Below are 72,089 nucleotides of genomic sequence, written 5' to 3'. Positions count from 1 at the left end.
TCCATAATAGTACCATAAATGGTAGTCATCATTCCTTTTAATTATCATAGTAACTTCAGAGGGAAGCCGGGGAGGAATTGGTATCTCCACTTGACAAAGGGAAATCTGAGACTGAAAGAGAAAAAGTAATGTATGTAAGGTCACATATGTGGCAGAGACAGCACATAAATCCAGGAAAACCTCCATCTTTTCTTTCTTCTGTTGGCTTGAAATTAGTTTTCTCTTGGCTTTTACTTACACAACCTCCTCTCTCCAAGTTGACCAGGAGACAATCAAATCCTATCTCCTCTAGGAACCCTACATTTATTAGGTGAATTTTTAAAAATTAATATGAACTCGCGATTTTTAAAAATGTGTTTCTCAGCTCTGTCCATTGGGTGGAGAAATTACACCCAGAAGCAATAAGCATCCAGTTCTTGATTTCTAGATACCATTCTCCGTTAAGCGAAACTCCTTTGAGAAATGGCTGGGTTCACATCGTGGCAGAAAAAAATTCAAGTGAGCCTGGGACATCATGTCGTTCCATAAAGAAAGGAAATGCTCAGACACTAATGAGGGTATATCAAAAAGATGAGCCAGCTTGAGGGGATTCCCACTGGCCAATTTTGAGATAATCTGAGCACTAAGAAGAAGAATAACTGTAATTGATTGTAATACATTGAATAAATAAAAGTCCACAATTCCACAATGATAAAAAAAAAGGAAAAAAAACTAAAAATTCTGCACACAGCAGGTACTTATGACCTAACTGGAAACTGGCCTCTATTCTTTTAAAAAATTTCTATTATTTAGAAGATCACTTGCTTACTGCAAGCTGACAGAAAGAAAAATAGTTGCCCTTGGTATGGAAGTCATATATTTCAGTTTGTTTTCCCTGATGTTGACTCATTTCATTTGTGCTAACAGCTGCATTATGTAAATAAAATTCAGGGTGGAGGGGGTAAGAAGAAGGAATAGTTTGTGTCTAAAATTTTCTTCCCCCTTTAAACCACTCTAATCTAATTTCTGGCTGAGAATGATGTATATGCTTCCAGGAATGAGTGTCTAGTTCTGTCATGGTTTTGAGGCAGAAAGAAGCATTAGGTCCAGGATATGCAAGTGCATAAAATTTAGAAATACTATTGTAGAATAAATTTCTGGTTATAGGTCCTTGAAATTGTTATGATATATTTGTTCTGCATTTTTGAGACATTGCTTACATAGGTCAGAGTAAATAAATTTCGTTTCTAAATAATCATTTATTGCGTGTCCCTCAGTAGGCACATTCAGTTAACCACCCATCCTTTCTCTACTTAGCAGAGGTTTCAGAAGTCGTGAGGATGTGGTTGATGGAGGGCTTGGAAACGAGAGAAGGGAAATTAGATGTGTATTTTCTAGTTCACTTGCCTTTGTTTCATTTAATCCCACAAATTTACTCATTCACTGAGCGAGTATTTCTTGATTTCCTGCTAAGTACTATGCACAAGGGGATGCAACAGTAAACAAGACATCCATGGTGCCTGCAGGAATGCTGGTCAGAACTCACTCCTTCCTTGTGTTCTTGGCTCTGGCTTCAATAGTTACAATTTTTCCCTTGTCCAAGTTGCTTAGCAACTGAGGGAAGGACAGGAACAGAACACTATGCTTGAGATAGGGGAGTGACACTGGCAACCCCAAAGATAAGCAATGGGAGGCTATGGAGCACCCTGGGAATCATGCGCTTTGTCAGCCTTTCTCTCTTTGGCATAGCGAAACTTTGGTCTCTAAATCCGTTATGAGCCTCAACTACTTCCTACCCCCCACTCCATGCAGAGAAAGCAGCTGCATGGTGCTCGGACAGATGAATGTTATGCCTGGTCCCTCTAAGTAACTACCCATCAATAAAAATAATAAGCTCCTTGTAAACCATATGGAGCTGCCTGGTTCATTCTTTGGTCTCAGGTTACCTTCCCAGTTTGGTGGGCATTGTACCGATAGCTCACACTTGGACGGTTCCTGCCCCATGGAGTTCATAGTCATTGGGAAAGACAGACATTAAACAAAGAGTTCCACAAGTAATTGTTGGAATGCAATTGTATTTTTTGTGAAGCAGGTTGGAGGCCCTGCCCTGATTGGGGGCTGGGGCTGGTCCATGAAGTTTCCTCTCAAGAAGCACTATTTAAATTGAGACCTGACAATAAGGTCAAAAGACAGCTTGCTTCATAGGTTCCTGGAATCTTTGAATTTTAATGTTCAATAAACATTTTGTTTCTGTTTTTTTAGAAGGTTTTATTTTTATTTAAATTAGAAAAAAAAATTTTTATTTTACTTTATCAATATACAATTTAATTGATTTTCATGCCCCTTTACCAATATCTCCTTTCCTCCCTCCCTCTCCCTCTCCTCTCATCAACATCATATCTGTTCACTTTTCTTAACAAATTCAAGGAATTGTAATTGCAGTGTCTTCTTCCCCCCTTGCATTTATTTGTTTGTATATTTAATAATTTATTTATTTTTTAGCTCCCACAAATGAGTGAGAACATGTGGTATTTCTGTTTCTGTGCCTGGCTTATTTCACTTAATATAATTTTCTCTAAATCCATCCGTGTTGCTGTGAATGGTAGTATTTATTTATTTATTTATTTTTTATAGCAGAGTAGTATTGTATTGTATAGATATACCACATTTTCCTTATCCACTCATCCAGTGATGGGCACTTAGGCTGGTTCCAACTCTTGGCTATTGTGAACATTTTGTCAAAACATTTTGCTTGTAGAAGATTTGGAAGAGAACCCAGAGAAATGTGGGTTTCCATATTATCGGTCAATTAATAAAAAGCTATTGAGCACCTTCAATGTGGCGAGCACTGGGCTAGATACTGACTGGGATATAATAAATAATAATACCTTACAGGGTGTGAGACACAGAGTTTCCAAACCATATACTCATACATTTTCTTATTTTTTTCCCCTCTCAATGAGTCTGTAGGTGAGGTAGGAAAATAATTCTCCCCATTTTATAAGAAATAAAAAAAACTTTGTGGGGAGGGGATTGGTTAGTTATTTGCCCAATGTCCCATAGCTTCTAGAACTAGGATTAGGATCTAGTCCTTTTGACACTAAGTCTGAGGTCCTTTCCACTCTACCACTTGTCTTTCCATGCTTTTAAGGAATAAAGTAGACAGATATTGTTTTTGCCTGCCTGGCATCCATATTTCTGACTTTGGGCCATAGTGTAGAGGGTTTGAAATCTTGATTCTTGCTTGTATTTTAGTGTAGAGTTTTTAGGTAATGCATGTATGGGGCAAAAGTCCTCAGTTAAGGGACAAAAGTCCACAGCCAGTAGACAACAGCCCATCTAATCAATTCTAATCACTGTTTAGGGATGGGATTATGTACTTTGATTATTTAACATACTGATTGTTGTTAAAAGATGTTGAAAGAATTGCTGTAGGGAAAAATGTGAAAAAAATGTTTGCTAAGGGCAAGCTGTTTGTTGGTAGAAACTTTAGAGACAATTATACTTAGATTTAATCATAAGAATGTAACTAGCTTAAATCATTTGAGGAGAGGTTATATTTTAGATTAGATAATTACCACAGTTTGATCAACTTAGCTTTTCACAAATTGTACTTTAGAATGTCATATTGTTAATTTAAATGATGTTACTAGTTTCCATTGTTTAAGCTATGCTTAGCCATAGATAATTTTTGTCATGTTGCGCATGTCTTTGTGCCCTTTTGAAATGATTGAATCAACTGATTTTTCTTATGAAAATTCCTTGTCTTTACAATAAAAAACAGAAGCTAACTTTGAATCAGGGCTGTACCCAGTTTTCTCCTTCTAACAGGGGAGTTGCTGAGGTGCAGTCCCTTTGAGCTTCTCATTCATGTTGCTTTCAGTAATCCTTTTTTGCGTCTCTGTTACACGACAAGAAGTGTAACACCATGGCACCCCAATTGTCATTTCCCCACTCTCAGGCCATGTGATTTAGATGGAGATAACCCCATCTCACCTTTGCTCCAGGTTGCCCATATGGCCAAGAGCACTGTAATGTCTTAGCGTGAATTAGAAAAAGCACCCCTCTCCTGGAAGACACAGTCCTGCACCAGGACAAAAGCTTGGTGAGTATAGCCCTGGGTGGATTTCAGCCCCTGGCCTGTCTTCTTTGCAATGAACAATGTGCATAAATATTTGAGACAGCCTTACCAATGACTGAAGCCTGGCCAGTCAGGTTCAGAGATGAGTATCTGACCCAAGTCAGGTCAATGAGACAGTGTGGCACTTTGCTAGAATGACTGGGAAAGTGAGGCTCTCTTCCAATTAGAATTGTTATGCTGGTGGTCATGTTGCCTTCAGTAGAGAAGAGACCACCCACGATTTAAGTCTACACAAAGGAAAGAAAATCTGAGAAATGGAGAAAAAAATTTCTGATGGCATTGAGTACCGTGCTTGGAGCCTGTGCTATCCCTGGACATTTACATGTTCCTGGAGGGCAGGGACTTTGCTTAATATTTTTCAAAGCTATATCCTCCATACCTGGAACAGTGCCTGGGAAGAAATCAACAAATATTAGTTGAATGATTGAGCCAATAAACTTCTTTTTTGTATGTGTAACTGGTTTATTAGAAGTCTCAATTCATTTGGTATAAATAAAAAATAACTTCATTTTTCCTATAACTGCTCTCTCATGTTCTCTTTTCTTAGTGGTAAGTAATTCTCTTAAAGAAACTTAGCCAGATCCCATAACTTCCCAGTTAGTAAAATGTTCTATTGTTGGTACTCAAGATTGCTTGCTAGTGCTGTGCACCCCCAATGCAAGCAACTTTCTCCTTCTCAGTCCTATTCTTCTACCAACTCAGGGTGAGAGGTTGTTGATATAGCCCATCTGGTTCTTGCTTCTTTCAGCCAGGCTTTCAAGGAGATAGCTGTCTCCTAACTATCAGTGGCTTACTAGGGTCCCTTTGAACTTAAAAGTGGACTACTTAATATCTTCAATTCTCAGCTTTTGGCCTTTGGTATAATTTCATAACAATAGGAAAAATTCTACTCACCTTCCTGTTTATCAGGTTTGAGTTAGATGAAAAAAGAAGTTATATAGAAGGAATAAACATGAAGAGAATAGGATGACATTTCTGATAAATTCAGGGGCATGAGTAATATATGCAAGGTGAATTAAGGAACATGTGGAGACCTAAAAAAAGAAATGGAAGCAGGGAGTAGGAGGAAAAGCCATAAGAGACAAAATCAGACTTGAGGGTGTTAAGTACAAGCTAAGGACTTTGGTCTTGATCTATCTAATGGTGTTTTAGAAAAATTAATCTGGCTGTGGCATGAAGGATAAATCACAGTACAGAAAACCTGGAGGCAGCTAGGCCAACTGAGAATGTATTTCAGTATTTCATATACACGGTGCTGATTAAAAGGAAGAGGTGGATGAAAAAGAAAAAGAGAAAAATAATTTGGTGTCCATAAAATATTCTGGGGTCCTAAATCACAAGGAGCTTTAATCTTTTTAGAAAAGGCAAAATATTAAGACTTCTTGGAGTAATATAAAGATATTATTATTGATACAGAGGCAGAGTCGTGTTCACTGAAGTATAAATTCCACCACATAACTAATTATTTATAGAGCTGCATATTGAGTGGCCCATAATAATTTGGCTCTAAGTGGGCCAGACGTTGGTAGTGCAATTGATACAGGCAGATATTTCAACTTAATTTTTTCCAGTGACTGGGCTGGTTTATTGAATAAAGGATTTTGAAATCTTCATGCCCATCTGCAAATGGAATCTGGAATGTGAATTGACTCTCTGTTTGGTTTATCCTGTTACTCACTTCCATGCAATGGAAATAAAAAATAGAAGAAAATGCAAGAAGAAATTCGTGAGTAATTTGCTTGGGAAGAATTATTTTCTAGCCTGAGTTCAATGAGATCTTCTCTTTTATTTTAGCAATGGACAAAAAGTGCATGACAAATACTACTACCCATGATTGATTTTTTATTATTCATTCTGGATAGCTAGGGAGCAAAAGTGGTTCCTTGAACACTAATACACAGAATTTCCCCTCTAAATATTTCTGGCATAATTTTCATCTGTTGCATAGTAGTCCCTGAAGAAACATTAAATAAGGAAGAGAATTCAAAGGATTTGAGAGACTGAATTATAACACATCACTGACATTGCAAGCATTTATTCCATTTAAGGAAATCTTTTTTATCCATGATATTTTGTTTTTGAAGATCACTACTTGAGAACACATTCTTAGGCAAAATCTCAGTGACTTCCACTCTCTTAGACTTGACTCACTGTGGATACAGTCAGAAAGTTACTCTCCTTTTTAGGTTACTATAGTTGTAAAGTACAATTCTGTAATTACAGAATTTCAAGATGAGTAACTATAATATTAATCAACACCTAAGTAGACTAACTTTATCTATATAAACACAACCAATAAATCTCTCTCTAGCCATATTTAGGCTTGTTTAACACATGTCTGAAACTGAACATCATCTTTTCCATTTCCACATTGAATTTTGGTCAGATTTATCATCATTTTCCAAGCCAACCAAGCTTGAAAATTTAAAATCATTGCTAGCTATTCACTATTCTTCTCCAACAATAATGGCCAACATATTGAGTGCTTATTAGGTGCCACATTCTGTGCTGATCCCTTTACATACAATATTTAGTATCCTCGCAACAGTTATTCTGAGTGTATACTCATACTGTTATTATCCCCATTTTGTAACCGAGGAAACAGTCTGACAGAGATTAAAAGACTTACCCAAATTCACATAGTTAGTAAGTAGGGGTTCCAGGATAGAAAGCCAGAAATGTAATGCAAGAGCTTATGCTTGTAATCAATTTTTCTATACTGCCTTCCAATAACATGATCATGTTGATCTATGGATTAATCTATTCACTCATTTGTTAATTTGTTCATTCATTCCACAAACACATCTTAATCAACCATTCCAAATCAGAGACTGTAAAATGTGCTAGGAATTGATTAAGACAAGGTCCCTATCCCAACAATTTAGAGAGCTAAACATATTAACAAAAAAACTAAAGCATTACATAAATGTTTTCTGAATGCCATTTTTGTTTCTTTTTCCATAACTTTGGATGCTTTTGTCTGTAAATAGCTGGGAACCTAACAAAAGCTTAAACATTATGTAAATTTACTTATATTGCATAGATAAATTTATAGTTGGGCAGTTCTAGAACCTATTAAATGCCTCAATAATGTCATTAAGAATTGGAACACTTCATTTCTCTGCTTTATTATCCACAGCATATCAGAGAGAGAGAGAGAGAGAGAGAGGGAGGGAGAGAGAGAGATATCTCCTCATGTTCACAGAATAGCTGCCATGGTACCAGACATCATTCATATTCTCGCACTACAGCATCTAAAGCAGAAAGGAAAAAGACAAACAGAAAGGAGCTTTCTCTTCATATCTGCTCTCTCTTTTATTAGAGAAAAATGTTTTTGTCAGAAGCATCTGACAAACTACTCCTTATGACTCAATGCACAGAAATTGGGTCACATGCTCATGTCTACATCAGTTTCTGACAAGGGGAACAGTACTTGGCACAGTGCCTTCTAAACAAAAGTAGGGTTCTGTTAGCAAAGAAAAAGGGTGGGGGGGATAGCTAGAGGGTAAGCAACCAATAGTGTTTGCCATACACCTCTTCTAATATGAATGCCAAAATAGAGGTATACAGGAAGTGTCATGAACTCACAGATAAAGAAATGTTTCACTCTGCCTAGGAGAACAGAAATAGCTTTTTAGAGAATGGGACATTTAAGCTGGGGGCTTAAAGGATAGGGAGGAATCTTATCAGGCAAAGGACAATCATCTCAGATCAGCAGGGATGATTGGACCTGAAAGAGTAGTACAAACTCCATTCAACACTTGCATCTCCTTTATAGTATTTTCCAAAGCTGCCTTATTCCTCTCTATAATCCATGCCTCCAGCCAACTCAGAGCCATTTCATGCCAGCCTCCTTGCTTTGGCCAACAGTAATTACATGTGGTCAAGAGGTCCAAGGTAATGCAAGCATAAATGCAAGAACTACACTTTTACAGCTTATCAAATTCTTTTTTGATCAAAATAGATAACAAAGGCCATAGTAGGAACACTTTAAGGGACCTCAAATATTTGTTCCTCTCCTAGATACCTTTCTCCCTCTTCCCATCTTTTCCCTTTATTAACTATTTTGCTGACTTATTTTAGGGAATGCAAAAATTGAAATGCTAGAACTTACTTTGATTTTTCTGATAGCAAAGAAATAGAAACTGTAGGACACCATGTGATAGAGACCAAAGAGTTCTTCTTGCTCTTTATTCAGTATTAAAACTATATTAATTATCCTTTGCTGTATAACAAATTATCCCAAAACTTAGAGGCTTACAACAACATTTTAAGCATTTATTGTCACATATAGTTTCCATAAGTCAGGAATTCAGGAGTAGCTTAGATGTGTGGCTTTGGCTCAGGGTCTCTCATGAGGTTGTAATTAAGATGTCTGCTGAGGCTTCAGTAACCCGAAGCCTCAACTGGGGCTAGAGGATCTGCTTCCAATATGATTCGCTTTCATGGTTGTTGGCAGGAGACTGCAGTCCTCTCCATGTGAACTCTTCACAGAGCTACTTGATATACCTAGAGAGAGGCAGAGTAAAGTAGCAGAGAAAACATGGATCATTAGATGGTGTTAGGATACATAGGCTACTATATAAAATGAACTTGGATCTCTATTTTATGTCATATATAAAGGAAAAAACCCATATAGATTAAAGTCCTAAATATAAAAGGTACGATTATAGAACTAATGGAAGAAAACATAAGGGAATATCTTTGAGAATTAGGAGTGGGAAAGGATTTCTTAAACAAGATCTTAAAAGCACAAACCATGAGTTGAAAAAATGATGGACTCAACCATATAAAATTGAGAATTTATTTTCAACAGAGCATATCAGAGACAAATTAACAGATGGGTTGCAGACAAGCTGATATTTGCAATGTTTGGTACCAAGATGATATTTGCAATGATTTATTAAGGGACTCCTGCAAATCAACATGGAAAAAGGAAGAAACATAATAAAATGGTAAATGATTTGAATATACATATTACTGATGGGGAAAGTTGAAAGAAGAATAAATTTATGAAGAAATGCTTAACCTATCTAATGATCAGAGAAGTGCAAATTAAAACAGTAATCAGATACTTCTAAATACTTATAAGATTTTTTGAATAAAACCAAGTATTGATAAGGAAGTGGGAAAAAATAAATCCTCGTGTACTGCTATCAGGAGTCTGAAGAGGAATGCCACCTGGGAGAGTTAGTGAAATGTTGTATGTACATGCCTATGACCCAGCAATCCTACTCCTGGGTGTTTCTCCCAATTAACTGTCACACAAATTTATAGGGCACATGTCCATGACAATTCTGCTTGTGGTAAGAGCTCACTAGAGTCCCTCATGAGAGGAATGGAGAAGTAAAAAGTGCTTGATGCACAGAATGCAGAAATCAGGAGCTCAGGACTGGATGTGCCTATGTGAAATGGATAGATCTTTTAAAAATTGTGCTTCATAAAGATAGAAGGTAGATTAACAGCTTCTAGGGTCTGGGGGGTAGGAGCAATGAGGGATAACTACTAATGGATCAAGGTTTCCTTTGGGGATGATGAAAGTACAACTGGAATCAGATAGTGGTTATTGTACAACATTGTGAACATACTAAAAACCACTAAATTGTACACTTAAAAATACACTAAAAAAATGAATGAATAGACCCACTGTAGAAAATACAGATGAGCAAGAAGACATTTTAAAAAAAATTATGCTGTGGAAAAAAAATAAGAAACAGATTGTCTATATCTAAAATGATATGTGTAAATTAAAACACAAACACAAACATACACCAAACACTGTATATCACTCAATGATACACATGAAATCAAGGACACATAGTAAATACATTAAAGTATACGCCCAGGGTGGAGGCAAAGGAGAGTAGAATTGGAATGGGAACAAAAATGGTGAATAAAAGGGAAAATTATAAAATAAAATAATAAAACAAAACAAAACAGGAATGTGGACCATCATAGGCAGATTAATGGTCCCCCCAAAGATGCCAATGTACTAATCCTAAAATGGTGTGAATATGTTACCTCATTTAGCAAATGGGATTTTGAAGATGTGATTGAGTTAAGGATTTTAAGATAAGGAGACTATCCTAGATTATCTGGGCGGGTCCAATATAATGACAGTGGTCCCCAAAAGATGGAAAAGGGAAATAGATGAGTCAGAGAAGGACATATAATTATGGGAGCAGGGGTCAGGGTGATGCAATTGTTGGCTTTAAACATGAAAGAGGTCCATGGGCCAGGAAATGTGGGCAGCCTCTAGAAACTGTAAAAGTCAAGGAACAGATTCTCCTTTAGACTCTCCAGAGGGAAAATGTCTTACAGACAACTTGGTTTTAGACCTATAAGGCCCATTTCAGACTTCTGATCTTTAGAACTGTAAGATAATAAATTTGTGTTTAAGCCACTAAACTTGTGGTAATTTGCTACAGCAGCAACAGGAAACTAGTACATGGACTTGTGCAGACCAAAGATAAAATACTCTTCTAAAACTGAGGAGAATGTTTAACTCAATTCTTTGCACTCAAAGTCCACAAAGACAAAGAAAGATCCCTCTTTCTCCATAAAAAATTAGCACTGAGGGGAATTAGCACTTCCCCCACAAAAAATTAGAATTGATTCATTCTTTGTTGTTCTAAGACCTGGCATGTAGTTCTTCAATTACAACCTAAAAAATTCTTAAATATAAGATTAATTAAACTCATTTTATAATCTTATAAGGATAAAAAAAGTAGCCCTTTTCCATCGATTAGTTTGGATATTTGGTTCCTATTTGTATTAGTTTGCTTGGGCTGCTATAACAAAATACCACAGGCTGGTATTTTGAGTAGGGTCCCCAAAAACTTTTGCTCAGAATCTCAGAATGTGATATTATTTGGAAATAGGGTCTTTGGAGATGCAATTAGTTAAGGATTCAAATGAGATCACACTGGATTTAGGTGGACCCTAAATCCAATGACTGGTGTCCTTATAAGAAGGACACAGAAGAGAAGATGATGTAAAGATGAAGGCAGAGATTGAAGGGATGCATATACAAGCCAAGGAATGCCAATTTCTGTTCTAAAACAACAGAGATTCATTTTTCTTTTACTATTTTGGAGGCTGGAACTCCCAGATCAAGGTCCGGCAAGGTTGGTTTCTGGTGAAACCTCTCTTCCTGGCTTGTAGATAGCTGCCTTCTCACAATGTCCTTACATGGCCTTTCCTTGGTGCATGTTAGGGGGTGGGGGTAGAAGATCTGGTGTCTCTTATAAGGACACTAATCCTATCAGATCAGGTACCCACCCTTATGGCATCATTTTAACACTAATTAATCCCTTAGAAGTCCCATACAGCCACACTAGGGGGAGGGCTTCAATACATGAATTTTGCGAGCACAGAAACGTTTAGTCCATAACACTGTTCAAATTAGATTCACTTTAAGTAACCTTCTTTAGAACATTGTTGATACTTTGGACAGTTTTGGTATGAATTTCACATTTCCTTGTAAAAAGTTAAGGGAAGATGCTTCATTTGTTTTAGCCCCTGTTATATTCTTAGAGCCTAGTATAGGGGTTGACACATTCTAGGGGTTCAGTAAGTATTTATTAAATGAATGAATGAATGAATGAATGAATGAATGAATGAATGAATGAATAAATAAATAAATAAATAAATAAGTAAGTAAGTAAGTCAGTTATTGGAAACTCTCCTTGAGACCTTAGCCAGTGAGGCTATAGCAATCATAAAAAAGAACTAATCTCAGAATTCTTTGCTGCGCATTTTCTGTTAAGAAAAGAGAGAAAAGAAAAGGGAATATAGTCATTTCCCAGGATTACTGTAACGAAATACCACAACTGGGTGACTTAAAACAGCAGAAATATAGTCTCTCATAGTTCTGCGACCAGCAGCTTGAAATCAAGGTGTAGGTAGATTGGTTTCTTCTGGAGACTCTGAGGAAAAATCTGTTCACTGTCTCTTTGCTGACTTCTTGTGGCTCCTGTCAATCCTTAGCATTCCTTGGCTTGTATATGCATCCCTCCAATCTCTGCCTCCATCTTTACATCATCTTCTCCTCTGTATCTTTTCCTTTTCTTATAAGGACACCAGTCAATGGATTTAGGGTCCACCTAAATCCAGTATGATCTCATTTAAATCCTTAACTAATTACAACTCCACAGACCCTATTTCTAAATAAGGTCACATTATCAGGTTTGGATATGAATTCTGGAGGATACTACCCAACCCACTACAAGAAATCTGATGGCAATGATTCTTGTAGGTAGGTTTCCATCATTAAATAAATAAACAAATAACACCTCCTGCTATACCTTATATAAATCATCAAGGAACCAAGTATTAAAATTCATATCTAATGTTATTTGACAATTATTTTGATGCCCTTCCACGAGGGGTGAGAGAAGAGAGCAAAAATCTATCAGACCCATTATAAAATCAGAAGATAGCTTTCTGTAAACAGAAATTTATTCTGAGTGGGGTCCAGATTCTGAATGTAGAAGATAAAAATTTTAAGAAAACTATTATATAATATGTTCAAAGAATTAAAGAATGAAAATAAAAAATAAACAAGTAGACAATCTCAATAAATAAAAATACTAAAAATCAAAATTCTAGAGTTAAAAGTACAATAATTGAAATGAAAAATTTCACTAGATAAACTCAGCAGCAGACTTTATATGGTAGAAGAATCAGTAAGCTAGAAGACAGATCAATGGAAATTATCCAACCTGAAGAAGAGAGGTAAAAAATTATTGAAGAAAAATAAACAGAGCATCAGAGACTGTGGAATAATGGTAATAATTCCAAAATGTGTTAACAGGAGTCCCAGAAGGAGAAGAAAATGAAAACAGGTGAAAAAATATTTGAAGAAATAATGACTAAAAACTTCCCAAATCTCTGATTTAAAAAAAAAAAAAAAAGCAAAACAAGCAAGCAAACAAACAAAATAACAACTTACAGATCAAAGAACCTCAACAAACCCCAAGTAGAATAAACAGAACCACACTTAGATACATCATAACCAAACTATTGAAAGCCAAGGACAAAGAGAAAATTCAGAAGGCTGCCAGAGAAAAATGACTCATCCTGTACGGGGGAAATAAAAGTACAATTAATGGCTGACTTCTCAGAAACAAAAGAGGGTAGTGGGATGACATATTCAAGGCGCTGAAAGAAAACAGAAAAACAGGTCAAACATCTATTCTATTTCCAGTGAAATTAGCCTTTTAAAGATGAAGTTGAAATAAAGATATTTTCGGATGACAAAAACTGAGAGAATTTGTTGCTAGCAGACCTGTCTTCCAAAAAATACCAAAGGAAATTATGCTGGACAATAATTTGGATATGCAGGAAAGAAAGAAGAGCACAGGAAATAGTAAATATGTGGCCAAATATAAAAGGCTATATAATTTTTTCTCTTTTCTAATTTCTCTAAAAAACATAAGATTGGTTAAATTAACAAATATATTACTACATTATTTAGTTTATAACATATATAGGCATAATGAATATGATAATAATAACATAAATAGAGAAGGAGAAAATGGAGTTCTACTGGTGAAACATGGCCATATTAGACCAGAATTAATTCAATATTAACCTGAAGAGGACTGTGATAGGTTAAAGACACATGTACACACATGCACATGTACGTACACACACACACTAAACTTCAAAAACTTGCTTATCAAGGCAACAAAAAAGAAATTTAGATGGTACACTAAAAAATATTTGTATAACTAAAGAAATGCAGTATTGGAAGCAAAAGAACAAAAAAGCATATAGAAAAAAAATTCCAAAATGGCATACATAACTCTAAATATATTAATAATTACATTAAATTTTACGGGATTAAAAACTCCAATCAATAGGCAGAAATAGTCAGATGAAGGTCCGGCCTGTGGCTCATTTTGGAGAGTGTGGTGCTGATAACACCAAGGCCACGGGTTCGGATCCCTATATAGGGACGGCTGGCTAGCTCACTTGGGAGAGCGTGGTGCTGACAACACCAAATCAAGGGTTAAGATCCCCTTACTGGTCATCTTCCAAAAAAAAAAAAAAAAAAAAGATGAAATTAAAAGTATATTCTGTGTACAGGAGAAACACTTTATATTTTAAATGTAATTAAAAATAATAGAATGGAAAAAGATATACAAAGCAAACAGTAACCATAAGAGATCTGGAGAGGCTACATTAAGATACACTTAATTACAAGAAATATCACTAGAGACTAAAGGGAATATTTCATAATAATAAACGGGTTAATTCATCAAAAAGATACAGCAGTTATGAATATACTCACACATAGCCAGAGAGCCCCAAAATATGTGAAGCAAATACTAACAGAATCAAAAGGAGAGACTATTTAGTAATATTTGTTTATTTCAATATTCCTTTCTTACTAATTGATAACATGACTAGACAGTAAATAAAAAAGGCTATTGAATACTTAAGCAACACTATCAACCAGATAGAATATTCCACCCAACCAGCAAAATATACATTCTTTTGAAGTATATATGAAACATTCTTCAGAATGGATGATATGCAAGGTCATAAAACAAGTTACAGTTCTGTGACCAGAATGGAATTAAACTGGAAATCAGCAGAAGAAAATCTAGCTAATCCCCATATGGTTAGAAATTAAACAACATGCTTCTAAATAACTGATGGGTCAAAGAAGAAACAATAAGGGAAATTAGAAAATATCTTCTACTGAATGAACATAAAATCACAGTATATCAAAATTATGTAAAGTAGTAGGTAGAGGGAAATTTACAGCTTTTAAAAAATTAGAAAGGAAGAAAGATTTAAAATAAGTAAGTTAATTAATTAACTAAGCTTTTACCCTAAGAAACTAGAAAAAGAAGAGCCAAAGTAAGAATGAAGGAAACAATAAAGATCACAGGATTAATCAATATAAAGAAAACAGTAAAACAATAGAGAAAAATCAGTGAAACTTATACTTGATTGTTTAAAAAGATCTATAAAATTGATAAAGTTTTAGCAAAATGACCAAGAAAAAGAGAGAGAAGATACAAATAAACAAAATTGATTGTTTAAAAAGATCTATAAAATTGATAAAGTTTTAGCAAAATGACCAAGAAAAAGAGAGAGAAGATACAAATAAACAAAATTAGGAATGAAAGAGGAAACATTCTGAACCTTACAGAAATTAAAAGGATTATAAAGGAATATCATGAACAACCTTATGCCAATAATTTGACAATGTAGATGAAATGGGCAAATTCATAGACAGAAATGATCAAAGTTGACCCAAGAAGAAATATAAAATCAGAATTGAATTATGTCAAGGAGAGACACTAAATCATTTAATTGTTATTAAAAATCTTCCTACAAAGGAAAGTCCAGGCCTAGCTGGCTTTAGGGGTGAGTTCTATCAATATTTAAGGAATTAATAATACAAAACCAACACAAACCTTTTCAAAAATGGAAAAGAAGGGAACACTTTCCAGATTATTTTACCCTGATACCAAAGTAACAGACAAAGATATCACAAGAAAACTACAGACCAATACCATTCATGAATATAATTGCTAAAATTCTTAAAATAACAGATTGCTTCTAGTAATGAATAAAAAAAAGAATGTATACACTATGAACCAAGTGGAGTTTATTCCAGGAATGCAGGTTAGCTCAACATCTGAATATCTATTAATGTAATACACATATTAATAATAGAATAAAGCAGCGGTGAGGAAACTATGGTCCATAGGCCAAATCTGGCATGCCTTTTGTTTTTGTAAATAAAGTTTTTTTGGAACACACACCGCCAAGCCCATTCATTTACACAGTGTATAATTGCTTTCATGCTACAAAAGAAGAGTTGATTGGTTGCAATAGAGATCATACAGCTCTCAAAGTCAAAAATATTCACTATATAGCCCTTTCTGGAAAATCTTGCTGACCCCTAAAATAAAGGAGAAAGCCATATGATCATCTCAATAGATGCATTTGACAAAATCAAACAATTATTCATGATAAAACTCTCAATAAAGTAGGAATAGAAGGAAACTCCCTTAATTTATTAAAGGCAGTTACGTAAACCTGCAACTAACATTAAAGGTGAATGACTAATGCTTTCTCCCTAAGATTGTGTACAAGGCAAGGATTTCCACTCTCATCCCTTCTATTCAACACTAGACTGGGGATTCTCATCAGTACAATAAGACAAGAAAATAAGAAAACAAAAATCAATGTACAACCAACTAGGAATGAAGTTAAGAAAACAATTACATTCACAATAGCATCAAAAAGAATAAAATATTCAGAATAAATTTAACAAAAGAAGTGCATAACTGTACTTTGATAATTATAAAACACTGCCAAAAGAAATTGAAGACCTAAATAAATGGAGATATGTCCCATGCTTGTAAATCATAAGGTTAAATATTGTTAAGATGTCACTTTTCTCAACTGATACATAGATTCAATGCAATTCCTATCTAAATGCCATCAGGGTTTTTATTTATTTTTTAATTGGTAAGGTAATCTTAAAATTTATATTTTAAAACCAACGGACTGGTAATAGTCAATATCGTTTGAGGACTTGACGTAATTTCAAAATTTTCAATAAAGCTACGATAATCAAGACTGTGGTATTGGCATAAAGATAGGAATATAGATCAAAGGAACTGAATAAAGTGTTCATAAATAAATACACGCATATATTGTCAATTAATTTTTCACAATTCAAATCAAAATATGAACTAAAATCTTGCACAAAGTCAACACTAATTTATTTGTCTGCTTCTTTTATCAGCCTTTGCTTATGCACATACCTGGCTCTTTCATTTAAACCTAGTTCAGTGGTTCTCAAAGTGTGGTAACAGGAATGATCCTTTCAGAGAGTGTGTTAGCTCCAAATTATTCTTATAATAATTTTAAGATAATGTTTGCTCTTTTCACTTCATTCTCTCATGAGTGTAAGGTGAAGTTTTCCAGAGCCTACATGACATGTGAATAACAAAAGATTGAGTGCAGAAGCAAATATGAGAATATAGCTGTTTTTTAAAATATTAAGCCAGACATTACATTCACAATGCCGCTCTTCTCATTTTGGGAAAAACATAGATTTTTTTTTTCATGAAAATGTGTTATGTTAATACGTAATGGGTTATTACTGATATTTTAAATGAGTTGATAGCTAAATATTTTTTAAACTTGTTTTTATTTATGATTTGATAAATATTGATAGATAAAACCCACATAAACAAATGCTCTTTGGGATGTTCAATAGTTTTTATGGTTGTAAAGGATTCCTGAGATAAAAAAGTTTGAGAACCATTACCCTTGACTACCTGCCAGGTGTAAGTACTCTGTACATCACATCTGACAACAGAGTATTAGAAAGAGAATTCGAGTTGGTCTTCTTTGAGAGATGACTTGTTTTGGTTGCACAAATCATCTACTTCAAGATCAGTATATAGTTTTTAGACAGGATGTCATTTAGAAATGCAGCAAATGTTAATACAACATTTCTTTTTGTTTTTCTTGGTGATGTTTAATGGAAATAAACACAATCCTAGTAAAAGGAGAGGCATAAACATGAAAAGGACTTGGAATAGTGCCTAGCATAAGAGTAAGCCCTTAATATTGGTAGTAATTATTACTATTTCATTACTAGACTGTGGCAGTCCTTATTTATTCATTCAACACGTGGTTATTGAGTGCTTACTTTATGCCAGTCAGAATGGTCAGTATTGAGGATTCTGTGATGAGCAAAACACAAATAGTTCTGCCCTCAAGGAATTTATAGGCAAGTGGGAGAGGCAGGAGAATAATCACAAAAAGAAAAATATAATTACAAATTGTGGTAAGTACTTTAAATGAAGCGATGGACGTATGAGAAGATAAAGGAAATTTGACCTGATTTTCAGATTCAGAGAAGGCATCTCTGAAGAAGGGCCCGTTAAGCTGCAATTTGAAAAATGAGCAGGAGGAGTTGAGGATACAGAAAGGGAAGAATAGCATTCTCAACAGGTTCAAAAGCCCATGGCGGGAAGAGACTACGGGGGCCAGTGTAGCTGAAGCCGGCAGAGCCTGGGGAAGAGTGGTGAGTAGCGGTAGGTAGAGCCCAAGTCATTCGGGGATTTACAAGCTTTGCCACGGATTTTAGACCTTTATCACGTGGTCAGTGGGAAGTCATGGAAGGATTAGAAAAACGAGATGTGACAGGACTAGATTTGTATTTTTAAAAGATCACTGGCCAGCTGGAGTGTAGTGGGACGAGGGTGAAAAGCAGGGAGACGATTTACAGAGCTACAGCAGTGCCATTATCTGGAAGCTCGCAACAGGATGTTGGCGACTTCGGAGACTCCAAGAAGTGGATGAATTTGGCATGTGCTTTGGCAGTAGGGCCGACAAGTCCTGGCGATTAATTGAAAGTCTGAGTAACACAGTTAATCACACAAAGTTGACTACCCTTCCCAGCAAGATCAACTAATGGGGTTGAGATGCCGCAAAATTTCCCCCATTCCCCTTTGGCAAAGATCCAAATGTCCCGGAGGCCCCGCTGAGGCTCAAGGCCAGGCAAAGTGCATGCACAAGGCCAGGTTCTTCAGCCCACATAAGAGGCTCACGACTTTATCCCCTGGAGGTCCGTGGCATGGAACCACACAGTTTCCTAGGCAACACCATTGTCCCATGCTCCTCGTGGGGGAAGGGTAACTAAGGACTACAACCCGGAAGAGAACTCCTGAAGAGAGTGAGAGTCAGAGGGGGAAAATGGGCAACACGTGCAGTTGCCCCGGCCATCGCGGGTGATTCGACGGCTCCACACGAGGCCAGAGCAGAGGGTGGGAGGGCCTGGAGAATGCGCCTATGATTGGCGGCTGGGGATACCGGGATGCCTGTGATTGGGCGAGGCTGAGACGAAGGACTGCGTTTTGAACCGCGTAGGGTCCTGGGTAGCAAAGGCCTTGGTAGGGTCTTAACTGAAAGAGGGAGGAAGAAGGTCGCCAACAAACGGCTGAGCTCACAATCCGGGCCACGACCCGGTCGGGGCATCCCCTCCCCCCTCCATGGAGAAAGCCAGGCCGGTGCCGCTGCCTCAGCCGTGCCAACTGCCGCGGACGACCGCGCCTCGTCCGTTGCGCCCCGCTCCGCCCCCGCTGCGGGTCGAGGGCACCCCTTTTCGGGCAGCGGTCGCTGAGTCCCCTCAGTTGCCACCTGCCCCGTGCGCGGCCGCCATTGTGACCGTGGCTTCGCCGTGCGGGGAGGCCCCGTCGTCGGGCGTACAGCCTGCGGCAGGACAGCTGCTGCAAGTGAAACCCGAGCAGGTGTTGTTGCTGCCACCAGGACCACCACTGCCTCAGGCCCGGGACGGCGACGCTGCCAACTCGCCCGCGCAGGCGCGGCTGCTGCAACTGAGGCCCGAGCTGCTGCTGCTGCCGCCGCCGCCCGCGTCCGAGGGCGCCCCTTGGACGTCCGAGTTCCACCTGCTGCAGCCCCGGGCACTGCACGTCAAGGCCGAGAAGCAAGAACCCGGGCCCAGCTTGGACCCGTCGGTGGGGCCTCGGAGGACAGTTGAGGTGGGCCCTAGAGCCTCCGAGGTGGCCAACGTGGAAGGCCCCAAGCTGGTCTTCGACAGCCTCCGAGGGGACGAGAAGGGCAGGCTAGAAGTGGAGGAGGTCATGAGGGACACCGCGAAAAGCGAGGAAGGCAAAAGCTTGGCGGCCATCCGAGAAGGAATCATCAAAACAGAGGAGCCCGAGAGATTCCACGACCACAGGCTCGGCATGGAGCTCACGTCCAATGGCCTGGTCCATGGCAGCAAGGAGGTCATCCTGGCTCAGCAGTCCAGCGCCTTTGGGCCGCACCAGCAAGACCTCAGGATCCCTTTGACTCTCCACACAGTCCCTCCTGGGGCCCGGATCCAATTTCAGGGACCTCCACCCTCAGAACTGATACGATTGACTAAGGTCCCTCTGACACCAGTGCCTATTAAAATGCAATCCTTATTGGAGCCTTCTGTAAAAATTGAAACCAAAGATGTCCCACTCACCGTGCTTCCCTCAGATGCAGGTATTAGACGACAGGGGTATCTGTTTTAAAAACTTTGTCTATGTTGCCCCATAACTGACATGTCAGCAGTTCAGCAGCCTGATCTAGAAAAATAAAATCAAGGAACTGATTCTTTTCAGGGCAAAGTCTGCACAGGTATCATTCTGTACATATCCCAGTAAAATACACTGACATTTCTTCAAGATTCTGAAACATTTAAAAAATATGTATTTTAAGACCCAGTAAGCAATGAGATTTAGATATGACTATTTTTTATGCACAAAAATAGAGATTTCTTGCTAGACAACACAAAGCTGTCCTTTTGAAGTTTATATGTTACGAATAACCAACATTAAAATTACCATATTATAGCAGCAAAATACGTATCAAGAAATAGAAGAAACAGCTGACTGGTTAACTCAGTTGGTTAGAGTGTGACTGTCTGCTAACACCAAGGTCCAGGGTTCATCTGGTCAGACGCCCTCCTCCAAAAAATAAAAAATAAATAGAAACAATGGTGTTTAGTGAAAAAAAAAGTTATAAACAGGAAAGCTTATACCAATTATAGAACTTATCTTCTTTAAAAATGAGAGTAAACATTTTTCTAGGAGAAAACAACGCATGATTAAATGTAACACTTTGGTATTTATTCTTCTAAAAACTAAGGATTTATAGAAATATTGAAAATGAAAATACTATTGAGTAAGCTAGAAAAATTGTTTTTAAATGTTACAACAATAACAACTACTAATAGGTATTTTATTTCTATCCAGTCTTTCCAAATAGCAAATTCTTACTTTAAGATTTAGTTCAGACAGAACACTAAGCTAATGAATGTCTTGGAAAGTCATATTAATCTTTGATTCATATTTTCATTCACTTTTATGTTTATTTTTGTTTTTATTTTCTTTACTGCTTCTTTAACCTCACTCTACCCTCTTGTTTTTGTCTTTGGTACTTTTTCGACTTTATTTTCATTTTCTAAAGGAAAGAAAGGGAAAGCTTTCTTTGTACTATGTATGTCAACCTTTGCATGTTTTTAAAAATATTTATATATCAAGTAACCCTATAATAAAGGGAAACAATATAAGTTAATAGACAGTTATTTTATTATTGTTGTTATGTTTTATTTTAGACAATTATTTTTAATGAGCATTGTAAGACATGCGAATTTAGCCAAGTTTATTATAATTTCAGCTGGCTCTGTGACTCTCAAAAAGTCACTTTTATTATTTTTTTCTTATTTTTCTCCCAGGATGTGAGACTTACCTTGGCAGGAGCTTCACGTTCATAGTGAAATACAGCTAATATAGTATTATAATATTGTAAATATTTTTGCTTGAAAGGATACTACAATTGCATGTAAATGAGTTCCTTTAAACATTTAGGGAACACCTACCTGGTGCTGGGATTACAGTCATGAATAATTCATAGTTCCTTCCCCCAATGATAGAATTTTTTTAGTGGGAAATAAACTAAATGTTAATTATTGTTAGAAGTATTAATGAAGTTCAAAGAATTACTAAGCCTTCAATTTATTGTGTCTTCAACATTATTAATTCCACAGTATCTTCAACGATATTCTCTTTGAGGAAAAGGAGAGTCATTTTAAGCTACAGGTTAGAATACTGAGTTCAGGGGTTACAAGGAACTCTAGAATATCAGCAGTTCTTTGAAATGTATGTTTTCTACAGATACTTAAAAATAAGTATACAAATGGAGGTGCACTTCACTTTAAAATTGTGTGTGTATGTGTGTGTGTGTGGCACATAAATTTAGTCTCTTAATTTTTGTCATGTAGGAATACCAGATACTCCCTTCAGTAAGGACAGAAATGGTCATGTGAAGCGACCTATGAATGCGTTTATGGTTTGGGCAAGGATCCACCGGCCAGCACTAGCCAAAGCTAACCCAGCAGCCAACAATGCAGAAATCAGTGTCCAGCTTGGGTTAGAGTGGAACAAACTTAGTGAAGAACAAAAGAAACCCTATTATGATGAAGCACAGAAGATTAAAGAAAAGCACAGAGAGGAATTTCCTGGTAATCAAATGAAATGAACAAGGCCTCTTTTTAATTTCTTTTAAATTAATTATTTAGGTAAAGATTTGGTTAGGTTGAGATTGAAAGACAAAAATGTGTATTTTTTCTAATCTCATATGTACTATAAAGAGAATAATGGCTAATATTATAGTAATGATTGCATTGATACTGGGCATAAGTTTCCTTAAACGGAACCAATTAGGAGTATATCTGGTCTCATATTTACCAACTTGTACAAACCAGGGGACAAACAGTTTTACTGTGGTGTTGATTAAATGTATAGATATAAATTTAATGAAGATAAATCTCGAGTTCGAGGCTATATTAGAAGTGTTAAAATAAGAGCACCAGAAAAAAATTTGCAGTAACATACTTAAAGATAATGAGAATGCAGGAATTAATACCATGCTCCATTTTAATATTATATGGTTATCAGAACATAGTTCTGCCTTCTGACTGATAGGTTTATCCCCATCGTGATATAGTTTGTAATGAGTCCGCTTCCTCCCCAGCAGTGAGGTCATTGAGATTATGCTTGGGAAAATGCACAGTGTATGTCCAGCATGAGTCTGCATGGTGGGAAAATAATTATTTTTTTCTGAAATATGAACAGAAATATTGTAGGAGTGAAGATTAGAGGCAGCAACTACAGGGAACCAGTGATTCTTTTTAGTTATACCATGGCTGCAATTGCTATAACTCCACTCTTCTGACTTTGGAAGGAAATTGAGTTGTTTGTGGATTTGGAGATTGCCAAGTCTAGGAGAGGGACTCTTCCTGAACTAAGCATAAAAATAGTGACTGGTCATTAGTGACTATTGCATTGTAAGATATATACAATTGTACCTTACAGAAAGTGAGGTAACAGGAGGAGATGAATAATGTTTTATTAGAGGCATTGTTCTATAGGAGAAGAAAGGCTTTGGAATTTGAGCTTAGTGGCGCTGATGTTAGTTCTACTACAGATTCGATATATGTAATTGGATATAAAACATTTGACCTTCCTCTTCCTTTCAATTATGGGTTACAACATTGGCCACTAGTTAGGAGCAATATAGCTATGTATGTTAAAATGCATAGTGGAAGTGTCATTCACAGAAATAATATCACAGAGCTGGAGAAGATACTTTAGATAATAACTTATTTTTTAAAAAACTGAAGTTTTTAATATGAAAAGAACTATTTAAAGGCTAAATAGGGTCTATACATTTATATTAAAAATAGTTTATCTTCTTCTATAGGTTGGGTTTATCAGCCTCGTCCAGGGAAGCGAAAACGCTTCCCTTTAAGTGTTTCCAATGTATTTTCTGGTACCACACAGAATATCATCTCTACAAATCCTACAACAATTTATCCTTATCGGTCACCTACCTACTCTGTGGTAATTCCCAGCTTACAGAACACCATCACTCATCCGGTTGGTGAGTTGGTTTTATTATACCTCACAATTTTTTTAATAGCTGTGTAAAAATTTTACCTCTTAAGTTGAACTTTTGTTTCTGTTAGATTTAAGAATTTAGAACAATGATATGAAGGGAAAAAATCAAGAGAGGGAAAGTGAGAATATTAAATAGGAGAAGGAAAAATTTCAGCAGACATCAAAGCATTTGGTTTGCCAGAGTAGCAGATAATCCGTGTAAAACCTCTGACCTTTTAAGCAAATCAGTATGAGCCCATAGATAATGCAGGAAATGACTAAGGTAATTCAATAGGAAATAGGAGTGTCTTTTTACTATCAGCATATAAGAATGCCTTGCTAATGGAATATGAGGCATCCTGTCCTGGAACTTAGTAATGATACTGATCTGTTAAAACCATTCTTTTGCTGCTCTAGAAAAGTAATGGAAGTAGTTTGTTTTCCACCAAATATTTGTTTGGTTTATTATACTGTCTCTACTTGAATTTCTCCTCTATTATCAGTTCTTTACAACATTCCTGTCTGTTGACTTTAAGAACCCAAAATTGAGAGACTAATACCTTAATAACTTGTTATAGCGTTATCCATCATTAGTTTGTTCTTACAGAACCTGTTTTAACCATCTCTTCGGGACAGATTTACAAATTCTCTATTTGCTATCATTTGTCTTAAAACTACTGCTTTCCAGTTTCTACCTACTCAGATCCTTATGGTAGTAAAACCATCCCTATGAGCTGAGAGGTTTAGATATACTGGAAATTGACTTATTAGAATCTTATACATTTTAAATGTTTATTTTATGTATCATTTTAGCAATCAATAATAATAAAGTCACATTACAGGTGTCTAGGCTCAAGAGAAAGATGCAGAAACCTGATCCTATAACCCTGTTCTCTCCCAGCACCGTCAGGCACGCTCACCCTTCACTGTTTGTTAGTATCTCCTTTAATCCTATATTTCAACCTAGGCTTAATTATGCCTTTGTTCACTTACCTTAGTGTTCTGCTATGTTGTTTGTGATTTCTGTTTTCAAAATACATGTTTCTTCTTTTTATCCCTTTTCCCAACACCTCATTTAGATCTGCTTCTATCCACTGTTACATGCTGTATGTTTTCTCTTCCCAGGAACAGATTTATCATGTACTTATTTGAAGCAGGTGACATTTTGTACAAAATATTAATTTTATGCCATTCTGAGCAAAGATATGGGGTGGCTGGAAATTAAAAGATTTCTTCTCTAATGTTGGTAGGGTTCTTGCATCCATGCATTGTATTTAAGTATAATAGGCAGGATTATAGGAAGCATTTCAGAGCCATATACAACAATAACCAAATGTAAGACAAGATAATTTTGATTTTTTGTTTCCTATTTGTTTTTACAGTATCCCAAATTTCTGGTGATATCTAGTGTCAGCAAAGATTCCTTTCTTGGATCTCAAATGATAAATAGAGAAAATTATCTCATAATCATAATTTGGAAATTATTTTCCCACATATATACCTTAATAAGTGGTGAGATTTATCTGCTACTGTGGCTGCCCAATTATACAACTTTGAAATATATTCTTTTAGTTTGTTCTCATCAGCTTGGCATTATGTTACTTAGAGGAGTTAGTATCATTTGCAAATTTGGAAATTTTTTTACCATATATTTCATGTTCTAAATCATTTATAAAGCTGTTAAGAGCAAATTATAGCACAAATCCCTTGGTGTATTATAGTTTTCAGCAGCAGACGCTGATTTTTATACCTTCCTTTTTTATTGTTTCTTTCAAGTAATTTTATATTCTAAATATAAAGTCATGGTAATTTTGTTTTCAAAAGTGTTTGCTTTATTCCCATGAAAGAAAGATATCAAGGTAGTGAAGTATGCCTTTTCTCTTACACAAGCAATTTGCTCTCTTTTTTCTAGCAAGCTTTGTGCATTAATATGATACTATATAAATTTCACCACCTTTTCAAGTGTAGAAAATAGACTACCAAACTAGAGTTCTCTAGGTCATCATTTCCAATAGCTGGAAGTTATGGTGACTTTCCAAGAATGCTCTGGCAGAGGCCATCTGTACCTACTTTATCTAATATTTTCTCAGTTCTGTCTTTTTTTGTTTGTTTGTTTGTTTGGTCTTTTTGTGACCGGTAAGGGGATTGCAACCCTTGGCTTGGTGTCATCTGCACCGCGCTCAGCCAGTGAGCGCACCGGCCATTCCTATATAAGATCCGAACCCGCGGCGGGAGCGCCACTGCGCTCCCAAGCGCTGCACTCTCCGGAGTGCGCCCCTCTCAGTTCTATCTTTAAGTTTCTCTACAATTCTTAGGTGAATGCCACCTGAGATCTATTTATATTCATTTTGTCAATTTGGCTTAAAGCATTCTTTGAACTTGTCATTATACTGTAGTGATCTAATATTTTTTAATTAACTACTATGAAAATTAATTGGTGTTCAGAAATCTTAAGGTCATCTTTAGTAGGAAGGAGTTTATTGAGTCTTGCTGTTCTTTTTTCAGTTGTCTTTTATATTGTATTGACTAAATAATTCCACGCATTCTCTTTCTTCTGTAAAAGTATTTAGAGTCAATTAGTATTGACTTTGAGGTCTCTCACCTGTGGCTTCTTCAGTTTTCCTTTGGACTGCCTAATTTTTATTTGCATCTGACTTGGGCTTATTTGTTTTACACACTTGGACAAGATTTTGTTGGGTTCTGTTTGATTTGGCTAGTTAGCCGTAGCAACTTTCTGATTATTAGGCACAATTTTTCCTTCTGTGATTTTAGCATTATTGTGTAAGACAACCTTCATTTTCTTCTATTTTAATTATTCCTATCAGCCTTTCCCCCCTAGCCAATATCTATTGTTTTGATCCTTAAGGCTTTATTAGTTATTTACCAAGCCATCTTCAGATTTTCATTTCCTATTAAATCTATTTTTTAACATTACTTTTAAAAAATTATTTATTTTTGTTTGTTTTAGCCTTACACAATGTAAACATTTTTTGTGGTCCTGTAACAATTTCTTCCTAACTCTCTTGCCCTCCCCTTTTCCTATCTCTGGTGGCTTGAGTTCCATTCACTTCTTCTGAAAGTTCAAAGAACTATTGTGATTGTTGTTGTTGTTGTTGTTGTTTTCAGCTCTCACTTATGAGTGAGGACATGGTATTTCTCTTTCTGTACCTGGCTTATTTCACTTCACATAATTTTCTCTAAGTTCATTCATGTTGCTGCAAATGGCAGAATTTCATTCCTTTTTATGACAGAGTAGTATTCCATTGTCCATATATACCACATTTTCCTTATCCAGTTGTCCATCAGTGGACATTTAGGTTGGTTCCAACTCTTAGTTATTGTAAGTAGAGCTACAATAAACATGGGAATGCAGGTATCCCTTGGACATGATGATTTCCATTCCTTTGGGTATATACTTAGCAGCTGATTGCTGGATTGTATGGCAATTCTATCTGTGGTTGTTTGAGGAATCTCCATACTGTTTTCTGTAATAGCTGCACTAATTTACAGTCCCACCAACAATGTAGGAGGGTTTCCCTTTCTCCACATCTTCACCAACATTTGTTATTCTCTGTCTTTTTGATACTGGCCAGTCTAACTGATGTGAGATTTATACCTCAATACCATGCTATAGCTTTGTAGTATATAATTTGAAGTCAGGCAGTGTCATGCCTCTGGCTTTACTTTTTTTGCACAGGATTGCTTTTGCTATTCAGGGTCTTTTGTTGTTTCATATGAATATTAGGATTGCTTTTTCTATTTCTGTGAAGAATGTCATTGCTATCTTGATGAGATTGCATTGAATCTGTAGATTGCTTTGAGTAGTATAGACATTTTCATAGTGTTAATTTTTCCAATTCAAGAGCATGAAATGTCTTTCCATCTTTTTGTGTCCTCCTTAATTTCTTTCAGTAGTGATTTGTAATTCTCACTGTAGAGATCTTTCACTTCCTTGGTTAAATTGATTCCTAGGTATTTTATTTTTTTGGTGACTATTGTAAGTGGGCTTGCCTTCTTGATTTCTTTTTCTGCTAGCTCATTATTGAGGCGTAAAAATGCTACTGATTTTTGCATGTAGACTTTGTATCCTGCAGCTTTAATGAAACCATTTATTAGCCCTAAGGATTTTTTGGTGGAGTCTTTAGGTTTTTCTATATATAGGATCATGTCATCTTCAGACAAGGACAGTTTCACTTCATCTTTACCAGTCTGGATGCCATTTGTTTCTTTTCTTTTTTTTTTTTTCTAATTTAAAAAAATTATTTATTTTTTACTTTTGGCCACAAAACAAGTCTTAATACATTTAAAAAGACCAAGATCATAGAAAATATGTTCTCTGACAACAATAACAGAAGGAAATTTAGAAAATTCACAAATGCGTGGAAATTAAACAACACTCTCCTAAATAGACTATGGGTAAAAAGAAACATCACAGAGAAATTAGAGAATACTTTGAGATAAAAATCAAAGAGCAACATATCAAAATTTATCGGATGCAGGGCTCATGCAGTGCTTAGAGGCAAATTTATACTTGTAAACACCTACATTAAAATGCTACATTCTGGGGTCCAGCCCGTGGCTCACTTGGGAGAGTGTGGTGCTGATAACACCACAGCCATGGGTTTGGATCCCTGTATAGGGATGTCTGGTTAGCTTACGTGGGAGAGTGTGGTGCTGACAACACCAAGTCAAGGGGTAAGATCCCCTTACTGGTCATCTTTAAAAAAATAAAATAAAATAAAAAAGAAAAAGAAAATGCTACATGCTTTTTAAAGATACTAATCGCTTTGTAAATTTCCTCCTTCATATCCTGGATTTTTTTTCTTGTTTCATTGTGTTGTCTGAGTCTTCTCCTATCTCAGTGAGTTTCCTTAAGATTTTGCTCAGAATTGCTTTTCAGTCATTTCAAGGATTTCCTGCTCTGTAGGATCTGATATTTGAGAATTACTATATTCTTTTGGTGGTGTCATTTTTTCTTGGGTTTTCCCATTTCTAATATTTCTACGTTGATGTCTGGTCATCTGGTAGATCAGTTGGTTCTTCTATTACTCTAGAGTGGGCTTTGAAGAAAAAGAAGTCCTCTTCTTTTTTCAGTCTCCACTGTTGACTCCTTGTGTTGGTGTAGTTGAATGACTGGCAGGCCACCTGCATAGCAGCTGTGGCTACTCCTGTGCCATCCACCTTTTGTGGCAGCTGTGGCTGTGGCAGTGGCTGTGCTGAGCAACTCATGTGGAAGTGATGTTTTCAGTGTGCTCCTGGGTAGGCTGCCCTCAGCTCCTGCCTAAGGACCCTGGGATTGCTGTGTTTCTTGCCTGCATCCAGGCAGAGGGGGCTGCCCTCAGCTACTGCCTAAGGACGCTGGGAATGCTCTGTTTCTTGCCTTGGATGCCATTTATTTATTTCTCTTGCCTGATTGCTCTGGCTAGTATTCCCAATACTGTATTAAATAGGAGTGGTGAGAGTGGGTGTATTAGTCCATTTTGTGTTGCTATAACAGTAATACCTGAAACTCGGTAATTTATAAAGAACAGAGGTTTATTTGGCTCACGATTCTGGGACAGCTGCATCTGGCACGGGTCTCAGGATGCTTCTACTCATGGCAGAAAGCGGCAGGCACAAGCAGATCACATGGCAAGAGGAAGCAAGAGAGAGAGAAAGCAAGAGAGAGAGGAAGCAAGAGAGAGAGAGAGGAGGTGCCAGGGTCTTTTAAAGAACAAGCTCTCACAGGAACTAATAGAGTGAGAACTCACTCATTAATCCCCGTCCCCAAGGGCAAGCATTAATCCATTCATGAGGTATCCACCCCCATGACCCAATCAGTTTCCAACACTGCCGTTTGGGGATCAAATTTCCACATGCGTTTTGGTGGGGACAACACATCCAAACTCTATCAGTGGGAATCCTTGCCTTGTTCCTGTTCTTAAAGGAAAACCTTTCAGAATAATATTGGCAGTGGGTTTTTCATACATGGCTTTTATTATGTAGAGATACTTTCCTTCTATACCTAATTTGCTAAGTGTCTTTATCATGAAGGGATGTTGAATTTTGTCAAATGCTCTTTCTGCATCTGTATTAGTCTGTTTTTGATGCTTATAACAAAGTACACTGAACTGGGTGATTTATAAAGAAAATGAAATTTATTGCTTATGGTTTCTGAGGTTGAGAAGTCCAAAGTCCATGTGGTGATGGCAACAGTGACCCAGGGGTTTCACATTACAAGATGGCGGAAACAGAGCAAAACAGACAGACTCTCCTCTTCTTTTAAGTCCTCAGAACCACACCCCTGACCACCATTTTTAATCCATTCACTACTGCATGGTCCTACAATCCAATCTCCTCTTCAAGGCTCCACCTTTCAATTACTCTAATAGGATTTCCCACCCTCTTCGCAATCACAGTGGAGGCTAAGTTTCTAATACATAAAAACCTGAAGGACACAATTAAAGCTTCAAGGAGTTTTGGGGGGGACATAAGTCAATCCACTACAGCATTTATCGAGATAATCCTATGGATTTTGTCCTTGATTTTGTTGATGTGGTACATCACATTTGTTGACTTGCTCATGTTGAACTATCCTTGCATCCCTGGGATGAATCCCAGTTGATCAAGGCGTAGAATTTTTTTTGATGTGTTGTTGTATTCTTATTGCTAATATTTTGTTGAGGATTTTTGCATCTATGTTCATCAGAGATATTGGCCTGTAGTTTTCTTTTTTTGTTGGATCTTTGGTTTTGTTATCAGGGTGGTACTGCCTCATAAGATGAGTTTGGGAGAATGGCCTCTGTTTCAATTTTTTGGAATAGTTTGAAGAGAATTGATATTAATTCCTCTTTAAAGGTTTGGTAGAATTCAGCAGTAGAGCCATCTGGTCCAGGGCTTTTCCTTGTTGGGAGACTACTGATTACTGTTTCATATCTTGTTATTGGTCTGTTCAGGTTTTCTATAACTTCTTGGTTCAGTCTTGGTAGTTTGTATGTGTCCAAAAATTTATCTGTTTCTTCCAGGTTTTCAAATTTGTTGGTGCATAGTTGTTCATAATAGTCTCTAATGCTTCTTTATATTTCTGTGGGATTGGTTTTAATGTCTCCTTTTTCATTTCTCATTTTTGTTATTTGGGTCTTCTCTTCTTTTTCTAGTTAGCCTAGCTAATGGCTTGTCTATTTTGTTTATCTTCTCAAAAAAACAACTTTTTGTTTCGTTGATCTTTTGTATCTTTTGGGGGGGGTCCCTATTTCATTTAGTTCTGCTCTGATCTTAATTATTTATTTCCATCTACTGATTTGGGATTGGATTGTTCTTGTTTTTCTAGTTCTTTGAGGTGTAGCATTAGGTTATTTATTTGAAATATTTCTATTCTTTTGATGTGTTTTGCAATAAAATTCCCTCTTAGTAGTGCTTTTGCAGTATCCCACTGGTTTTGGTATGATGTGTCTTTATTTTCATTAGTTTCAAGAAGTTTATGATTTCTTGTTTAATTTCTTCTTGTACTCATAGGTCATTTAGGAGCATGTTGTTTAATGTCCATGTATTTATATAGTTTTCAGAGTTTCACTAGTTATTGATTTGTAGTTTTAATCCACTGTGGTCTGAAAAGATACTTGAAATGATTTCAGTTTTTTAAATTTGTCGAGACTTGATTTGTGACCTAACGTATTGTCTATCCTGGAGAATGTTCCATGTGCTGATGAGAAGAATGTATATTCTGTAGTTGTTGGATGAAATAGTGTATAGATATCTGCCAGGTTCAGTTGGTCTAAAGTGTAGTTTAAATCCTGTATTTCTCTGTTGATTTGTTGCCTACATGATCTGTCCAGTGCTGAGAGAGGGGTGTTTGGTTTTGATCCCCTGCTATTATCATATTGGGATCTATCTCTTTGTTTAGGCCTAATAGTATTTGCTTTAGATATCTGGATGCTGTGGTGTTGGGTGTGTAGATATTGATGATTATTATATCTTCTTGTTGGATAGATGCCTTTATCGTTATATAATGGAATCCTTTGTCTCTTTTTATGGTTTTTGGTTTTTTAGTCTGTTTTATGTATTATAAGAATAGCTACTCCTGCTCATTTTTGGTTTCCATTTGCATAGTATATCTTTTTCTATACTTTTTCCTTCACTTTTAGTCTGTATTTTTACAGGTGAGGTGAGTCTCTTGAAGACAGTGTATAGTTGGGTCTAGCTTTTTAATTCAGTCAGTCAGTCTGTGTCTTTTGAGTGGAGAGTTTAATCCATTTATGTTTAAGGTTGTTATTACTTACTCTTGGCATTTAATGATTTTCATTTGTATTTTTTTTTGGATGTTTTAAATATCTTTTGTTCCTTTCTTCACTTTTTATTTTTGTCTTTGATGTTTGTTAGTTTTTTGCAGTGGTAAAATTTAGTTTCTTTCTCTTTCTCATTTGCATTTTGTTCTATTCAAATGAGTTTTGTTCTTTCTTGTGCATTAATGGTACTGGTTATTGTTTTTCAGATTCCAGATGCAGGACTACCTATAAGATTTCTTGCAGGGCTGGTCATGTGGTGGCAAACTCCCGCAGTTTTTGTTTGCCTGAAAAATACACTATTTCTCTCTCATTTCTGAAGGATAGCATTGTTGGGTATTGTATGCTTGGCTGGTAGTTTTTTTCTTTTGGTGTTTTCAATATATCATTCCATTTTCTTCTAGACATTAGAGTTTCTGTTAAGAAGTCTGCTGTGGGGCTCCGTGATAGGTGGCTTGACACATTTCTGTTGCTACTTTTAGGATTCTCTCTTTGTCTGGGAGCTTTGCCAGTTTGACTCTACTGTGTCCCGAAGAGGATCTTTTTGTATTGAATCTTTTTAGGGATCTTTGAGCCTCCTGGATCTAAAGGTCCATGTCTCTCCCTGTACCTGGAAAGTTTTCCATTATTATTTCATCGAATAGGTTTTCAGTGCCTTTTCCTTTCTCTTCCCTTTCTGGAACACCCATGATTAGAATGTTTGTGCACTTAAGGTGGTCTGCTGACTCTTTTAGATTTTGTTCATTTTTTAAAAATCCTTTTTTTTTTTTTTTTGGTCCACCTGGGTTATTTTGAGAAGACTATCTTCGAGACCAGAAATTCTTTCTTCTGCTTGTTCTAGATTGCTGCTTAAGCTCTCAGTTATGTTTTTTGCTGTTGTTGAATGATTCTTTCAGTCCCATGAGTTCTGTTAAAAAAACATTCTTCTTAAAGGTATTACTCTCTTTGTAAATTTCTTCCTTTGTATCCTGGATATTTTTTTTCTCACTTCATTATGTTGTCTGAGTCTTCTCATATCTCAGTGAGTTTCCTTAAGATTGTTGCTTGGAATTCCTTGTCAGTAATTTCAAGGATTTCCTGTTGTATAGGGTCTGGTATTTGAGAATTACTGTATTCTTTGGCTGGTGTCATATTTTCTTGGATTTTCATATTTCTAGTATCTCTACATTGATGTCTGGATGTCTGGTAGAGCAATTGCTTCTTCTGTTACTTTGGAGTGGGCTTTGAGGAGAGAGACTTTCTCTTTTTTTTTTCTGGTCTCTGCTGGTGACTCTCCTTATGTCAGTGCAGTGGAGTGACTGGAAGGCTTGCACAGTGGATGTGATTGCTATTGTGGCAGAGAACCACTTTTGTGGTGGCAGCAGCTGTGGTGGTGGCTGTGATGGGCCACCCGTGTGGAAGTGGTGTTTTCAGTGTGCTTCTCCCTTCTGCCGGGCAGTGGGGGGTGCACATAGCTCCTACCTAAGACCCTGTGTGTGCTCCTGCCTTCTGCCAATCTGTGGGTCTGCCCACAGCTCCTGTCTAGGACCCCATACATGCTCCTGCCTTTTTCCCAGCAGTGAGGTCTGCCCATGGCTCCTGTCTAGGACCCTGTGCATGCTCCTGCCTTCTGCTGGGCAGTGTGGGCTGCCCACAGCTCCTGCCTAGGCTTCTGGGAATCCATAGAAATGTTGCTGAAAGCAGCCTAGGTTCTGGAGTACTCCAGGAAAATGAACTTTGCTCCCCCTGTACTGTCCACAAAAGCAAGATGCTTCTCTTTTTAGAAGGTAGTAATGCTACCTGGTGATGAGCCAAGCTCCAAATGTCCCTAGCCAATATGTGTATTTCAAAAATTGAATAACTCCAGGGGGGATTTTTTGTCTTTTCTTGTTAGTAAGGATCTTAAATTTAAATATGTTGTGATTAGTACTACATCATATTTCATACATCAAATTCATGGTTTTTCCAGTAATCTTTCTCCATTATTTGGCTCTTGATCTAACTTATTTCATTGTCTTGTGTATTCTACTAAACCTGTTTGTTCTAATAAGCAATCATTTGTCCTGTATCAGATCTTTCCAGAATATTTTTATCCCATTAAGATATTCATTCATTCTATTTGAAATCTGGCTGTATAATTTGGTATTCTCCTTCATTTCAATGAAGATTTCTATTTCAGATTCTTCTGTGTAAATTCCAGTGCCACATTTGCATAATTGCCTACCTGCCTCCTCTACTACCTAAAGTTTATTAAGAACCTATTATGGATCAAACTCTGTGCTGGGGACAAAATGTAAAGATGTTTTTACAGTCTCTGCTGTCAGAGTTCATAAGGTAGTTGTAGAAAGGATAGATACAAAAACAATTTTACTGTTTCTTTGATAGAATCTATAATACCTTTCTTGTCTGGTATTATTTTTATGTATAATGTTGTGTTTAATCTGTCTCTTAACATTTAATGCCATATCCCAAGTTTCTATCATGCTTATTGCATGATAGTCCAGAATTCTCTTTAGATATCTTTTATCAAATGTCTTTGATGCCAGCTACACCAACATTCTCTTTTTATATTTGTATTCAAATTCATTTAATGGCTTTTGGAACTTTTGTAAAAGCTATATTTATTGTAGCCTGGGTTTTAAATGTCATTTTGTACATATATAAATTTTCTGGTTAGATTATCTTATTCTCTACATTTTATTTCTCAAGCCTGAAATTGTTTTTCTTTATTACATCTTAACTTAGTTGACATCTTTCACTCTTCTGAATTCATATATTTCCTCTAAATTTTTTCTTTAAAAATTGTTTAATACTACCTAAATTTTTGGTAATAGACATGTGCCATTTTAGTTTACCTACCTCCTCTTGCTTAAAACAAAACAAAACAAAAACTTCCATCATTCTGACACTGTTATAATCCCCAAAAAGCTGGTGTTTTTGTCCCAGCCTTAAGGTCTATTCCAGCAAAGTGTTATTATATCCATAAGAAACTCAAATCTGGCTCAAAATTCCTTGAAAAAGTAATATATGTCTTTATTGTGAGTTTTCTTGAGCAGATAGGGAAGGAAGAATCACGTTTCAACACATAGTAAGTCTTCCTGGGCTCTTCATTACCTTTGTCACTCCCCAGATCCTGGCTTTTCTTAGCAGTTGCCTGTTCTTCCCAGTTCTCAATTTCCTATCTGTCTCTCTGTCTCTTACTCTTGCTCTCTTTTCTTTCTCTCTCTCCCCAGTCACATGTTTGTTCTCATCTCCTTATTACCTTCATAAAGCTTTTTATTATAGAAAAATTTGGTCTGTTCACAGTTTTTTGCCATTTTCCACTCCTTCACTGTTTATCCCTGTCACACAACAAAAGCCTGGTTATGTCCTTCATCCATTCAGCACATGTGATGGATTTTTCCTCTTTGGGAGTGGTTAGTGGAAGATATGCAGGAATTGTTTAAAACTTTTTTTTCTTTTGTTCTTGTCATACTATATTATATACCTAAAATTCTGCTCTTTACATCCTATAATGATTAGATAATGCTAGCTGCTTTAACAAGCTCTAAAATTTAATGGTTTAAATACAATTAAAGCTTTTTTTTTTTACCCTTATAAAGTTTATAGGGTGCTTCTGATTGATAGATGGCTCTCTTCCAAAAGATTATTCACGGACACAGACTTCTTCTACCTTATAGCTCTGTCATCTTTAATATGTGGCATCCAAGACCACCACACTGGTGTGCATAAACTGACAGAAGGGAAAAGAGCATGGAGGACCATATGAGAGTCCTCTATGGGCCAGTCCCAGAAGTGGTGCACATAACTTTGGCTTACATTCCATTGGGTAGCCCTTAGCCATGTGGCCATTCCTAACTGCAAGGGAGGCTGGGAAATGTAATCTGTCTAACTGTGAAGAGAAAACAGTGACTGGCTAGTTTCTATCATACCTTATCTACAGTTTGATTCATTAGAGCTCTGCCTTTTTCACAAGTCTTTCCTATTCACTGACAGTTTATATCAGAGATAACTGGATATTGCAGATTTTAACCTCCTACTTAGCAACTTGAATTTTGACATTTAGGACATCTTTATTATACTTCTGTATAACTCTCTATGTATCTAATTTTTGACCTCGGACCAAAACAGTGCCTTGCGTATGTTAGTTGCTTAATGAATACTTATTGAATTAAATGAATGCATGATTATCACCCTGTGCCTCACTGCCACCTCCTTTTATAGGAATACCTTTGGTAGAAAAGAACATTTGGTAAAAGATGTGTCCCTTCCTTCTTCAGTAATTGAAACTTTATCAATGATTCTGTACAGCTCTTTTAATTTATTTTTCCTTTGCACAGAATGACCGTACTTCTTTACTGAAGACTAAGAGCTTCTTGTACTGGGTATAGGAAAAAGAAATCTGCATTAGAGGTAGATTTTTGGAGCAAATGTCTTGAGTACAGTGATAATTCACGTAATAAATTTTTGAGAGATTTTAGAAATCCGCCCAGCTTCATAGTTGTTTAGAGAAGTTTCAGATCTCTTTATACCAGATCAGTGGTAGAAATACTATCAGCTATAGTTTATTCTTTCATCTGTTTATACCTCTTTTAACTATTTTTTATTAACTAGGTTCTGTGTTAGATACTGGGGATGTGAACATGAATAAAATAGTTCCTGCTCTCAAGCAAGGAACTATTAACAAATAATTGCAAAGATTTAAACCATTTCATACTAAACGATAGATTTACAAGGACTGAAGGCAACAAAGAGGAGGGAAATTATTTTGTGCTTGATAAGTCAGGAAAAGCCTGAATAGGGAGTGCCTGTACCTCACAGATGGGAGGGCTAGTTCATTTAAGGTCCTCAGTTGAGAATCAAGACAGGTTCACTTACACCGTAGTCCTATAGTTCACTGGGTCAGAGTCCATCTTGAAACAGATGGATATGTCTCTTAATTCCCTACTTCCAGGTTTAAGAGGGCATTATCTAGATAGAAGGAATGAGAGGGAGATACTACCTGGATAAGGCTGAAAGATCCACATTTTCTTTCATCCTCTGACAGAGACATTTCTAAGCACAGAGTCTGTTCATGGATTGCATGTTATTTATTAACAGACACCTAATTCACTGAAATAAATGAGATCATGACTCTATTGCTATCATTTCTATCTGTATTTCTTTAGGACAGTTTAGTTAAATTTAGGCTATGTCATTTGAATAACTCAGCAACTCAATCAGGAGTACTGTCTTCAGGAACAGAAAGATAAAGCACATAATTGTTTCACCTACCTTTAAAAATTCTGCCATATCCATTATGCCCTGCTGCAGTAGTATTCCTTTCATCACTTTCATAAATGGTTGATCTGTGGCAAGTCCTAGTCTCACTTGGAAATTTCCTTCTGTATTCACATTGAATGCAATAGAATGTAACACTTTTATTAATTGTTCAAGTTATTTTCAACTAAAAAATTAAATGACATTTGTAATTTAGTTTGATATAGAGAAGTATACAAAGTAAAAGAATAATGACACATACTGCTACTCTGAAATCCCTATTTAGATAAATAGAAAATTCAGATAGTACCAATAGGTATAAAATGAAAGTAACCCACTGCCCTGTCCTCTCTCTTCAGATGACAGCTCCTTAAAGGTAACTACTGTCCATAGTTTCATATTATTTCTCTTAGAAATAGTTATATAAGCATACCAGCATTTGTGTGTATTCATTCTTTCAATTTATCTATTAATGATTTTATTCATTTCTTTATTCAACCACAAGATATTTGTTGAAGGCCTATTCTGGGTCAGCCAGCATTTTATGCCCTGGGGATACAGTAGTGAACAAAACAGAAAAGTTCTCTCTTCTCATGTCACTAGAGTCTAGTTGGAAAAGAGACAAAAAATGTAAATAAATAAAACAAGATGATTTCATTTAGTTCAACATGCTATAAAGGAAATAGAGTGGTTTGATATAATGATGCTATTAGGTAAGGTGGTTAGTGAAGGCTTCTGATTGTAGAGTTTATTAAATTTTACCAAAAAAAAAAAAATCATGGAGTGACTCAATTAATGCTTGACCTATGCTATATTTATTTTAAAGGTGAAGCCCCATCTGCCATTCAGCTGCCCACACCTACGGTCCCGCGCCCAAGCCCCATCACACTTTTCCAGCCCAGCGTCTCCAGTACTGCCCAGGTGGCCATCCCAGGTCCAAGTCTGCCCCTCCACCCAGCACTCCCATCCCAGCGCTTTGCTGGGCCTTCCCAAACGGACACTCATCAGCTGCATTCCGGAGCCAGTCACTCGGTGAAGAGACCCGCTCCTGTCTCTCTGGAGGGCACCAACAGGATTCCAACGAGTGCAAGTACTGCCCATGCCAGATTTGTAACCTCGACCATCCAACCTCCCAAGGAATATCCCAGCATTTCCACTTGTCCAAGAAGTGCTTCAATCCCCCAGGCTCCTCCCATTCCACACTCACATGTCTACCAGCCCCCTCCTCTTGGCCATCCAGCCACACTGTTTGGGACACCACCACGATTCTCTTTTCATCACCCTTACTTCCTACCTGGACCTCACTACTTCCCATCAAGGTAAATGACAATTTTTTTCCTTTCACCTAAAAAATACAGTTAATGAATTTTTATCTCTGAAGGCATCTCTTTTTTACTGAAAAGGGGACTTCCTCAATTCTGCTTGGAATCTAATGTAGAGGCTGAATAGGAGCAAAGCAATTAACAAAAATAGATGAAGGGGGCCAGATGGGGACTGGCAGAGTTAGAGAGAGTGCATCTAATGTGGCAGCTGCTACTCAGCTCTAGTCCACTCTTGCTACGTGAGAATATTGGCTATGGTGATGTCAGATGTAATTCCTCATGAGAAACACGTATAAGGGACCTTAAGATCATTTAGTCAGAACCCCGGTTGTATAGAGCTGTGCTTCTCAAACTTTAATGTGTATATAAATTATGTGGTATCTTGTTAAAATGCAGATTCTGATTCATTAGGTCCAGGGTATAGTAGTATCCGGTATTGTCATATAATATGCCTGATATTTTGTATTTCTAACAAGCTCCCAAGTGATGCCAATTCTGCTTATTTGTGACCACATTTTGAATAGCAAGGGTATAGAGGAGGACACTTGGTCTAAAAGGTTGACTGACTAGTCCAAAGTTATACTTCCTCTCAGTGCCCTTTTTACCAAACCAGAAAATTTTCCATGTATATTATCAATAAAAGAATTGATTTTCATAAGGAAGTATCTAGGGAAAACAAATTTTTTATTTTGGCGGATAGAACTGAACTTCCTTACAAGTGACAGAGCACTATTAGCTTCTATTTTTCAATTGCTGTTAAATGTGTAGACAGAGATGGTTACTATTGAGATTGGAGGGCTAAGTGTCTGACATCAATCTTCTATTATTACTTACCTAGAAAGTAAAACTATTCCCCACTTGGACATACCCACTCCTCAACGGAAACAACTTTTGTGGTATATATTATGTTGCTTCAATTCATAATGAGATTGCTTGCTTTTGTGTCCTTATCTCAGAACTGCAAGAAAGTGAAAACTAGGGGATTAGGTCAGGAGAAAGGGAGATTTTACTATCTGGGGTTTGTTTTGTTTTATGTAGGCTCTTTTTATCTTTAGCAGCTTTTAGAAGTCTTTTAGTTCAAGGGATCAAACCTCAAGAGACTTCTAAGGCCAGGGGTTGATAAACTCTTCTCACTGCTATCTAACAGGATCTAGGACTTTATAAGAATTTTGGAGAATTTTACAAAATGTTTCCTAGATATAAGATGAGTGTTAAGGGCATAGGTGAAATTTAATAAATGAGTAGATTTGGGAACACTTGGCCTTAGTTAGAATCTTGAGGTCTATAACTAAAATTGCAGAAATTTTATCTGTTACATAATCCATTTCATGATATAGGAAAGGCTGGGACGGTATTCACTCACAGGAAAGGAGAAAAAAAGTCAGCTAGAATGTATCCCATGATCTCACTCTAGCTGTTATTGTTTATTTGTTCATTTGTTTGTTGTACTTATCTTCTTTTTAGCATTTTGAGAGCTAACCATTTTTACGTGTAATTCTCCTGACCATTTTGTGACTTGGGTATAATGCTCCCCTATGCTTTTTTGTTGTTGTTGTTGTTGTTTTTCTAAAGATGACCGGTAAGGGGATCTCAACCCTTGCCTTGGTGCTGTCAGCACCACGCTCTCCCAAGTGAGCCAACCGGCCATCCCTATACAGGATCCGAACCCGTGGCCTTGGTGTTATCAGCACCACACTCTCCCGAGTGAGCCATGGGCCGGCCCTCCCCTATGTTTTCAGATAAATGAATTGATTAGATGTTAAAGAGCTTTGTCAAAGTTACACAGTGGCAGAGCCAGTAGTCAAAGTTAAGTTTGTCTGTCTGATTTTGAATTCCGTATCTACTTTTTTTAACTACATCAGTAAGACTTCTCAGTGTAACAGCTCCTCTTGACTGACAGCTGTTAGTTGCTAGCAGAGAATCATATGGGAAATAGGTACTTTTGAATGGAAAACTGATGTAGTCAAGTGGACTTTTGGGCAGGTATTGTTTCCTTATATATTAAAGGGATTAAATCACAGGAAATCTATCTTCCTTACTCATGACAAGGCTTATAGGATTTTGCTGTTAATGTAGCAATCATCAGATACTTTAAAGAACATTTTAAAAGGAAGCTCTTGGAGGTAAGTTCTTAGAAGACAGAAACTATACCTTTTTCTTTACTACTGTTATTGCTACTTAATAATGCTTTTGGAAGAACCAAATGAAGTGAATAAGTATTTTACTGAATTTTATTTCATTTAAGAATGTCAAAGTAATATGTCAACTATAAACATTAAGCTACATGTAGTTTTCCCAAACAGAAGATCAGCCTTATAAATTGTAATATTTTCCACTTACATTTCTGACTTCTACATGTATGCATCTGATGATAATTTTCCCAAGGAAATGGATAATCTAATTATTTGTGCTTGTATAGATAGTATATTTCAGTGAAATCTTGCCTGGCTAAATGACAAAATTGATTCTCTCTCAATTTTTCTCCTTTCTCAACTGGTAATGGAACTGTCTATAAAGAATATTTCTTCCCTAACCTAATTCATCTATATGTAGATTATAACAACAATTATTAAAATGATTACACATTACTATATATTATATATGATTTTAGTAATATATACTAAAGTGTTTGGCCAAAATATATGATTATATATTGTATATTATAATAATTATGTGTTACTACAATTACATATAATATATAATAATATATAAGTATGAATAGTCCCCAAACATAATTATGTATAACTATAGTAATATATATAATATATAGTAATATATAATAATTATAATATTATTGTATATTATATTACTATATATATCTATACTAATAATTGTTATTCAACCATTTTAATACCATAATTGTAATAGACATTTGAGATATATAAATATTTTTACATGTATATATATAATTTATTAATTTATTTTATATATTTATTATATTTATTTTATTCAGGGCTGGCTGGTTAGATCAACCGGTAGAGCATGGTGCTGATAACATCAAGGTCCAGGGTTCGATCCCTATACCAGCCAGCTGCCAAAAAAAAAAAAAAAAATAGAAAAACCAAACCTGTTATCTTATTAAGTTTTTTTTTTTTTTGCCAAACAGTTCATTTTGTCCTGTGTATCTAGAATAAAAATCAAGTAGGTTAACAGTTTAATCAAGTTATCATTTTATAAAGCAAATGGACACTCAGAAGTGCTGATCCCTGTCTTTGAGGGCTGCCATCTTCTTCCACTTTCAAATCTTAACCATCTTTATACTGTGTTTATTAAACATTTTCTTTCTGTGTACTGTATTATCCTTAGATTTTTCCCCCACCCCCTACTCTTCCTTCTTGCAGTATATTTTTACTTTCACATCCAAGGGAGATATGTAGGATCCTCATTCTGCTGAACACTGAGTTAAAAAATGTGTTTAAAATCTATTGCAATTAGGGATATAGAAAGGATATGAAAGACAAATGAGGATTTATGAACTTGAAATATGTAGAAAATATATTCAGCTGTTTATGGTAGGGAATGTATGTCTAAAGAATTCCTGGATTTGTAGGAATAGATAGCATTTTAATTACAACCTTTTAGGCAAACGGATCAGAGGTTAAGAGCAATTCTTTTTAACTTTTTCTTGGGCCACAGACCCATTTAAGAATTTGATTGATGTTATGGACTCTTCCCTCAATAATGCATATTTATGTACATACACAAACTTTTGCTTAAACATTTATGGGGGAGGGAAAACTATAGTTCCAAAACATAATAGACATAGTTAAAAATACCTTGGTGAAATACCTAGAAATGTTGAATTTAAATATGAACAATTTAATACCTAGCTGAACTCACCAGAAAGGAAAATAAATCCCATGTACCAAAATGACCAACAAGCTGTAAACTAGTTACGATGGTCCTGGAAATAGTTTTCTGACTCAGAAATAGTCCCAGTGGTTATAAACTTGGGTTTTAATGCTTCTATAAGGAGAAGAGATGAGGTCTTAACATTGCTCAGGGTGGAAATTGAAACAAACCTCTCCATAAAGGCAGGACCCTGGAAGTGCTTTTCAACCTCGATAAAAGGAATATAAAATTTTTTATCACTGATCCACATAAAGTACAAAGAGATACTTATTTTTACCCAGGGCTGCATGTGATTAACATTTGAAATCAAAACCCCAAGGTGCATTGCACACCAGTTCAGAATCTGAAATCACTGCCCACTTGATGCCTTCATTTCTAAACTGAGAATTAACGTACAAACTGGTCCTGAGCTGGTGATTGCTTGGGGCATCTGCTCTAGAGGAACACTTTTACCCTTGGGTCACTTAGGATTTCCAAAGGGTGGAAATTATTATTAAAGATGGGCTTTAAAAAATTATAGAACATGTAGAAAAGATTCATTAAGAACAAGAGTTTGTAGACCCTACAAATAGGAGGGTTAACATCTCATGAATTTAAAATAATTGAAAATCAGAAAGAGAGTAAAAATCAATATTTCAAATGAAGAAAGATGACTTCTGTTCCAGCCAGAATGCAGTAACAGGAACTGGATTTACTTCACCTGAAATAATAAAAAAAAAAGGACAAAGTATGTGAAGATATGGTTTTCAAGACAGCAGACATCAGGCAGTGAAGAGCAGTAATCCCTGAGAGACAGGAAATTAACGAGATGAATTCTACAATCTCTTAGCTTACTGGCCTGGAAACCACAGTTCAGGGAGGAGAAACCACAGCAGATCCTGGCAGAGTCTCTAAGTTGAGACAGAACTTTGAGTCCAGTGAGATCAAATCAGCTAAATTTCTGAGGATAAAATACCAGAGAGAGGAGAGCTGCAAACAGAGGGAACTCTAGATATCTCTTAAGGTCCCTCTTGACTATTCAGCTAAGTATTGATTAGTGCACACTTGTGAGGAAACTATTCAAGGCTGGTGAAGAACAACCTGAAAGGATCAGACAGTACAGTGCCTACCACTCAAACAGCACTGAGAATAGTTCCACCAACCAAATTGGAAAATCTTACTCAGAAGGGTTTTGCTTCCGATAGCCCTAGAGTAAATATTGCTGTAGTCCTATCTGAAAATTCTTAAAAGCAAGATCTGAAAGGATCAAACTGTTTACAAGTAACTTAACTGCATCTCATAACAAAACTCAAGAATATAAATAGAATGAAATGGTTAAAAAGCAAAAGGGAATTCCATTTCTGGAATGGCAGCATGAGGAGCTGCATGGACCCACTCTGGCAAATAAGCATAACTGGTAAAAACTATTGTAAAAGCCAACCATTTAAAGTCTCTGGAAATTGTATTAAGGGCATACTACAAATGAAAAAACATTTATTCAATAAAATTTCCTAAAACTTAATAAGAGCAGCAAGAGTCTATAACAGTTGAGTCATTAAATACTCCGTCCTCTACGCCCAGCCCCAATTGCTTGATGGAAGCCTCATTCTGGGAGGTGTAGCCAAGAAGACAGGGATGTAGTCCCTCAACTCCTCATCAAGGGATATAGTACCTTACAGGGAGGGGCACCATTTCTCATCCATTTCAACTCTGAATTAAAGAGACTAAATTGATGCTGAATATGACCAAGAGGTTGGAAATTCTTTTCTTTTATCTATGCCTTACTCATAGGACAGTGACTTGACCCCTCGCATGACAGGCAAGAGAATTCTGAGATTCCAATTATTCTTGCCCCAAGTCACTTGTACAACAGACATTCTATGCTGGGAGAGGCAAGCCCAGAAGACTGCAGGTTTTGCCAAAGGGGAGAGTCAGTACATAAAAACAGAGAGCTCAGAAGCTCTCCCCAGAGGAACTTGACTTTATTTGAAACAGAATATGGTGAAGTTCAAGCCTAAGGGTTTCTCTTGAAAACAATAGAGATTTTGGTGGTAAGCTAATTAGAGGAGGCTATTAAGAGCAACAAGCTCTTAGGTAGGCTGGTTCGCCAGAGAGAGAGAGTTAAGAAGAGCCCCCTGGGGCCAGAACAAACCTCAAAGACTCCTCAAGAAGTGACCCTGTCTCAATTTATTTGGATCAGACTCACCTCTTTATTTGGATCAGACTGTGAAGAACTTTGTGCTCCAGGGCATTGTTAAAAACAGTGGAGCAATCAGCCAGCAATTACTGGAGCCTAACAGCTGGGTGTTATACCAACTGATATAGATGGCTTAACAGACAAATCAGGAAAAGAGACATTCAAAAAGAGCCCTGCTAAAACCTATATTATCCACGATGTGTATGTTTATGCTCAACTCTGTTCCCTCTAAGGAGTGACATTCAAGGTTTCACATTGCCGGAACTTAATTTAATCTAACCAAGTCATTAAACAAGCAAACAACAATAATGGCAAGCCCTGGAGTGGGGGTAGGGAATCATTACCCAGAGTAGTCACAGTCTATTAACCAAAATGTCTGTTTTTTTCAACAAAAAATTATGAGACATGCAAAGAAACAGGAAAATGTGATTAATATACAGGAAAAAGGGGGAGGGAGGTGGCAAAAGAAACTGCTTGTAAGAGGGCCTAGATGTTGGATTTGACAAAGACTTCAAAGCTATTATAAACATGTTCAAACAGCTAAATGAAATCATGCTTAAAGAAGGAAATTATATGATGATGTTTAATCAAATAGAGAATATTAATAAAGACATAGAAATTATTAAAAGAACCAAGTAGAAATTCTGGAGTTGAACTCATCAATAACCCCAATTGAAAAATTCAGTAGAGGGGCTCAACAGCAGAATTCAACTGGCAAAGGGAATATCAGCAAAACTGAAAATAGACTGACAGGTATTATGTAATCTAAAGAACACAGAGAAAAGAAGAATGATGAAAAGTGAATGGGGTCTCAGAATCACTTCAAAACAGAGCCAACATTAAACAGACCAATGTGTGTGTAATAGAAGTACCAGAAGGAGAGGAGAGAGAGAAAGGTGCATTAAAAATATTCGAAAATAATAGCTGACACTAAGATCCTGGGTTCAATCCCCGTACTGGCCAGCTGGCAAAAAACATTTTTTTAAGTAAATAATAATTGTTGAAAACTTCTTAAATTTGTCAAAAGGCATTAATCTACACATCCAAGAAGCTCAATAATTCCAAGTATTATAAACACAGAGAGATACATACCTAGACACATCATAATAAAATGCTGAAAGCTAATGACAAAATCTTGAAATCAGCAAGAGAAAAATGAATCACCATATACACAGGAAACCCAATAAAATTAACAGTTGACTTCTCATTGGAAACAATGGAGGCCAGAATATTTATTCAAAGTGCTGAAAAAAACCAGTTCACTAAGAATCTTATATCCGACTGAAGCTGTCTTTCAGAAATGAAGGCAACATAAAGACATTCTCAGATAATCAAAAACGGAGAGACTCTATTGTTGGCAAACTTGCATTATAAGAAATATTAAAGGAAGCTTTTTAGGCTGAAAGTAAGTGCCCCTGCTGATAATTGGAATGCCAATTATCATCAGTAAAGGTAAATAAGTAATTATAAAAGACAGAATAAATACATATTTTTTCTCTTTCACTGATTTAAAAAGCAATTGCATAAAATAATTTATAATAATTATTTTGGGGGGGATCCTATAACATAGAAATAAGGAGAACCAGAAATGGTAAATAAGAAAGTTAATATAACATACTCCATAAATATATACTTGCTGTTCTCTTGCTTCTGAAAGTTTATTTAATAGACATAAAATTATATAAAGTAATAATTATAACAATAATTGTTGGATTAGTAACATAGATAGATGTAATTTGTATAACAATAATAGCACAACAAAGGGGAAGATGGAATAGAGCTATATAGAAGTATAGGGGCCAAAGGAGAGAACTTCTTCACCCCTAAACGTTCATTAATAAAAATCACTGACAAATTTAGATCAATATGAAGAAAAAGCATATCAAGTTTTACTATGTAATGTGCTGGGAAAGGGGCAAAGCACAGGGGAATCAAAAGTGAGTGATGTCCAATGGGAGTACAAAGCTTATATACCAGAGTTCATGAGAGAGAGAAGGTGGGGGGAGGTAAACAGAACAGTAGCCTGAGACCAGGTTTCTCTGAAGTTCTTGCGGTAGGTGTCACAAGTGAAAGAAGGAAGTCATAAGTTAAAGTTTAGTAGAGACATCTTGTATGCAAATGAAAACAATTCAGACCATCTCACAGCTGCCTCAAAAAGGATAGTAGCCAAAGGAGGGGAGCTTCATTGTTTGCATTTAAAGATGTAAATTTCTTTCCAAAGAAACAGCCTTCTAGCCAATCCTGTTTTTCCAGTCTTCCTGAATTAGCCATCTTGAAATATGTCAAAAAAATATATTTTGGGGTCCAAATGGGTCCCCACTGGGGCCTTGAGATGTGGAGCTGGGGGCAGTTTATTCTGCAGGTTTATAGGATATAAGACCAATATGCAAAAAATCAATTGCATTTCTATACAGTAGCAATGAACAAACAGAAAATGAAATAAAGAAAGCAATTCCATTTACAATACTATCAAAAAGAATTTTTAAATCTTAGGAATAAATATAACAAAAAAAGTGCAAAACTTATGCTCTCAAAAACTACAAAACTCTGTTGAGGAAGGATGTCACTGTGAGGGGCAGAGTAGGGAGTTCCAAGTATCTGCCCCTCCACTGGAGTAACAATTAAGTTGGCAAAACTGTCAAAATCACCTTTTTAAAACTCTGGAATTTAATCAAAATCTTAGAACGCCTGGGGGAGGTACTTAATAAAGAATGAAGCTGCTAAATTTTGGTAAGAGAGAGTTCCATAGTTTTGTTTACCTTCCTACCATCCCCCATTTTCCAGCTTGGCAATGTCCAAGCAGACATTGACTGAGGTACCTCATGTGGTTTGTTGCTGATAGAGGAGGCAGCACAGGGCTTGTTTTTAAGAAATGTGATTGTTCATTTTGACCTGTCTGGTGACTCCCTGAAGGATTGGTTCAGGGGCTGGCCTTTGTTACTCCCCTCAGAACTCTCTCTGGGCTGGTGTAGTCTTTCAGGGGTATTTGTGGAAAATATTAAAAGGCATATGTTACCCACAGCTGCCTGGGGCAAGGGACAACACACAGGGTAAGCAGCAGACAGACAGAAAAGCTTAGAAGAGACTGGGGAAGGAGATACATGGAAATAAGGCTTTGAAAACCTGCCACCTATCCTTGGCAATCCAAAAGATCACACACATGCACAGGGCTAAGTGCCTGCTCAGAAAACACCTGAGAAGACCCTGAGCTTTCACCTTTGACTGCTCTTTAGGCTCTTTGTAAGCAGAGTGTGAAGACTAAGGCAGAATTGAAAATGGCCTGACTAAGCATTGAAGGAGTGCCCCAACTCAGAGACTGACAAAGACTAGGAAAATATTTTTTGGTTTTTTTTATCTGCAAAGACTAGGAAAATATTTTTTGTTTTATTTTTGTCTCTAGATATTTAAGAAAATCTCTGTCCAATCACTAGCTGGCCAGTAAGCTAATGGAACAGAGATTTCAATAATAATGCATAACAAAAACTACAGTCTTTACAAAAATAATTAAGAAAAGTAACTAACCAAATAAACAAGTACAACCCTAAATGAGCAGCAGCAACAAACCCTGGGTAGGGGGAAGATTTTGATTTCTGGAGGCATCACATTATAATATTAAAAATGTTCAGTTTTAAACAAAAAAGAAAAATTACAAGGTATGCAAAGAAACAAGAAAGCACCGCATTCACAGGAAAAAAATTAACAGTTACTGTCTCTGAGGAAGCCCTGATATTGGACAACTAGACAGAGAGTTTAAATCATCTGTCTTGTATATTTTCAATGAGCTAAAGAAAACTACGGACCAAGAACTAAAGGAAACCAGGATAATAATGTCTCAATAAGGAGAATATCAATAAGGAGATAGAAATAAAATGAATCATATATAAATCCTGGAGCTGAAAATTACAGTAACTGAAATGAAAAATTCATTAGAGGGCTTCCGTAGGAGACTTGGGCAGGCAGAAGAAAGAATACGTGAACCTGATCATAGGTAAATTAAAGTATCCAGTCTAAGGAGGAAAAAGGAGAATGAAGAAAAGTGAATAGAACCTATGGGATCTGTGGGATACCACCAAGTGTGCCAACATAAACATCATAGGAGCCCCAAAAGAAGAGGAGAGAGAGGAAAGGACAAAAGAAATAATGTCTCAAAACTTCCCAAATTTGAAGAAAGTTATGAATCTACAATGAACACCTAGTAGGATAAATTCCTAAAGAGATAGATCCACACCAAGATATGTTATAATCAAACTCAAAAGCCAACGATAAAGAAAGAGTCTTGAAAACAGCAAGAGAGAAATGACTCATCATGTACAGGGGATTCTCAATAATGTTAACAGCCAAGTTCTAATCAGAAACCATGGAAGCAATGGATTTACATAGTGCTAAAAGAAAAAAAAAATCATTGTCTTAGTCTATTTTGTGCTGCTATGACAGAATACCTAAGAATGAGTAATTTATGAACAACGGAAATCTATTTCTCATGGAACTAGAGGCTGAAAAGTCCAAGATCATAGTGCTGACATCTGGTGAGGGCCTTCCTACTGCATTCTCTGCAAGGGCAAGAGAGAACTAACTCCCTTTGTCAAGCCTGTATGTAAGGACACCAAATCCCATTCACGAGGAAGGAATACTTATGGCGTAATCAGCTCTTAAAAGCCACACCTCTTAATACTATCATATTGGCCACATCTAAATTTTGGAGGGTACACATTCAAATCATAGCAGCCAATAATTCTATAACTGACAAAACTGTCCTTCAAAAATGAAGGGGAAATTAACGTATTCCCAGATAAACAAAAGCTGAGTAATTTTTTCATTAGTAGACCTGCTCTACAACAAATCCTAAAAGGAGTCCTTTTTGGCTGAAATGAAAGGACTCTAGATAATAAATTAAAGCCATGTAAGAAATGAAGAACTCTGGGAAAGGTTACGACACAGGTAGATATAAAAGTCTGTATTATTGTACTTTTGATTAGTAATGCCTCTTTTTCCTTATATAATTTAAAAGGCAAATGCATAAAATAATTAATATAAATGTATGTTGATGAACATAAAATGTATAAAGATATAATTTGTGACAATGATAACAGAAAGTGAGGTGGAACTGTATATGAGCAAAGATTTTATATGCTACTGAAGTTATTATCAATATAAACAAGATTGTTATAAATTTAGGGCATTGATAGAGTTCAGATATATTGTCCCCTGCCAAAAGCTCATGTTGAAATCTGAGCCCCAACTTGGCAATGTTGGAAGCAGTTGGGGTCATTGGCGGGGGAGTTGATCCCTTATGAATAGATTAATGCCCTCCCTGGGGTGGGGTAGAGAGTGAGTTCTTGCTCTGTTAGTTCCCACCAGAGCTGGTGGTTTAAAGGACCCTGGCATCTCCCTCTCTCTCTCTGGCTTTCTCTTGCCATATGATCTTGCACCCGCTGACTGCCCTGCTGCTTTCTGCTATGAGTAGGAGCCTGAGGCCCATGCCAGATGTAGCTGTCCCAGAATCGTGAACCAAATAAACCTCTTTTCTTTATAATTATCCAGTCTCAGGTATTCTGTTATAGCAACACAAAAACGGACTAATACAGATGTTAATTGTAATTCCTATGGTACTCATTAAGAAAATAACTTAAAATATGCAAAAAGGAAATGAAGGAATCAAAATGGTACACTAGAAAAATATATTACACAGAAAAAAAGGCTACAATAGAGGAAATGAGGAATAAAGACATTAAGACTTGTAGAAAATAACAAAATGACAGAGTAAGGCCTTCCTTATCAGTAATCACTTTAAATTCACATGTGTTAAACTCTCCAATTAAAAGGTAAAGATTAGCAGATGTATTTAAAAACATTCAAAATATATCTTGTCTATAAGAAACTAAATTTAAATCTAAATATACAAATAAGTTGAAAGTGAAAGAATTGAAAAAGATATTCTATGCAAATAGTAACCAAAAGTGGGCTGGGGCAGTTATAATAATATCAGGAAAAATGGACTTTAAGGTAAAAATTGTTATAAGAGACAAAGAAGGACATTACATATTGGTAAAAACATAAATACATTGAGAAGATATAACAATTACAACCATATACAGGCACAACAACATGGTTCCAAAATATAAGAAGCAAAAATTGACAGAATTGAAGGAAGAAGTAGGCAGTTCCACAATAATAGTTGGAGACTTTATGCCCCACTTTAAGTAATGGATAGAAGATCATCCAAAAATCCATCTAATAATGGATGAAGGTCAAAAAGAAAGAGAGGACTGAACAACATGATAAACCAGCTAGACCTAACAGATATATACATAATACTCCACATACCATCAACCATGTACACTTTCATCTGGAGTGCACTTGGAATGGTCTAGAATACATATTTTAGATCACAAAAAGTCTCAATACATTTAAAAAGATTGAAACTATATAAAGTGTCTTCTCCAACCACAATGGAATGAAACTAGAAATCAATACCAGAAGAAAAATTGGAAAATTTGTAAGTATGTGGAAATCAACACACCTTTAAACAATCAATAGGTCAAAGGAGATATGACAAGGGAAATGAGAAAATACTTTGAGGTGAATGAAAAGGAAAACACAACATACAAAAACTTATGGGATTTTATATTGAAAGCAAGGCTCAGATTGAAATTTGTGGCTGTGGTAATGGCCTACATGTAAAAAAAAAAGAAGACCTCAAACCAACAATCTAACTTTATACCTTAAGGAACTAGAGAAAGAAGAGCAAGCAAAACCCAAAGCAGAAGGAAGGAAAGAATAAAGATTAAAGCAGAGAAAAATGAAGTAGAGAAGAGAAAAACAGTCAACAATGGAACCAGCCTGTGGCTCACTCAGGAGAGTGTGGTGCTGATAACACCAAGGCCACAGGTTCGGATCCCATATAGGGATGGCTGGTTAGCTCACTGGGTGAGCATGGTGCTGACAACACCAAGTCAAGGGGTTAAGATCCCCTTACCAGTCATCTTTTTTTTAAAAAAAGAAAAACAATCAACAAAATCGACAGGCCTGTAGCTAGACTAAGAAAAAAAGAGAGGAGACACAAATTACTAAAATCAGAAAAGTGGGAAAATTACTACTGATCTTACAGAAATAAAAATGATTATTAGAGAATACTTTGTACAATTGTACACCAACAAATTAGATAACCTAGATGAAATGAACAAATTCCTAGAAAAACACAAATTACCAAAACTGACTCAAAAAGAAATAGAAAATCTGAACAGACCTATAAAAGATTAAATCAATAATCTAAAAACTTCTAACAAAGGAAAGCCCTGGACCAGATAGCATCATTGGTGAATTCTAGGAAGCATAGAAAGAGGAATTAATGCCAGTTCTTTTCAACCCTTTCCAAAAAATAGAAAAAGAGGGAGCACTTCTAAGGCCAGTATTAACCTGCTATCAAAGCCAGACAAAGTCATCCCAAGAAAAAAAATTACATTCTAATATACCTTATGAATATAGATGCAAAATATACTCAACAAAATACTAGCAAAATGAATCCAGCAGCATGCTAAAAGAACCCATACACCACGACCCAGTGGGATTTGTCACAAGAATGTACGGGTGGTTCAACATCTTCAGTTAGTAACAAAACCGTATAATCATTTCAACTGATGCAGAAAAAGCATTTGACAAAATTCAGTATCTTTCATGGTAAAAATCAGTTCCTGATTTTAAAACTAATTCATCAAACTAGGAATGGAAAAGAACTTTCTCAACATGATAATGGACATTTATCAAAAACCCACAGCTAACATCATATTCAATAATGAAGAACTGAACGCTTTCCGATAAGATCATGAACAAGACAAGGATGCCCATCTTCACCACTGCTATTCAACATTTTACTGGGTTAAGATGGCTGCCTGGGTGGTCACTTCCTGACCATATAATTATTCCTGTGTTACAGATAAAGAAACCGAGGGTCAGAGATGTTTAATGATTTATTCATACCACTAGTAGGTGTCAGAGTCAGGATTCGAATTGAAGCAGTAAGATGCTAGACTCCTTCCTCTTAAAAAGCCAAGACAGTATTTTGGTTAGGATGTTTCAGAGAGCCAAAAACTGATGAGCCTGGACGAAACCACAAAAAATAAGATCTGATTTCTTTGGACCTGGAAGATAGGTCTTTAAAAGAAGAAAAGATGTAGAGTAGGCTCCTACCTCCTGGTCTAAATGGAAGTGATGTTGAGTTGGATTCTGATGATGAAGCTACATTAGAGAACTCTGAACTTAACTTGCAGGAAGATAAAGAGGATGAGGCTATTAGAAAAACAGAAATCTCAGATTTCCCAACAGACGGACCAAAACTGAAACAGAGACAAATGTAACGCATATGAAGAGTGTCCTTCTGGAATACCCCTAAATATGTGGAATAAATTTTCAAGAATTGCATAAAAAACATTCTGAAGAGAAAATCTCAACCTCAAGATTCAGAAGGAAGAGAAGAAAATGCTCCAGAAAAGATAAATTGAAGAATGAAAAAGAATCTCATAGTGAACTGTCCTCAAATGAAACCCAGTGGAAGGAGCTTACTCAGTATTTTTGAGTCACTGATAGATTTGAACTCCCTGTTAAAAAAATTGACAGACCTGTAATTGACAGGCCTTGAAAAGAAGATAGATTGGCTGTGGAGGAGTGGAAAATTGAGGCTGAGGATCTTAGCAACCAGCTAGCTACTTGAGAGCCTGGTGTAAAACTTGCCAAAGCAGTTGCCTGCCACAAGTTTGTAAAAGCCAAAAAGGAGGCCGAAAAGTCACAGGCTGCGCAGAAAAGGAAGAAACTCTGAGGGTTTGAAGCACAGAAGAGATGGGAAACCAAAAGCAACATGGGATACATGTAACTTGCCAGAGATCTTCAAGACATTTGTAGACTCAAGCGCTCAATTTACTGAAAAGATTTTCCTATGTATGTTGAATATGTCAAGAAATTTATTAAAGTAGAAAAAAAAAAACATAAAATTTGGGAGTTGGTTATCAACTCTTCTCAATCTTTTTCTAAGAAATTCATCTTACTGAAGGGAATGAAATGAAGCATTCTGTTATTTGTATAAGAAATCTAAGCTAAAATGCAGAAAAAAAGGATAGGGTTTTATTTATTTCCTTATACAGACCTACAGTATAAAATCAATTTTACTTTTTCATCTATTTGGTGTAGCATAGCCAGTGAGCCCCTTGTATTTTCTTATCTGTACTTGGTGTAACCGTACTTGTACTTAACTGGAATTTTGTTTTTAAGATTGGCATTTGTTTATAATAGATTAGTCATGTAAGTGCAACAAAGTCTCAATTGATACTATCTTTACAAATGACTTTAATTGCCTTTATATTTAAAAAAGTAATTATTGATTCCTTATTGGAAACAGTAAAATTGATATTTCAGTCACCTAATGAAAACAATTGACCAATATTTATGTACCTTCACATAAAATATGTTTTAATCTGTTTTATTCCATTGTGGTCTGAAAAGATACTTGAAATGACTTCAATTTTTAAAAATTTACTGAGGCTTGATTTGTGACCTAGTATGTGGTTTATCCTGGAGAATGTTCCATGTGCTGATGAGAAGAATGTATATTCTGTAGTTGTTGGATGAAATTTATAGATATCTGCCAGATCAGCTGGTCTAAAGTGCAGTTTAAATCCTGTGTTTCTCTGTTGATTTGTTGCCTTAGATGATCTGTCTGATGCTGAGAGAGGGGTGTTAAGATCCCCTTCTGTTATTGAATTGGGGTCTATCTCTTCCTTTAGGTACAATAGTACTTGCTTTGTATATCTGGGTGCTCCAGTGTTGAGTGCATACATATTTACGATTGTTATGTCTTCTTGTTGGATAGATCCCTTTATCATTATATAGTGGCCTTCTTTGTCTCTTTTTATGGTTTTTGATTTAGAGTCTATTTTATCTGATATAAGAATAGCTACTCTTCCTCATTTTTGGTTTCTGTTTGCATGTTATATCTTTTTTCATCCCTTCACTTTTAGTCTGTGTGTGTCTTTACAGGTGAGGTGAGTCTTTTGAAGACAGCATGTAGTTGGGTCTAGCTTTTTAGTCCAATCAAGTCAGTCTGTGTCTTTTGAGTAGAGAGTTTAATCCATTTACCTTTAGGGTTTTTATTGACAAGTATTATCTTATTCTTAGCATTTTATCACTTTTTGCTTAGATGTTTCAAATATGTTTTGTTCCTTTCATCCTCTTTTATTATTTGTCTTTGATCTTTGTTGGTTTTTTGAGATGGTAATATTCAGTTTCTCTTTCTCATTTGCATTTTTGTTTTACCAGTGGATTTTGTTTTTTGCTGTGTATTTGTGGTAGTGATTATAGTTTTTCAGATTCCAGATCCAGGACTCCCTTGAGAGGGCTGGTTATGTGGTGGTGAATGCCCACAGTTTTTGTTTGTCTGTGTAATATACAATTTTTCCATCATTTCTGAAGGATAGCCTTTCTGGGTATGGTATTCTTGGCTGGCAGTTTTTTTATTTTAGTAATTTGAATATATCATCCCATTTTCTTCTGGTCTGTAGAGTTTCTGTTAAAAAGTCTGCTGTTAGTCTGATAGGGGCTCCCTTATAGGTGACTTGATGTTTTTCTCTTGGTACTTTTAGGATTCTCTGTTTGTCTTTGAGCTTTACCAGTTTGACTATAATGTGTCTTGGAGAGGAATTTTTTGGGTTGAATCTGTTTTGGGATCTTTGAGCCTCCTGGATCTTAAGATCCATGTCTCTCCCTATACCTGGGAAGTTTTCCGTTATTATTTAATTGAGTAAGATTTCAATGCCTTTCCTTTCTCTCTCCCCTTCTGGAACACCCATGATCCAAATGTTTGTATGCTTAAAGGATTTCTGCTCACTCTCTTAGATTTTGTTCATTTTTGAAAAGTTTTCCTTTTTTACATCCAACTGGGTTATATTGAAAATACCATCTCTGAGATCTGAAATTCTTTTTTCTGTTTGTTCTAATGTGCTGCTTAGTCTCCCAGTTGCATTTTTTATTTCATTGAATGAATTCTTCAGTTCCAGGAGTTCTGCTATATTCTTAAGGTTCTGCTGCATTTTTAAGGTACATTTGTATATTTGTATATTTCCTCCTTTATATAATGAATTTTTTTTTTCATTTTATTGTGTTCTCTGAGTCTTCTTTTATCTATTTGAGCTTTCTTAAGATTATTGCTTAGAATTCCTTTTCAGTCATTTCAGGAGTTTCCTGCTCTATGGGGTCTGGTTCTTGAGGGTTACTATATTCTTTTAGTGGTGTCATATTTTCTTGTTTATTCATATTTCTAGTATCTCTACATTGATGTCTGATCATCTGATAGAGCAGTTAGTGCTTCCTCTGTTAATCTGGAGTGGCCTTTGAGGAGAAAGACTTCCTCTTCTTTTTGCAGGCTCTGCTGGTGACTCTTCTTGTGTCAGTTCAGGTGAGTGTTCAGTGGATTGCCTATAGGGTGTCCTGGCTGCTACTGTGGCAGTGAGCTGTCCTTGCAGTGGCAGTAGCTGAGGTAATGGCTGTGATGGACCTCCTTCACAGAAGCAGTATTTGCAGCATGCTCCTGCCTTCTCTTCAGGTGGGGGAAGTCTTCCTGGGGCTTCTGTCTGGGTCCCAGGTTGCTCTCCTGCCTCCCGTTTGGGTGGGAGGAGGGCTGCCCCAGGGGCCTCTGCCTGGGTCCTGGGTTGCAGATCCTTCTCCTGCCTTCTGTTCAGACAGGGGTGGGCTGCCCGGGGGCTGTCACCTGGGTCCTGGGTTGCTCTCCTGCCTTCTGTTCAGCTGGGGAGAGGGCTGCCTGGGGGCCTCCACCTGAGTCCTGGGTCCTGAGTTGCAGGTCACTCTCCTGCCTTCTGTTTGGGCAGGGGTGGAGCTGCCCCGGATTTCTCACCCTCTTAATACTATTACAATGGAGATCTAGTTTCCAATACATGAACTTTTGGAGGATACATTTAACCCATAGAAAAGACATAAATCAATGGAAAGACATCTGTGTTTGTGGATTGGAAGACTGAATATTGTTAAGATGGCAGTTCTTTCCGATGCAGTTTTATAAAGTTAATGCAAACTCTCTCAAAATCTCAATGGTCTTTTTTGCAGAAATGGAAATGCTGATTCTAAAATTTATATGGAATTGCAACTGACCTCAAATAGCTAAAACAATCTTGAAAAAGAACAAAGCTGGAGGATTCAGAAGTCCTCATCTCAAAATTTACTATAAAGCTACAATATCAAAATAGCATGATATCAAGAAAATGAGAAGACAAGCCACAGACTGGTAGAAAATATTTGAAAAAGACATATCTGATAAAGGATTGTTATCCAAAATATACAAAGAACTGTTAAAATTAAACAATAAGAAAACAACCAGATGAAAAAATGAGCTAAAGATCCGAACAAACACCTTACCAAAGAAGATATACTGATGGCAAATAAACATATGAAAAAATGCTCAACATCATATGTCATTCAGGAATTTCAAATTAAAATGGCAAGATATGGTACCCATTTATTAGAATGGCCAAAATCTGAACACTGACAGCACCAAATGCTGGTGAGGATGTGGAGCAACAGGGACTCTCATAGAAGGTACAGCAACTTTGGAAAACAGGTTGGCAGTTTCTTACAAGACTATATGATCCATCAACTGTATTACCCAAATGAGTTGAACTTTATATACACACAAAACTCTATATATGGATGCTCATAGAAGCTTTATTCATAATTGCCAAAACTTGGAAGCAACCGAGATGCCCTAAAGTAGGTGACTGAATAAACGGATATACATCCAAGCAATGGAATATTATTCAGTGCTAAAAAGAAATGAGTTATTAAGCCATGAAAAGACATGGAAGAAACTTAAATGCATGTTACTAAGTGGAAGAAGCCAATCTGAAAAAGCTACATGCTGTATGATTCCAACTATATGACATTCTGGAAAAGGCAAAACCATGGAGAGAACAAAAAGATTGCTAGGGGTTAGTGGGGAGAAAGGGATGAATTTTCTAAGCACAAAGGATTTTTAGGGCAGTGAAATTATTCTGTATGACACTATGTTGGTGGATCAATATCATTATGCATTTGCCGAAACCCATAGAATGTACAGCACTAAGAGTGAACCCTAATATAAACTATGGACCTTGGTGATAATTGATGTATCAATGTAGGTTCACCATTTTTAACAAATTTATCACTCTGGTATGAGATGTGTTGACAGTAATGGAGGCTGTGCATGTGGGAAAGAAGAGGTTATATGAAAACTCTATTTCTGCTCAATTCTGTTGTGAAGCTAAAATTTCTCTAAAATATAAAGTCTATTTAAGAAAACTTATGCTACATTTAAAAAAACAATGTACTGTCCATGAAGATAGATATATAGAACAATTGAATATAATTGAGTTACAGGAATAAATATAAATATACATCCATGGTCCATTGATTTTCATCAAGGGTACCAAGACCATTTAATGGGGAAAGAATAATCTCTTCAATAAATTGTGCTATGACAACTGGATATTCACATGCAAAAGAATGAAGCTGGGGGCTGGCTAGTTAGCTCAGTTGGTTAGAGCATGGTGCTGATAATACCAAGGTCCAGGGTGTGATATCTCTACCTGCCAGCTGCAAAATTAAAAAAAAAAAAAAAAGAAATTGGACCCGTATCTCACACTATATACAAAAATTAACTAAAAGACTTAAACATAAAAGCTAAAACTATAAAACTCTTAGAAGAAAGTATAAGAGGAAATCTTCATGACCTTGGATTTGGCAGTGGTTTCTTAGATATTATATTAGAAGAACAAATAGGTAAACTGGACTTTGTCAAAATTAAAAACTTTTGTGCATTAAAGGGTACTATTAAGAAAGAGAAAAGATAACTCACAAAATGGGAGAAAATGTTTGCAAATCATATAACTGATAAAAGAGTTTTATCCAGAATATAAAAATAACTCTCACAACTCAACAAAAAGACAACTCAATTTAAAAATGGCAGAAAATCTGAATAGATATTGCTTAAAGGAAGATATCCATATGGCCAATAAGTACATGGAAAGATGCTCAATATCACTAGCCATTAGGAAAAGTCAAATCAAAAGCACAAGTATTTACCACTTCATACGCATTAGTATGGCTAGAATTCAAAAAATAAATAACATGTTGGATGAGAAAGTAGAGAAATTGGAACCCACATACATTGCTGTTGGGAATGAAAAATAGTGCAGCCATTCTGGAGAACTGTTTGGCAGTTCCTCAAAATATTAAATATAGAATTTGCAATGATTCCACTCCTAGTATATACCAAAGAGAATTGAAAACATATGTACACACAAAAACTTGTTATTAGAGAAACCAGTATAGACAGAGGAAGTAGTAGGCACAGTCCTATTTGGAGTCTTCAGAATGGAATTTATCATTTTAAGCAAGTCAGACTGTAAGTTATATATAGTTGAGTTTAGGATTGATACAAAACTAAAATTTAAATTGAACTGGAGTTAGTTCACTATTGCTGCTATAACAAATTTCCACAAACTTAGTGGCTTAAACAATGTAAATTTATTATCTTATAGTACTGAATGTCAGAAGCCTGAAATGAGCTTCAGAGTTGTATAAGAAATTACCTAGGGCTGACATAACAAGTTACCACAAACTTGGTGGCTTAAAGCAACAGAAATTTGTTCTCTCACAGTTCTGGAGGCTGGAAGTCCAAAGTTAAGGGGTCAGCAGGGCCATACTGCCTCTCAAGGTACTGGGGAAGATCCTTCCTTGCCTTTTCCTAGCATCTGGTGGTTTCTACAATCCTCAGTTCCCCTTGACTTGTAGCTGCATCACTCCAATCTTTTCCTCTATCATCGCATGACCTTCTTTCCTGTGTGTGTATGTATGTCTCTGTGTGTCCTCTCCTCTTGTATCAAGGACACCAATCATTGGAATTAGGCCCTACCCTAATCCAGTGTGACCTCATCTTAATTTAATTATATCTGCAAAGATCCTATTTCCAAAGAAAGACACATTCTGAGGTTTCAGGTGGCTGTGAATTTGGGGGACAACTATTCAACCCACTACATGAACTAAAATCAAGAGGTAGGGAGGGCTGCATACTTTCTGGAGGCTCTAGGGAAGAATGTTTACTTCTCTTTTTCCAGCTTCTAGATACCACCCACATTCCTTGGCTCATGGCTCTTTTCTCAAATCACTCTGACCTCTGCTTCCATTATCACATCTCCTTCTCTGATTATGATACTCCTTCTTCCCTCTTATAAAGAACCTTGCAATTACATTGGGCCCACATGGATAATCTGGGATAATCTTTTCAAATTTAGATCTTTAACTTATTCACACCTGCAAAGTCCTTTTTGCTATGTAAGGTTACATATTCATGGGTTCCAGGGATTAGGATATAGTTATCTTTGGGGGGCCATTATTCAGCCTATGTCAGAACCTTGTATCATGTTGAGTCTTTTGAAGTAGCCATGCTTAGTTTTGTGCATTTCTATTTATAGACACCTATAAAGAAGATATTAAAAGCATTCTAAATATATATATACCTAACTCCAGAACATCCAAATATATAAAGCAATTACTATTGGACTTAATGGGAGATATTGACTGCAACACAATAATAGTCTGGGAATTTACTACTCCACTTTTAACAAAGGACAGAGCATCCAGGCAGAAAATTAACCAGGAAATATCAAAATTAATCTCTACTCTAGCCTGATTGGACCTAATGGGCATATATAGGACATTTCATCCAACAGCTGCAGAATATACATTCTTCTCAGCAGCACATGGAGCATTCTCTAGAATAGACAATATGTTAGGTCACAAAACAAATCTCAACAAATTTTTAAAAATTGAAATAATATCAATTACCTTGTCTAACCACAATAGAACAAAACTAGAAATCAACAAAAGGGATACTATAAACTGTACAAATACATGGAAATTAAACAACATGCTCCTAAACAATGAGTGGGTCAAAGACTAAATCAAAAAGGGAATTAAATAATTCCTGGAGACAAATGAAAATGAAAACACAACATACCAGAACCTGTGGATACAGCAAAAGCAGTTCTGAGAAGGAAGTTTATAGCAATAAATGCCTACATCCAAAAAGAAGAAAGACTTCCAATAAAAAACCTAACTAACATTACACCTCCAGGAGCTGGAAAAACAAGAACAAACCAAACCCAAAATTAGTAGAAAGAGAGAAATAACAAGATCAGAGTAGAAATAAATGAATTAGAGATAAAAAAAAAAATATGAAAGATCAATGTATTAGCCTGTTTTTGTTGCCTGTAACAAAATACATGGAACTGGGTGATTTTTAAAGAAAAATGAAATTTATTGCTTACAGTTTCTGAGGCTGGGAAGTCCTAAGTCCACCTGGTGGTGGCAACAGTGACTCAAGGGTCTCACATTGCAAGATGGTGAAAGCAGAGAGAGCACAGAGACAGAATCTCCTCCTCTTTTAAAGCCCTCAGAACCACACCCCTGACCATCATTTTTAATCCTTTCACTACTGCATGGTCCTACAATCCAATCACCTCTTCAAAACTCTACCTTTCAATTACCATAATAGGATTTCCCACCCTCTTAATAGTTACAGTGGGAGCTAAGTTTCTTTTTTTTTTTTTTTTTTTTTTTCGTGACCGGAGCTAAGTTTCTAATACATAAAACTTGGGAGACATAATACAAGCTTCAAGGAGTTTGGGGGGGACATAATCCAACCCACTACAATCAATGAAACAAAGAGATGGTTTTTCAAAAAGATAAACAAAATCAATAAACCTTTAGCTAGACTAATGAAGGAAAAAAAAGAAGACTCAAAATCAGAAATGAAAAAGGAGACATTACAACTGATACCACAGAAATACAAAGGATCATAAGAGACTACTATGAACAACTATATGTGAAAAAACTGGAAAATCTAGAAGAAATGGACAGATTCCTGGACACATACAACTTATGAAGGTTGAACCATGAAGAACTAGAAAACCTAAAGAGACCAATAACAAGTAATGAGGTTGAAGCAATAAAAAAAAATCTCCCAACAAAGAGAACTCCAGGACCAGATGGCTTCACTGCTGAATTCTACCAAACTTAAATAAAAGAACTAATACCAATTCTTCTCTAACTCTTCCAAAAATTGAAAAGGAGGGAATACTTTCAAACTTTCTGTGAGGCCAACATTAACCTCATACTAAACATGGAAAAAGACATAACAAAAGAAGAAAACTACCGACCAATATCCCTAATGAGCACAGGTGCAAAGATCCTCAATAACTACTAGCAAACAGAATCTAACACCACATTAAAAAGATCATTCACCATAATCAAGTGGTATTCATCTCAAGGATGCAAGAATGGTTCAACATATGCAAATCAATAAATGTGATACATCACATCAACAGAATGAAGAAAATATATGTATATAATTACAATAGATGCAGAAAAAAGGATTGATAAAATCCAACACCCCTTCATGGTAAAAACACTCAACAAATTAGATATAGAAGGAATATACCTCAACATAATAAAAGCCATATAAAACAAACTCACATATAAGTTACTGAATAGACAAAAATTTGAGACTTTTCCTCTAAGATCTGGAACAAGACAAGGATATCCACTTTCCCCACTCTTATTCAACACAATCCTGAAAGTTCTAGCCAGCACAGTAAGTCAAGACAAAGCAATAAAGGGCATCCAAATTGGAAATCAGGAAGTCAAACTATCCCTATTTGCAGATGACATGATTTTATATATAGAAAACCCTAAAGACTCCACCAAAAAATTACTAGGACTAATAAATGAATTCAGTAAAGTAGCAGAATATGAGATTAACACACAAGGGCCAGCCCATGGCTCACTTGAGAGAGTGTGGTGCTGATAACACCAAGGCCACGGGTTCAGATCCCTATATAGGGATGGCCAGTTAGCTCACCTGGGAGAGTGTGGTGCTGACAATACCAAGGCAAGCGTTAATATCCCCTTACTGGTCATCTTTCAAAATAAATAAATAAATAAATAAAATAATAAAAATCAACACACAAAAATCAATAGCTTTCCTATACACCTATAGTGAAATAGGTGCAGAAGAAATCAAGAAAGTAATTTCATTCACAATAGCTACCAAAAAAAAAAAAAAAAATGAATACCTAGGAGTAAATTTAACCAAGGAGGTGAAAGACCTCTACAATGAAAACTATAAAACATTTGTGAAAAAAATTGAAGAGGACACAAATAAATGGAAAGACATCCCATGTTCCTGGTTTGGAAGAATTAACATCATCAAAATGTCCATTTTACCCAAAGCAATTTACACATACATTCAACGCAGTCGCTATCAAAATACCAATGACATTCTTCACAGAAATAGAAATAAGATCTTAAAATTTGTATGGAACCGTAAAAGACCCTGTATAACTAAAGCAATCTTGAAAAAAAAGTCACTTCCTGACTTCAAAATATACTATAAAGCTATAGTAACCAAAACAGCATGGTACTGCTATAAAAATAGACAAATAGACCAATGGAACAGAATAGAGAGCTCAGAAATAAAACCACACACTTATAGCCAACTGATTTTCAACAAAGTTGCTGAGAATATACAGTGGGGAAAGAACAACCTCTTCAATAAGTGGTGTGGGAAAACTGGATAGCCACATGCAGAAGAGTGAAACTAAATCCCTATCTTTCACCATACACAAAAGTCAACTCACAATGGGTTAAAGACCTAAATTTAAGACCCAAAACTATGAAACTACTAGAAGAAAACATAGGGGAAATGTTACATGAAATAGGAGTAGGAGCACTTTACTTTTTTGAGTAAGACTAGAAAGGCACAGGCAACTAAAGCAACAATACACAAATGGGACTACATCAAACTAAAAAGCTTCTACACAGCAAGGGACACTATCAACAAAGTGAAGAAACAATCCATAGAATGAGAGAAAGTGATGTTTGCAAACTACATATCAAACAAGGGGCTAATATCCAAAATATATAAGGAACTCAAACAACTCAATAGCAAAAAAACAACCAAATTAAAAAACAGGCAAAGAATCTACATAGACATTTCTCAAAAGAAGACATACAAATAGCCAAAAAGTACAAGAAAAAAATGTTCAAAATCACTAATCATCAGGAAAATGCAAATTAAAACCACAATGAGATATAATCTCACCCCAGTTAGAATGGCTATTATCAGCAAGACAGAAAATAAATGCTGGTGAGGATGCAGAGAAAAGGCAACCCTCCTACATTGTTGGTGGGAATGTGAATTAGTACAGCCATTGTTAAAACAGCATGGAGTTTCCTCAGAGAACTAAAAGTAGATCTGCCTTATAACCCAGTTATCCTACTATTGGGTATAAACCCAAAGGAAATGAAATCAACATATCAGAAAGACACCTGCACTCTCCCATTCATTGCAACACTATTTACAGTAGCCAAGAGATGGAATCAATGTAAATGCCCATCAACATATGAATGGATGAAAAAAACTGATGGTATATATACACAATGGAATACTATTTCAGCTATAAGAAGAAATGATGTCTTATCATTTGCAGCAACATGGATGGAACTGGAAAACATCATGTTAAGTGAAGTAAGTCAGGCACAGAAAGACAAATACCGCATGATCTCATTCATATATGGAATCTAAAAAATAAAGTGGTTCTCATATAAGTAGAGAGTAGAATAATGGTTATCAGAGGACAGGAGGCAAGGGGGATGGAGGGGAGGAGAAGTGGTGGACTAACAGGTACAAAACTATGCTATCTACCCTAAACTAATCTTTGTACAATATATGAATGTATTGAAACAACATACTGTACCTCACAGATATGTACAAGTAAATGTTAAAATAAAAAAATTAAATAATAAAAGCATAGATCCTTAAAGAGATTGTAATACCGCACTTCGTGATTTTCACATATGAAGATACATTTAGCGCTTGTCCATGGTATATATTCATTGGACTATGTGTGACAACTTACTGACTTTCAAAACTTGTTGACTTACTTCACTGAGTTGTTTACCAACCCAATGATTTTATTCCCAAAGTTCAAGATGCACTTTATTTTGGAACAAAATAAGACAACACAAATAAACTCTTCACTCTGTAGGGCAGAGCCCTTCAGGATAATGCAAAGAGAGGAAGGAATGCCCAGATCCATGTTCATTTTGTACCTGCTGCTGGGCATTCTCAGAGAATATAGTCCCTGACACACTCAGTATAGTCTGTACTGGGGCTAAAGACAACCTGTACTGCCAACCACAGTAGAGTAATTATATCCAGGGTAGTGAGCACAAAGGGGTGAAACCTGAAGAGAATGTGTGCAAAAAGTGGAAGAAATTCTTGTCTCCTTTGCCACAGAGGGGAAACTTGATTTTTATCTTTCATGAATAGTATTTTATTTACCATTTTATTATAGGAATTTTAATATGCAAAACAGAAGGAATAGTATGAAGAATCTCCAGGTATCCCTCACCCAGCTTCAACAATTAACATTTTTTGCTATTCTTGTTTCTTCTGTTCCCCCTACTTTTAGGGGGGAGGGTGTCTTAAATATTTTAAAGCAAATCACAGACATCATATAATTTCACCTGTAAATACATCAATATGTACATTTACTACCTATGTACTCACAAAAATGACCACCTACCATTTTCACACCTGAAAAATTAATAATTACCTATTATCCAAAAACTAGTCTGTGTTTCATTTTCCTCAGTTGTCTCCAACTGTCTTCTCACAATTGCTTTATATAAATCAGGACCCAAGTAAGCTACACATTGGATTTGATTATGTCTCTTAAGCTTTTCTTCTATGACAGTTCTAAACAAGAAATTATCCACATTCTGAATTTGGCTTATTACATCCATGTTTAACATGTTTCTCTATCACCCATTTTTTTCTGTAAAATGATAGATTGTGAAGCTTGATTAGATTCAAGTTCATTTTTTTTTCCTTCCTTTTTTTTTTTGTCAGTGATATCTCATAGGTGGTCTTGTGTACTTTGTATTGTGTCACATCAAGAGATATATAAAGTCTGTTTTTCTCTCTATGTTAGTAATGTTAAGAATGATCTGTTAGTTCAGGTGTTAACAGTCTGATTATGAGTTTCCCCATCAAGCTTTCACCGAAACCTGTGTCTCTCAATTTTTGGCTGCACAGTATTAGCACTTGAAGAACTTAAAAAGTATGTATCCCTATCTCAGACCAAATAATTCAGAATCTTTGTGGGGATGGGGTAGACCTTGGCAATACTCATAGTATCATTTAAAAGTTTCCCCAGGTGAAGGGACTGCCTCTTCAGCAAATGGTGCTGGGATAACTGGATATCCTTATGCAGGAGAATGAAACTAGATCCATACCTCTCACCATATACTAAAATCAACTCAAAATGGATTAAGGATTTAAATATACACCCTGAAACAATAAAACTTCTTAAAGAAAACATAGGAGAAACACTTCAGGAAATAGGACTGGGCACAGACTTCATGAATACGACCCCAAAAGCACGGGCAACCAAAGGAAAAATAAACAAATGGGATTATATCAAACTAAAAAGCTTCTGCACAGCAAAAGAAACAATTAAAAGAGTTAAAAGACAACCAACAGAGTGGGAGAAAATATTTGCAAAATATACATCTGACAAAGGATTAATATCCAGAATATATAAGGAACTCAAACAACTTTACAAGAAGAAAACAAGCAACCCAATTAGAAAATGGGTAAAAGAGCTAAGTAGGCATTTCTCTAAGGAAGATATACAAATGGCCAACAGACATATGAAAAAATGCTCAACATCACTCAGCATCCGGGAAATGCAAATCAAAACCACATTGAGATACCATCTAACCCCAGTTAGGATGGCTAAAATCCAAAAGACTATGAACAATAAATGCTGGCGAGGCTGCGGAGAAAAAGGAACTCTCATACATTGTTGGTGGGACTGCAAAATGGTGCAGCCTCTATGGAAAATGGTATGGAGGTTCCTTAAACAATTGCAAATAGATCTACCATACGACCCAGCTATCCCACTGTTGGGAATAGACCCAGAGGAATGGAAATCATCAAGTCGAAGGTATACCTGTTCCCCAATGTTTATCGCAGCACTCTTTACAATAGCCAAGAGTTGGAACCAGCCCAAATGCCCATCATCAGATGAGTGGATACGGAAAATGTGGTACATCTACACAATGGAATACTACTCAGCTATAAAAACGAATGAAATACTGCCATTTGCAACAACATGGATGGACCTTGAGAGAATTATATTAAGTGAAACGAGTCAGGCACAGAAAGAGAAATACCACATGTTCTCACTTATTGGTGGGAGCTAAAAATTAATATATAAATTCACACACACACACACACACACACACACACACACACACACACAAAACCGGGGGGGGGGAAGAAGATATAACAACCACAATTATTTGAAGTTGATATGACAAGCAAACAGAAAGGACATTGTTGGGGGGGAGGGGGGAGGGAGAAGGGAGGGAGGTTTTGGTGACGGGGAGCAATAATCAGCCACAATGTATATCAACAAAATAAAAAATTAAAAAAAAAAAAAATAAATAAATAAAAATAAAAGTTTCCCCAGGTGATCCTAATGGGCAGCTAAGGTTGAAAAATACCAGCCCAGTGATCTTGATAGCTATAGTAATTGCTGCCTAGACCATGGGATTGCAAAATGGCAATTTTCTGATTTGATATTCCTTCATTGATTAGCTTGAATTCTTTTGTTAAGAAAAATTTTCCCTTAGCAACTATTTGTTTACACTGAAATATAAGAAGGGCAGGATAAACACATGATTCTTTTCCCATATCAATGAATCTTTTGTTTTGAGAAGATTATTACAAACAAATGGGTTTTTATATATTTGATATGTTCCAGTACATTCCAGTATTGATTGATTGATTGATACTCAAATTATCCTTTTTTTGGCCGGTTGGCTACAAATTGGCTCCTGTGCCCTTAATCTTTGATAGCTTTTTTTTCTCTCTGGCACAATATGTCCCAGGCTTGTCTTGTACATTATCTATCCCGGACCTGGAATAAGCCATTTCACCCGGAAGTCCTAGTTCCTTTCAGTGAAGGTGGTATTTAGAAATCACAATTTGGACAATAAAGATGTTTATTGCTACTGAAGTAACAGTGTCCTCTGTCTTAATTGATCTTTTTGCTCTCTGAACATAACACTAACTTGTCTTTCACCACACCCATATACTCAATGTGATGCTGGCATCACAACTTTAGCATATGTCTAGTATATACCTAGATTTTAGGTCTTTTTTAAAAAACTTCTCTACCAAGGCTTGCATAATATCTTGCCTACGTTGAGTCCTGAGAAAGATAGCAATCTGGGTGTATTACTTCTAGTTGAAGTGAAGGCTTTGTGGAGGAGGTAGATTTGATGTCCCCTTTGAAGTATCTGTAGAATTCAATGAATAGAGAGACCTGAAGGTGGGAAAGCAACATGAGCAAGGTCATAGTAGTTACAAGCACAGTGTATTTCAGGACACATGTATTAAATAAAAAATGACTGAACTAAGATGTGAAAGTAGGAATGGAAACCTGAAAAATTTTAGAAATTCTGCCTCACATAAGCATAAGCAGGTTATTAAGTATAAGCAGGTTACCTAGCACTTGGAAATTTGGTGGTAGGACATAGTTTCAAAGAGTTTGATATAATAGTCTAGTATGTCGATCATACTTATGTTTTTAACAGTAAGAAAATAAAGTGGGGGGGTTTTTTGTTTGTTTTTAATGCAGAAGCATGAAATGAAACACCCAATTTGTCATGGGTTTTGCTAATGTGTGGTCATTATGTTTATGTTATCTGTCACTAGATGGAGTCCATGAGCCCAGGGAACTCTTGGTTGGGCTTTTCTATACCTCTTCCTGCAATTCCTGTGACTTTGAAAGGGTGAATAGTACTTTCAGAAAACTAGCAAATGGGTTTGAATGACAGAATTTTGGGATTTGCCTTTTTTAAAAAAAAAAATCGGTTTTCTAAAACTGCAGAATAGTCTTCTCAATTTTTCATGATTTTGCCCTCCAAGAAATTTTTTTGAAAAGACCTTTAAAACCACAATTTAATATCAGTTCTAAATCTTGCTGGTAGTAAGAGTGTTTTTAATTTATATTGAATGTCAATTAAAAGATTAAATTGTTATCCTCTGTTTCAGTGCCCGAATATTCAGGAGCTCTTGATTTTAATCCAGTTATACATTCCCCACCCCCATGAGCTTCCTTTCAAATACCAGTAAGAACAATTGTTGCATTGTTTACTGTGTTGATTCTCAGCATAGCATAACATATATCTGCATTTCTAAAACCTTAGTTGGTGTGAGGCATCATGAGACAAAGGCCAGGATAAGCAATTTTTCTTTATCAAGGTTGTCAAAAGGTTAGATGCCTGAGGCTAACAGTAGCTAATAGTGCTGGGGAATATTTCAGTTGCAAAGTTCCTTTGCTCTTTATTTTGGGTGGGGACTGGACAGTGGAAAAAGAGCAGATGAATACATGAAGTGGTTGCAGAAAGGATCTTGGGAACTTTCCAGGCCCCAAAGGGTATGTAGTTAACTTGCTCTGTTAGTCTATACGCAAGGCAATACGTGGACAAGGGATGATCTAATTCCTTTTTTATGTTTTTCTGCTGCAGCACGTGCCCTTATAGTCGGCCTCCCTTTGGCTATGGGAACTTTCCAAGTTCAATGCCAGAATGCCTTGGTTATTACGAAGACAGGTACCAAAAACATGAGGCTATGTTTTCAGCTTTAAATAGAGACTATCCTTTTAGAGACTACCCTGATGAACACACACACAGTGAAGATCCTCAGAGTTGCGAGAGCATAGATCGGACCTCTTACTATAACAGTCATAGCCACGGTGGGGAAGAATACTTAAATCCCATGCCTCAGCTGGACATTGGAGCCTTGGAGAATGTCTTCACAGCCCCAACATCAACTCCCTCTAGCATCCAGCAAGTCAATGTCACTGACAGTGATGAAGAAGAAGAAGAAAAAGTGCTCAGGAATTTATAATTTTAAAGCAAATATGCATAGAAAATAAACATTTCTTAAATTATATTCTGGGTCAGTTGGTGTGAGAAAAAAAAAAAAAAAGCCTAGAATGCTTTGCTTAGAGTTTTCAGCCATGATTTGAGGAGCCAAAACCAAATGCAATTTATGTTTTTATAAAGTTTCAATTAGTGAAACTGGAGTCCTGATATTTCATCTTAGGAATATTAAGATGTGAAGTAGTTTATTTTTATGGTTGAAATTTGCATCAACATGTATTATCACTACTTTATCTTGGAATGTGTGCGAAATACTGAAGCCTCACAATTGTATGAGAGGGGAAAGGGGAGGATATATGTCATGACAAGTGTGATTTGTATTTTATCTCAGGATACATCTATTTTTCTTAAATGATTTTTTGTTTGGTTTTTATGTAATACTTATGGATGTTATCAGTTTTTATGTAACATTTTGAAAAGATTTTGATAACTCTTAGTAGTGAACCAGGACTCAGTTACTAAATTTAATTTACACTGATAACCAATTATAAGTTGCAAATGTGTTTTCATGGCACCTGGGTAATTCCTTCAGATAAATTTAGTCATTTCTGTTCCTAAACATTTTTATCATCATTTTTTAATATCTTTTTCCATTTGGTATGCATTGTTCTATTTTTGTTATAATTAAATAAACATAGATAAAATTATTCTTGTTGGATGTTTTCTGTTTGGGGGATAGAAATAAGCAAGGCAAATATTGTTCATTTAAGATTGTTTTCCATACCACATTCAGGTATTTATTTTTACCTAATAGCCTCCGGAATTGCACAAATCCTATTAACTTGCATGAGACTTAATAAAATTGTATCAACAAAGATGTACACAAATTCTAATGCTATTTCCAAACCCTTTACACATATGTACATGTGACTTAAACACTCCCCACAGTGGAAGAGGTCTTCCAGATTTGGTTCAAGCAGCTGTCTTCAAAACCATGGAGTTTATATAAGAGCAACAAACAAAAAACCCCTACATGTAATATAACCTCTTGGTCAGTGCCCAATTATGAATAGAGAAGACCTTTTTAGAATAGGATCAGGGTGACTAGAGTTGGGATCTTGATAGAAGACAGATCTACAAGGCACAAAGTGAATTGATGATGGCAAATAGCCACAAGACAATACACTTTTCCCCCAATGATCTGTACGATTTATGCAAATTGAGATCTTGTAAATTAAAACTGCTTGGAAATTATGTATGGAAATCTGTTCTATGTTTCCAACTTCTTCCTTTACTAAGCCTGTATTTATTTCTTAAACAAAAGTTGTTAATGTAGTACATTCCATCAACACTACACTTATTGCACATAACATTACCTTGCCCAATAAAAATTTTGTTTTCATATTTTATATTCTTTATTACTCCTTTCAGTGCCATTTTGATGTGATTAAAGAGCAAAACTTGACTTTTTTGGTTGATGCAGAGCAGACATTATCTTACTTTACATTTGAAATAAAACAACATTTGGTTGTCTACACATTTAATGTTTATACTTTACAAATGTATAAATTTTAGTAGTGAACATTATTTATTTTCTATGCATATTTGTTTTAAAAATATAAACATTAACGTATGCAACAATTTGACCCATTTTGCCCATCTTATTTTAATAACACCTTTGTGACTAAACTGGGTTTTGATCATAGACCTTGTTCTCACACAAATTGGTTGGGGGAATTACTGTGTAAAGCAGTGGAATGAATATAGAGCATAGTTTAGTGTTTCTTAACTACCTGACTTCAGTGTAGCCCTGCACCTCTGATTTCTTCCCCAATCTGTTCTATTAGTGGCTAACGCTGGGCAATTCTTTTAATCTTCTTTTTCCTCTTCCTCAGTGTTGAGATCAGAAGCCAGGAGCTTAGATTGTTTACAGATCCACAGTATAATTTGGGTTGGAAAGTACGGGTAGCTCTTCTTTAGAAAAGTACCCAATTGTAGATAACTACAAATACACATATCTGCTTATTTATAGCTCTTCAAACCATTGACTAGAGATCTACAGACTAAACAAAGCCTTGCCCATTGGCAGTAATTCATTTGCCTTTCCAAGTTGTCAAAGTGAAATTTTCTAAACTCAAAGCCACAGGTACTTTCTAATAGGTCTCATTGCCTTGTTTATTCTTATTATAAATTAGAAGTAATGATATTTGTTATAAGAATAATCTCCCTTCAAAGTTTGTTGAAATGTCAATATGTTTAAAATGTCACTCAAACTGTTCTATACTTTGAACAAAGCTGTTCTGGCTATTTGCAAATAAAAACTAGTTTCACTGAAAATAGATTTAGTCCTAACTTTTAAGGAGCTGAGTTTTCAAATTTAGAAAGGCAAGAGCAGTGTTTCTCTACATGTATTAATTAGAACCCAACCATTTTAGATATTCTTACAAAATTTGATCAAGTAAGTTTGAGAAATACATGCCACACTCCCCACTTTGGAGAGTGTCAATGTCCATTATCATTATAATGTCTCAGAAGTTTTGCTGTAAAGAAACATATTGAACTGTTTATTTCAGTGCTTCCCAAACT

At 36.2% G+C, this 72,089-nt stretch overlaps 1 protein-coding gene and 1 pseudogene across 1 annotated transcript; both read left to right on the top strand.

The window, feature by feature from the left end:
• The first annotated feature begins 19,158 nt into the window (after positions 1-19,158).
• Positions 19,159-69,528, top strand: SOX30 (SRY-box transcription factor 30). The gene is made up of 5 exons (XM_063086357.1): positions 19,159-20,161; positions 21,942-22,181; positions 23,423-23,602; positions 37,924-38,416; positions 69,147-69,528. Exons 1-5 carry the CDS (start codon positions 19,159-19,161, stop codon positions 69,526-69,528), a joined length of 2,298 nt encoding a protein of 765 aa, XP_062942427.1.
• LOC134367906 (protein FAM204A-like) lies at positions 52,616-53,313 on the top strand (annotated as a pseudogene).
• Positions 69,529-72,089: the final 2,561 nt, after the last annotated feature.

The sequence above is a fragment of the Cynocephalus volans genome, chromosome 2, assembly GCF_027409185.1.
Source record: "Cynocephalus volans isolate mCynVol1 chromosome 2, mCynVol1.pri, whole genome shotgun sequence".
Classification (NCBI taxonomy): Eukaryota; Metazoa; Chordata; class Mammalia; order Dermoptera; family Cynocephalidae; genus Cynocephalus; species Cynocephalus volans.
The sequence above is the reverse complement of the archived record's forward strand: the minus strand, read 5'-3'. Positions and strand labels throughout refer to the sequence as shown.

What these genes read in the sequence shown, in the direction of transcription:
- SOX30 (XM_063086357.1), top strand. Translation starts at nt 19,159, where the DNA reads ATGGAGAAAGCCAGGCCGGTGCCGCTGCCTCAGCCGTGCCAACTGCCG. An exon ending in CGTGCTTCCCTCAGATGCAG is followed by an intron (nt 20,162 to 21,941) that starts GTATTAGACGAC and finishes TTTGTCATGTAG; the next exon opens with GAATACCAGATACTCCCTTC. An exon ending in GCACAGAGAGGAATTTCCTG is followed by an intron (nt 22,182 to 23,422) that starts GTAATCAAATGA and finishes CTTCTTCTATAG; the next exon opens with GTTGGGTTTATCAGCCTCGT.